Here is a 71,298-nt window from a genome sequence, read left to right as displayed (position 1 = left end):
CAGTGGAGGTGGTCAAATCTCAGCTAATGTCCAGTGAAATTGGGTAACTGAGCAATCATGAACTTGACCAGTCAGGCATGATGTATTTTGAATCCTTAGGCCCTGTATAAATAAGAGAGATTCACTTAAAACCTCAGACGGAAGACCATTCCTTTGGCAACAAAACCTAGAAATCATCTCCACAGCTTGGCAAGCTGCCTAGAGGTCTACACACTTTGTAGCTTTATTTCTCTCATAGAAGTAAAATTGCCTCTCATATACCTCATAACTATACTATTTCTTAATGTTGAGCATCACCTTTTAAAACACAGAATTGTTCTTTTCACTCTTTAAGTATATTTGCACAGGATTTTATTTCTCCACAGAGTTACATTGAGGTGTATGGCTGTTGTATGGCTATGACAAGGTTTGTTTATGGAAATAGCTGGAGCAACTTACCGTACATTTCCCCCACCCTCAAGAGACTGAACATTACAATAAGAAGAAAAATATGGGACTTCCTGTGGAATTTCTCTGTGGTTCTGGGATGGGGCATCGTGTCTTTTGTGAAATGCCTCTTCTTGGTAACCAGTCAGGGTGCTCTTGAAGAAACACCACCAAGGTCAGGAGCCTCCCATCAGCTGCCAGATCACCCCGACCCGTTTGTAAATAACTGCAACAGCCCTAAGCAAGATTGGTCTGAGCTGAGGGCAACGTGAGCTTTGCTAAGAAGAGAGAGAAATACGAGGGGGAAACAAAAACAACTTCCTCTTGGCTTGACCTGACTTGGCTTGCTATGCAAATATCCTGGTTATCCCACAGAGATGCTGAGTCCCTGGTTTCTTCCTTTCCTATGGATAGGATTTCTTTCTTTTAAGAACATGTGGGAGAATAGACTGCTCCACCCCAGAACCCATTGGAAAAAAATGTTTTTGAGATGGAAAGGTTGATACTCATTGTTCTGAAACACCCCCCCCCTTTATTTGAACTTAAATACATATTTCTTCAGATTTGAGTCAGTTCCCCCCAGGCATGCTTACACACAGCAAGAACAGATTATATGAGTGATTTTTGCATCTAAATCCCCTTAAAGAATAGTTAAGGCAAGAGAACATAAGGATGACATTGAAGAGTTGTTTACTGAAAGCGGCAATGTTGAACTCTGGCTGTGCGTTTTCCATACATTCTGCTACCAAAAAAGATGTCAAACTGGCTGACTCTGCATTGGACCTCTGTAAAATTCTACAAAACAGAAAGCAATGGAGCACCAACTCAGCAGTGACTTGCGTCAGGGCAGAAAGAGAGAGAGAGCAAATTGGCTGTGTATCATCTTAGGTTAGGAAGGAATGAAATTTGGTCAAATGTGGGTTTGCTACCAGTATGAGACAGTCTGCATCAACAATGGGGATGGGACAGTTACCAAAGGAACTGCAGGCTGCCCGTCTCCATTTTGGTCTCCTGGAGAAAGCACAAAACAACAGAGGTCTGTAAGCCACTTAAATAAGCAACCCCAAGAATGTGCTACGAAAATCTAACCCGTAGAGTGTCCTTATAATTGCTAGCTACTTCATTGTTGCCAATGATCACTCAAAAGCTCATACCCCAAAACGTCTTGTTTGTCTCTTAAGTTGCTACTGGACTTGAATCTATCTGTTCTGCTGCAGACCAACACAACTGGGATGGTGCCGAGTTGTTTTCTGTTGCCCCAGAAGGTCGGACTAGAACCAACGGGTTGAAATTAATTTTTTTATTGGTCTTGGACTGTATTAAATAAATTTATTTATATATTTAAATCAAAAGCGTTTCCATCTAGACATTAGGAATAATTTCCTAACAGTTAGAGCAGTTCCTCAGTTGAATAGGCTTCCTCGGGAGATGGTGAGCTCTCCTTCCCTGGAGGTTTTTAAGAAGAGGCTAGATGGCCACCTGTCAGCAATGCTGATTCTATGATCTTAGGCAGATCATGAGAGGGAGGGCACCTTGGCCATCTTCCAGGCATGGAGTAGGGGTCACTGGGGGTGTGGGGGTGTGTGGGGGTGTGGAGTGATTTTCCTGCATTGTGCAGGGGGTTGGACTAGATGACCCTGATGGTCCCTTCCAACCCTATGATTCTATGAACTACCCTCTGGTACATTCTGTTATAACGCAATCCTATTCCTTTACAAAAATGCCCTCCTGAGCCACATTTGGTTTTGCAGAGTCTTCCCTTCTGAGTTGTGCTATTTTTTTTTTTTTAATTGTTTGGAAATGCATTCTTGGTTTTGTTGTCCACCCCATGCGATGTCATGAGCCCCCGAGAGTGTTGATCAGGCCAGCACAAACCGAGAGTGGCCCCCAGCATAGACAGCGGTCCGCCCTTGTTTTCACTGCTTGTCTGGGGCTGGGAAAAGGTGGGGCATGGTTCATGCGAGGGCACGGCCTGGATGTTTCTGCATTTGGCTGGGTAGGTCAAGCGTTTGCAAGCAGAGGCCTGCGGCCAGTTTACAGGGCCTCTCTGGAAGGAAGTGGCACATTCTCACACATGAGCACATGAAACTGCCTTATACTGAATCAGACTATTGGTCCATCAAAGTCAGTATTGTCTACTCAGACTGGCAGCGGCTCTCCAGGGTCTCAGGCAGACCCTGTAAATGTTTTCATCTGGTCTAGCATTCCTTACAAAGGACTTAGCCACCTTGGCTATATACAGGGTTGCCAACCTCCAGGTACTAGCTGGAGATCTTCTGCTATTACAACTGATCTCCAGCTGATAGAGATCAGTTCACCTGGAGAAAATAGCAGCTTTGGCAATTAAACTCTATGGCATTGAAGTCCCTCCTCTCCCCAAACCCCACCCTCCCCTGGTTCCGCCCCAAAAATGTCCTGCTCATTTCGAAGAAGGACCTGGCAACCCTAGCTATATAGTTGTGCCTGTTTGGGGCTGCAGTAAAATTCTAGTCTGCGTTCTTGGAAAGACCTGACCTTAATGTGTGCTGCAAGCCTCCTTTCAAAAGTAAAACTAGATTATGGTGAAAGGAGAGGGGTATTCTCATCTAGACTTATCTTTCAGTGGCCTGACCTAGATTTCAAGGGGGCTCGTAGCCCCAGAACTCTAAAGTTCAACCAACCTCTTCCTTAATACATGGAAATGAAATAACGTGTGGGTTGTAACATGAGAAAATCGTTGCCCTTCTTATGGTTTCACCAGTTGCTTTTGCTTGTAAGAAATGTTTTCGTATCTGTTCTTTATATTACCCAGGCTTTGTAGATTTCTTTCTAGTATGGTGTGCGTTGAGACGTCAGTGTACTGAAAAATCTCAGCTAAGACTACAGTTCATTTTTCAGATAGAAAATATCAATGCAGAAATCGGGGCTCTGTATAGATCTCGTAAGTATGACTGAGAAGAATATGGGGAAATTGGATCTGATACTGAGAATGTCAGTTAAAGGGCAACGTGTGAGTATATGTGTATACGCACACCTATCTACTGCAATCTGCTGGGCCTTTTGGTGTTGTGAGGGTTAATGAGCTGTGGAAGTAGACTGTTGAGGTGCAGGTGTGACACAGGAAAGAAAACACCTGGAGGGGCACCAAGGAAGATGTCAGAAGGCACCATGGTGAGCGTGGGTACCAAATTGGGACCCCTGACCCAGATGCTTGAAAAAATAGCCATAGTGAAACACATGAACACATGATGCTGCCTTATACTGAATCAGACCCTTGGTCCATCAGAGTCAGTATTGTCTACTCAGACCGGCAGCGGCTCTCCAGGGTCTCGGGCGGTGGTCTTTCACATCACCTACTTGCCTGGTCCCTTTAACTGGAGATGCCGAGGATTGAACCTGGGACCTTCTGCATGCTATGCAGATGCTCTACCACTGAGCCACAGCTCCTCCCCATAGTGGCTTGTAAACTGTGTTAAATTATGCTATCTTATTTCTAGTCTGAATTGAGACCAATGGAGCTTTTTCATTTCAGACCAGCAACACGATTGCCTGATTTCTTACATCACATAGGCAACTGTTGAGGTTATCATTAAAAATACTCCTTTAAAAAAATCTTCAGTTAGACTCCAGCAGAGCTGTTTGTTCCCTGCAAGGGAATTTATCTGTCTAGCTCAGCGTGTCCCTTGCCCTGCCCCCAAGATCCACTGTGGTTTTCCCAGGAGGGCCTACGAGAGTGAGGGGTGCCAACCTCCAGGTAGTAGCTGGCGATCTCCTGCTATTGCAACTGCTCTCCAGTCGATAGAGATCAGTTCCCCTGGAGAAAATGGCCCCTTTGGCCATTGGACTCTATGGCATTGAAGTCCCTCCCCTCTCCAAACCACGCCCTCCTCAAGCCCCACCCCAAAAACCTCCCACCGGTGGCAAAGAGGGACCCCTGGCAACCCCAATGAGAACGCACCGCACTCTAAGCCCTCTCTGGCTATTGGAACCCAGGAAGAAGAACCCGTCCTGAGCGGCTGCATCGAAACAGCCGGCTGAGGAAGATGTTGTAATTACACAGTGGGCAGAGTTCGGGGGTGATTCAGTCTTCTTCATGGAGGCATTTTTGGAAGGCAGTTTACTTCTGACTTGTGTTTCGTTTACGCTGTGGTAAATGCCCTTCTAGAATGAAAGAAACAGATGCCGGCAATTATCCTCCCGTTTACCTAATCTTATTTCCACTGCTGCATACTCTTTAATGAATAGCTTGACTGCCTTCAGATGGGTACCAAGATACAGTGAGGGGGAATGCATTGGGAATACCTGGCTTAGAAAGAGATGTGGACAGAGATGGAAAGTCCTGGAGCTGTCCTGGCTGCAATAAATTGTTTCTGTATCTGTATCGCATGCACTGTGCCTTGGATAGGAGCTGATATCGCCATGCCAGGGATTCATAATATTTAAAGAGAAGTGGGGGGCAAAAACTGCAGGGAGTTTTTGATCCAGTTCTCATGAGACTGGAGCGCTGGTGGCGAAGGAGGAGGAGGAGTTGTTGTTATTTTTACCCCGCTTTTCTCTACCTTTAGAAGTCTCAAAGTGGCTTACAATTGCCTTTCTTTCCCCTCCCCACAACAGACACCTTGAAAGGCAGGTGGGGCTGAGAGAGTTCGGAGAGAACTGTGACTGGCCCAAGGTCACCCAGCTGGCTTCATGTGGAGGAGTGGGGAATTGAACCCGGTTCTCCGGATTAGAGTCTGCCGCTTTTAACCACTGCACCACACTGGCTGGTGCTCCTGTGTTCCCTGCAGACACACTGAAGTCCTCATTTACAGAAGGCTTGATTCATATATGCCACAGGATATTTGGGGGCTGCTAGCCTGGGGTGCTTTGGGAAATGATTAGGTGGGGTCCTGGAAGCCGGGCTGGCCAGTGGGTTTTTGGCCCTCTAGGCATATTATGAGAGAGGCCCTTGGTGCAGAGTGGTAAGCTGCAGTACTGCAGTCCAAGCTCTGCTCGCGACCTGAGTTCGATCCTGACGGAAGTTGGTTTCAGGTAGCCGGCTCAAGGTTGACTCAGCCTTCCATCCTTCCGATGTCGGTAAAATGAGTACCCGGCTAGCTGGGGGTAAAGGGAAGATGACTGGGGAAGGCACTGGCAAACCACCCTGTAAACAAAGTCTTCCTACAAACAAAATCTGTCGGGATGTGACGTCACCCCATGGGTCAGGAATGACCCGGTGCTTGCACAGGGGACCTTTACCTTAGGCAAATTGTGACTTGTTCCCCCAACACAATAGAGAGAAAAGCAAGATGTCTAGAATGGGCCACTCTCACACACTCAGCCTATCCTACCTCACAGGATTGCTGTGAGGATAAAATGGAGGGAAGGAGTTATGTATGCCGCTCTGAGCTCCTTGAGGGAAGGCCAGGATAAAATATACTCAACAGCTAACTAAAGGCAGAATACATAAAGGGACCTCTGAAACAGGCACCAGGCAGAGCTGACCTGCTTTAGCTTCAGGATGCCAACCTCCTGGACAGGCCTGGAGATCCCCTGGAATGACAACTGATCTCCAGACTTCAGAGATCAGTTCCCCAGGATGAAACAGCAGCTAAAAAAAATCATAAAGGACTGTTCCTTCTTGGCTCCTGGTGACGCTCGGGGTTGTGCCTATCGGGCAGCTGCAAAAACATCCACCTGGCGCTCTTTAGTGCAGACGGTCGGAAAGGTAGAAGAAGAAGAGCCACTCAGCTTCCTCAGGCTGCAGCCCACTTGGTCCAGCATTCTGCACCCATCTGTGGGCTGCCAAAGGCCTCTCACAAGCCGTCCTCTGTGGCAGATCCCTCTGCACCTGGCAGCGAGAGACACACAGGTTTCAAAAGAGAAGCTTCCATTTAGCTGATCCTCCGTCTGCAATCTCCTGGCCACGGCATCCAGCGCTGGGTGTGAGCCTCTCGCACTCCAGAGAAATAGTCTGTGGCAGGCACGGGTGGTAGTTCTCTGAGCACATTTTTCTTTGGAGGGAGTACTGGCCCAGAGCAGACCATTGCAAAGAGTTCTTTTTTTGCATGGTATATTTTGATGTGAAATGTAAGCATTCTCCAAAAGATGGCACTGTTTGTTTGTACGCTGCCACGAAGGCTCCGGGTAGCATAGACCTGTAGTACGGTCTCAAAGCATTCATACAAGATCAAAATATTTTGAATTAAAATAGAATGGAGTGGGAAGGGGCCGTAAAGGCCATCTAGTCCAACCCCCTGCTTAATACAGGATCAGCCTAGAGCATCCCTGACAAGTGTTTGTCCAGCTGCTGCTTAAAGACTGCCAGGGAGGGGGATCTCACTGTTGAACAACTCTTACTGTAATAAACCTTTTCCTAAGAGAGCCAGCGTGGTGTAGTGGTTAAGAGCGGTGGTTTGGAGCTGTGGAGTCTGATCTGGAGAACCGGGTTTGATTCCACATGAGCGGCGGAGGCTAATCTGGTGAACCGGGTTGGTTTCCCCACTCCTCCACATGAAGCCAGCTGGGTGACCTTGGGCAAGTCACAGCTCTGTTAGAGCTCTCTCAGCCCCACCTACCTCACAGGGTGTCTGTTGTGGGGAGGGCAAGGGAAGGTGGTTGTAAGCCAGTTTGAGTCTCTCTTAAGTGGTAAAGAAAGTCGGCATATAAAAACCAACTCTTCTTCTAATGTCCAGCCAGTACCTTTCCTCCCGCAAGTATTGTGAGTCCTATTCTCTGCTGTCAGCAGGAACAGCTCCCTTCCCTCCCCCTTCAAATACTTAAAAAGAGCAATCCTGTCCCCCCTCAACCTCCTCATCTCCAGAGTAAACACTCCCAAGTCCCTCAGCCTTTCCTCCTAGGGTTTGGTCTCCAGGCCCCTGATCATCCTCGTCGCTCTCCTCTGCACCCGCTCAATTCTGTCAGCTCTGACAACATCGCTCCAAGGTATTGAAAAAAACACTTGCCAGAACTGATTCCCAAGACCTTTTTACCTGGAGATGTCTTGGACTGAACCTGGAACTTGCTGGCTGCAAAGCGTGCACTCTTCCTTTCCTTCAGAATGGCAGTTCTGTGTTTGGTAATGCTCAGCTGAACATTACAGCAGTATAATTCTCAACGTGGCCCCCTCTGTGGATACTTAAATCCATGGTTCTGGGCCATGAAGAAAGGAAGATTTCCAGAAGCATCCAGGTTGGAAGAAAAATATGAAAACTGAAAAGGGGAAGGATTCCTCCTAAAACAGAAGGATGTTGTTTGTGTTGACCTGGAGAAATCCATCTTCTGTGATGAGTGTAGGAGATGTCAAAGCAGAGGAAGGGGCTGCTGGAGCTAGATAGGAGGGGGAGGCATGTGAAACAGTTGCACTAAAACATTTTATGCCATAAGTTTCTATTGGATCCTGCTTACATTTATCTGGGATGAGTGACTTTGATTGAGTGTGAAACAGTATTATTGGTTTCTATTGGATCCTGCTTGGATTTATCTGAGATAATTATTTAGATAACCCAGTCCTTTAACACAAGGTTTTTAGAGTGACATTGACTGAGTGTGGAATATATTGGATTTGGACCTGAATATTGTGCCCCACATTTTCTTACATCCAAGTGGTTTAACTGAGTTGTCAAGCGAGCTGGCATTGAGTCACACTTTGATAAATTAGATGAGTCATATTTTTAATGACAAAAAAAAATCTCAAGAATAAAAACAAAATAACTGAAGTGTGAAGTAGAAAACAGAGATTAGCATAATAACAGCTCAAACAGTCACCTGGAGTTTTGACTGAGCCCATTAATAGCAACAGCCTCAAACAGCAAAAGAATCCAAGCGTCCTGCAGACTTTGGGGGAACAGACAAAGAAACAGAAATGTTTGGCTAGGAAGGTGTGTGGGTCCAATCCATTATAAATGGGACGCTCTGCTGAAATAAGTACATATAATATTTATAGCTGTAAAAGGGGGGGGGAACTATTAATGTAAAGGGTTTTTTGCTAATACTATCTTAGTACATGCTTCAGAGGTAAGCAAAATTATCCTGAATATCGCTGGAAAAGATCCATGAACGTAGGAGAGCTGTTGATAAAATATTTTTAAAATGAACTTCTCCGAAACAAAGTTGGTATATTAAGCATACATGAAGCTCAGAAAATTCTGCTGCACAATGAATGCAGAAAGGAGGAACAGCTAGTGAATGAAGTCGGTGGAAGGATGGAAGAGCGCGCAGGGTATGGTTGTTGTACCATCCGGGCCTCCCCATTCCAAAGATTCTACCCGCTTATTGTAAATTTTTAATTGTTCCCAAATACAGTGTGCTCTTCTCCAAGGCTAGATTAAATGCACGGCCATTGGGGGAGTTAGTAGGGTTCCCCTTTTCCAATTACTTTGTATTTGTGGATCAGGGAGTTTGGACACTGTTTGGAATTTTTTTGTAGATTGTAAAAAGTGTGATCTCGCCAGAGACAAATGGATCACAACACACATTCAGAAGTGGGGACCTGCCCTAAAGCAAGATATAGTTGCAAAGTTATTGGCTGATACTGATCCAAATGTAACCCTCGCCGTGGCAAAAATTTTATCTATGGTTTTTAATTATACCTCTTTTTAACTTTACTGTTTAGATTTTATATTTTTGTATGTTTAGGTATTTATGTATTATGGAATGTATTGAATTTGTTTTGCTCATGACCTGTTGGTCCACGAGCATAAAGAATCGAATAAAGAATGGAAAAGAATGGAAGCAATCAAATAACTTTTAAGCAGAATTTCTTCCAGTGTCCGGCTTCCTGCTTTTCCAGTATTAATTAACAGGGATGGCAGAGAGTTCAGAGACAAAAGGCAAGGCAGCTCTGGTCTCTCAAAAGGAAGTTCTCATCTAAGATGGGAGGCCTCTCCCGAAATACTTTTAAAGCTGGATTACTGAATAACTGTTAGAATAGACTGCTTTCCTCCTTATTAGCGATTTAAAGCTATTTAAATATATACTATTCTAATCCTTTCAAATTGCTTTTAAAATAATAATAATCTTTTAATAGGCTCTGCATTTCTTCTGATCGTGTGTGTGTGTGTTTAATCACGGTTCAGGTTTCCATTAAATTGTCCCATTTTCCATAGTTACTTGACTAATTGTAAATCTAGCAGGAACATCAAAGAGATCAAAACACTGTGTTCTTATGTTGTCTCAGTTACTGAGAATACTCTCCTGAAGTTAAAGATTTAAGGGCTACCCCACATATTACTTTGACTTCATTATGGAAGTCATCTGAAGCAGCTACTGCATGACAACTGCTTCATGGTACAGCCATGAATGCATAAATAGTGTCCTACCATGTGAAGCATCCTATTAGCTCTCCCAGTCATAACACACACCGTCAACTGAGCATGAGCAAAAACCAGGCAACATATCCTCTGATGGATCGCCATATCATTGCCAGATGTTCATGGTACCTGCTAAGAGACATGCGACATTTCTCCTGGGAATGGTAGCAACACCTACTCATTACAGCTGCATCATGGACCAGTACGGACATCCAGGGTTGCCAGGTCCCTCTTTGCAACAGGTGGGAGGTTTTTGGGGTGGAGCCTGAGGAGGGCGGGGTTTGGGAAGGGGAGGGACTTCAATGCCATAAAATCCAATTGCCAAAGCAGTTCATGAGAGGGAGGGCATCTTGGCCATCTTCTGAGCATGGTGTAGGGGTCACTGGGTGTGTGTGGGGGAGGTAGTTGTGAATTTCCTGCATTGTGCAGGAGGTTGGACTAGATGACCCTGGTGGTCCCTTCCAACTCTATGATTTTATGATTCTATGATTCTTCTCATAACAAAATGACAGCACCAGAAATTATTAGTAACTCCCTCATTGCAAGCGAGGCTGGCCCCACCCAGGGAATCCCCACATTTGCACACCCCCAAAGACCCTCTGACTTCGCTGACAGTGGCCTGGATAAAATGATCTCGTATAATGGGGGTCCCTGAACTGGGAGGCATTTTTCTGGATGCTCTCTGGAGTAGCCCACCTGCTGGAATGCCCCCAAGAGCCACTGATCCAAATGACTCAAGTCCTCTGGTTAATAACCCCAGGCTCTAGAACTTCCTTCCTCAACCAGCCTAACCAGCACACAGACGACCCCTTCCTCATCGGATGAAATGGCTGAAGACTCTGAGTAGGTGGCAGCTAACCCCGTCGCCAGAAGGAGGCAGCTGGGACACCTCTTTAACGGGCAGGGGGAGCCCCAAAAGTCTGGATCCGCCTGCTCACCTTGGGATACAAACCTACCTTTGGACTCTCTTGCACCCTGAACCCTCCAGCCCAAAGCCTGCTGCCACACCAGAGGTCTTTCCCCAACCGGACCCCTCACAGGACTCACAGGCCATAATTTGGCATGGCCCCTTCAAAGACTGGTAGGCTGCTCCTGGAGGGGAGGGGTCTGTAGCACCACTTCCTTGCAGTAGTATTTAGGAGCGTATTTGATTCACTTGGTGGCAGTCTCAAATTGTGGTTTTAAATGCTGGTTTTATTATGGTTGTTTTATTTATATTGTAAGCGCCTTGAGTGCCATAATGTGGAAAGATGGCTAAGAAATGTTTAAATAACAAGAAGAATAACAATAACATGCCCTGACCTGGATGGCTCAAGCTGGCCCAATCTCATTAGATCTGGAAGGCTAAGCAGAGTTGGCCCTGGTTAGTATCTAATCAGGAGACCATTGAGGTCATTTACGCACGGTCGCTGTTGCCTCCTTTATTCCCGTTTCAGCCAGGATCAAAGTAACCCGGGTTGGGGGAAACTATGCATTGGCTGTAAGGCCAATTTCTCAGGGGTTCCATCATTCATCACAGCTAACTACCTTGTGTTTCCATGAGAAACCACGAATGCTTCCCAGACGGGAGACCAAACCTATTATTTTGCATGATCATTTCATCCTGGGATGTCATTGAGGGTGAGTCAAAAATTGTTCAACTTTTCAACGTTTAAAATATTGTCGAAGGCTTTTACAGTCAGAGTTCATTGGTTCTTGTAGGTTATCCGGGCTGTGTGACCGTGGTCTTGGTCTTTTCAACGTTTATTTCTCGAATGTGTAAGCAAACCAGGGGGTTAAAATTTTGGATAAATGACCTTGGGAAGCTCTTGGCTACCTGGCCTTGGTCCAGAATTTTGGGTAATCCAGAAAGCTAGTCTACCAGCACATGACCAGGGAAGACCCTGATTCACATCCTCTCTGAACTCACAAGATGTTTTTGTTTAAGCAGATGTTTCTCACCCTCACATCTACAATATGGGAACCATACTGACTTGCTAGATATCCCAGGAAACTGTAGGTTGTTTCTCATGCTGTGCTGTTCTATGGTTTTTCAACAGCATCCCACAGAGGCCTGTTCTGCATGCTGCCCTTGCTCCTAATTCTATGCAGGGCCAATCCGCAGGCTTGAAGACTGGCTTTGCTGCGAACCACCCGCACCTCCTTATTTCCCATGCATTGGTCTCAGGATTGTCCCTGTTCTGCATGAACCAATGCACTTGTGAGTTCACAATGGAGATTTGCCACAGATGGCCCAAGTTGTTTTTGGTGCCTGGGGTGGAAAATCGAAATAATAAGGGATAATAAACCGCTAAATAATTGTCATTTTGCTGTTCTGAATTCAGCAATCTGTTTCTACAATCAAGAGACAAGATGCATAAGTCCTCCAGTTTTGCAGAATTTCTGCTGCTGTGCTAATTAATAACTATGCTAGTTAATAACTCTTAGAATAATGATGGTTTTGCTTCCACCAGAGAGGGGTAAGGAGGTTTATGGGGCAGGAAAGCTGCATCTCCCTATCCTCTGGAAATTAACCAGACAGCATCTGAAATCGATGAGGTCAGGAAGGGTGAATGAATTAGAATTCTGCCTTGAAATTGGTATGTTTCTGCTCTGTGTCTAGAACTCTCCTCCTTTCTGGATTTTATAAGATCCGTTCTAGGGCCTTCTGGAGAGATGAGTGTCATCCTGGGCAAGTCACTTCCATATATTAAATGAAGATTTCTTTCCCTTGACATTGAAGAAAGAAGAAGGAGATTGAGACTGGGAAGGGCAGCCATGAAGGAGCTAGAAAAGATTTTGAAGTGTAAGGATGTGTCACTGGCCACCAAGGTCAAGTTAATTCATGCCATCGTATTCCCTATTACTATGTATGGGTGTGAAAGCTGGACAGTGAAGAAAGCCGATAGGAAGAAAATAGATTCCTTTGAAATGTGGTGCTGGAGGAGAGTGTTACGGATTCCGTGGACTGCCAAAAAAACAAATCAGTGGGTTATAGATCAAATCAAGCCTGAACTGACCCTAGAAGCTAAAATGACTAAACTGAGGCTGCCGTATTTTGGTCACATTATGAGAAGACAAGAGTCGCTGGAGAAGACAGTTATGCTAGGAAAAGTTGAGGGCACCAGGAAAAGAGAAAGACCCAACAAGAGATGGATTGACTCAATAAAGGAAGCCACAGCCCTCAGTTTGCAAGATCTGAGCAAGGCTGTCAAAGATAAGAAGTTTTGGAGGACTTTGATTCATAGGGTCGCCATGAGTTGGAAGTGACTTGAAGGCACTTAACACACACACACACACATCCCAGATCTACTGCCTATTATCTTCATCGGGTTATAATTGGCTGCGACGAAGCAACAGTCTTTCAGTGTTTCCCATATTGTAAATAACTTCATAAACTTGTAGCATGCTCCCTACTTCTACACAGCAAATTGCCCTTTTAATATACTGAAAAGCCCCTACAATGATGAAAGGCTATGCTAACCACAGAGAGCGGCTCTAAATGTGATGCTGGCCAAGGCTGATTCACACGTTGTGAAGTCCTTGTGGCCACCACAAGGACATGGGAACATACTGGGAGTTCTCTGCTTCCAGTGAGCACTGGGGTTCAATCTGGATCAGGAGCATGGGGAAGGGTCTTCAGCCTTCTGCCCCATGCCATTTTCTTGACACAAAATTACCCTGGGGAGCTGCTGTTTGCTCGATTGGGAAACTAACATGTCACAACAGCTTTGGGGGGGAAAGCAAGGGGGAACCATTGTTGGACACCCAGCTGGGGGAATCACTGTGCTAGTGGTGGCCAGCACAGGGGCACTGAATGGAGTGTCGGCTGCAAGCTTTTTCTTGGGGAAGTGGGGGGTTGAACTAGCCGTTTTCCGCAAAAAGTGTTTTTCAGTTTTGTCTGCCTATTTGAACCCCCCCTGGCAAACCGCCTCTGGTTCTCCTTACCTGTCGCCTGAAATGCATCTGCCTTGGAAGAAGCATGGAAGATGACTTGGAAGTCGTGTCCCTTGCTCCTAAAGCTATCCCATGATTCCTTTAAGCTTGGAGCGTCTTCCCCAAGTCCTTCGCATTCAATAGCTAGCCACCAGATGGCATTACACTGCCCTGATCTGCCTTCGGGAGACTATTTTCACTAAGTTTTTTAAATTCTCCTTAGATCTGCAAATGCGTGAGAACTTGACAATAGGAATGTAAATCATTTATATATGCACATCTGTCTTCTGGTTACAAAAAAAGAGAGTAAGGAACAAAAGATGAAAATGGTGATGATCAATGCCACCAAATGCTTTTCACGGGGAAACAAAAGGATGCCAAATGCCCCCAACGCCCCCAATGGACCTGTTTGAAAAGACCGTGGGTGCAGACACTCCGGCTGCAGATACTTTCGTTTGCTCTGCCCATGAGAGCAAACTACTGAGGGGCTACTGAAAAGAAGAAGAAGAAGAAGAAGAAGAGAATGTTTTTATATGCCGACTTTCTCTACCACTTAAGGAAGAATCAAACCGGCTTACAATCACCTTCTTTTCCTCTCCCCACAACAGACACCCGGTGAGATAGGTGAGGCTGAGAGAGCTCGAACAGAGCTGTACCTTTCCCAAGGTTACCCAGATGGCTTTGTGTGTAGGAGTGGGGTGGGGAAACCAACCCGGTTCTCCCACTGTGTCCCATAGGGCCAAGAGTGCATGGGACTGCAATCCCAATCTCAGCCTTCACAGACAACAGGGTGATGGGCAGTGAGTGACAGCAGAGAAACAACGCAAGAAAGAGATCTGCTTTTCCCCAACCTGACCACCATACGACAAAGTCAATGTGGACTGATGACCAAACACAATGAATGGATGAATAAATTAATGGTAACAAGGACTTCCCCTTGGAAATGTCTCTGGGGCAGAAAACCATTGTAAAGTGGCAAGCCAACTGTCAGCATTACACTTCCAAGCAATGATCCCCGTCAGTATCAAAGGGCGTTATAGACCACATAAAGACAGAAGTAAGGAGGTTAACCGGCTCAAGATTGACTCAGCCTTCCATCCTTCCGAGGTCGGTCAAATGAGTACCCAGCTTGCTGGGGGTAAAGGGAAGATGACTGGGGAAGGCAATGGCAAACCACCCCATAAACAAAATCTGCCTAGAAAACGTCGGGATGTGACGTCACCCCATGGGTCAGGAATGACCCGGTGCTTGCACAGGGGACTACCTTTACCTTTATAAGGAGGTTAAAGCACTTCATTGTTATCTATTTTGGTCATTTGTGTTGCAAAAGATGACAAAAGCAGTCAACACCTTTCACAGATGTACCAAATTATGTGCATATGTAACCAGTGCTTTTTTTCACATTTACATTTTATTTCTATTAAAAGGTTTAGACTTTAGGTGTTAGCAAAAGGTCACTGAGCATGGGCAGTTAGTAAAGTTGCTCACGTATTACCAACTATAAGCGACTCATCCCCTCCGTCAGTCTGGCTTGCAGCAGGAGAGAGAGCCCTTGACTGAGGGAAGGAACTGCTCATTTCCTTGCAGGTATGTGATGACCCCACACAGGGAGAAATTGCATATTAGAAATTCCCCTTTAGGAGACATTATCAAGGAAGGGCTTGTCAAGGAGAGAGAAGGCCCACAGCCCAATCGAGCGAGCTGATAATGTCCTTGCAGGCATGTGATGAGCCCACTCAGGGAGAAATTGCACATTAGCAATTCCCCTTTAGAATATATTATTAATGAAGGGTTTGTCGAGGAGAGAGAAGGCCCACAGCCTGACCGAGGGAAGTGCAAAGAGGGAAGGGCAAAGAAATTATCTTTGCAGGCGTGTGATGGGCTCAGCCAGGGAGAAATTGCACATTAGATCTTCTACTTCAGGCGATGTTATAAAGGAAGGGCTTGTCAAGGAGAGAGAAGGCCCACAGCCTGACTGAGGGAGCTCAGGTGACGGGTGTGGTGCTGCCTCCTGAGCATTCCCTACATATTCTCACTACCACCAAAGGCCCCTGCCTGAGAAATATTGTGTGTGTGTAAAGTGCCGTCAAGTCACAGCTGACTTATGTCAACCCTGTAGAGTTTTCAAGGCAAGAGATGTTCAGAGGTGGTTTGCCATTGCCTGCCTCTGTACGGGCTGAGACAGTTCGGAGAGAACTGTGACTAGCTCAAGGTCACCTAGCAGGCTTTGTTTGGAGGAGCAGGGAATCAAACCCGGTTCACCAGGTTAGAGTCTTCGCTCATGTGGAGGAGCGGGGGAATTGAACCCAGTTCCCAGAGTAGAATCCGCTGCTCTTAATCGCTACACCACGCTGGCTCACAGTGTGAAATCTTAGTTGGACCCAAAGAACAGGGTGGCTTAGTCATATATAGTTTCAGGACGGTCAGCACAGGTGGGTGACTCTGAGGTAAAAGGGAATCCTTTAAACAAAACGGTTGTTTTCACTGAAACATAAACAGAGTTTATTTAGAAGGAAAACAGTATGACGGTTTCAGGATATTTCAGTAGTGTAATGGTTTCACATAGGTTCTCTGAAGTCCCTTAAATAGACCTAGTCACACAGGCTTGTTTTTCTCACTTGCCGCTGAGGCTGATAACTTCCACAAAGCTGAATTTCAATGCAAATTCCCATTTTGTCCGGATCAAGTAGACACCCTAGCCCACATTGTTTTAGCACGTTTGCAAAATCATATTGCATGAAGTACATATATCGCTCCCTGGATAAAACAGCGATTGACGCTTTCTGAGAAGCAGATACTGCATTATCTGCTATCAAGTAGATGCTTCTCTATGAAGGAGGGGGTGACCCCTTCAGGACCCCATAAAATCAGACCCCCTGACCCAATCTTCACCAGACTTTGGGGTTCATGCAAGGAGAGTCCCTTGAAGCGACCCTGAAAATTTGAGAACTCTACCTCCAAAACTGTCTCCTCCAGTGCTCATTTATAAAATTCCCATAGGCAAAAGCCTGGGGAAAGCCAAAGCCGAAAACATTTGGGCAGACTCCCAGGTTTTGATATTCAGTAAAACCGAAAACCGAATATTGCTGAAATGGCTAATTTTGGGTTCATTTTCGGTTTGGGTTTATTGATATGCACAACCCTAGTGCATTCCTTGATGAGACATGGGAAAGCTGCACACATCCCAACCAAGAACTCTTCCAGTTATTTTTTTTTTGTCTCCTTACACCCAGGTTTCCACAAATGACTGGTGTGTGCAAGACAATAACTGGGCAAAGCAGTCCTTCTGAAATATCCTATTTCCATGATAACTTGCTAGGACAACTGATCAAATTTTTCATTGGGAGGATAACTTCATCTCCTGCTCCAGGAGCAGTCCTCTCAAATGTAGAATCAGTACCCTGAGCTTCTCTGTTAGAGGCACAATTACTCCCAAATTTTTATTTCCCAGAGCTGTCCAAAAAGACACACGTTTTACATCCATAAGGGCAACATTTCCCCTGACAAAGTGAGTAGGTGTCCACCCCCCAACCCTGACCTTCTTCCATAACTGACACAAGGGTACACTTGCTCTTCAAGAAAGGCAGAGTGTGGCATAACATCTATGGTTGTAGCTTCTCTCCCTTCCATGCCCCTCCACACCCCTGGCCTCATCTGGAAGGCTCTCTCCACCCTCATTTCTGTGGCCCTGTGACTGGCAGCAGGCACCCTGCCCATCAAGGCCCCATAGCCACCCCCCTGCACTATGGCTGGACGCCACTGCACGGGATCTCTATGTTATTCTATGCGATTCCACCTTCCTTTTGGTGCTGGCCGTGGCGTTTGTATGCCCTTAGGGAGCAGCTCAGCTACCCTGAAGTTGTGTTCACCCAGCAGTGGCACAAATCCCCCCCCCTTAGGATTGGGCTGTGATTTTGCATTGAGTATCTTTGTGTACCACCTCAGGATGCCACATAGTAGGACAGAAATCACATAAGGAAGAAAATCTTCAGCAAATCTGGTGCGCAAAACTGAACTAGATGCATCAAACTCACATGAACACATGAAGTTGCCTTATACTGAATCAGGCCCTTGGTCCATCAAAGTCAGTACTGTCTACTCAGACCAGCAGCGGCTCTCCAGGGTCTCAGGCAGGGGTCTTTCACATCACTTATTTGCCTGGTCCCTTTAACTGGAGATGCCGGGGATTGGACCCGGGACCTTCTGCATGCTGAGCAGATGCTCTACCACTGAGCCATGGCCCCTCCCCTGGGCTGAAGACCCTGCAGCAGAACCTGCGTGCTCAGACCTCCATTGCAAAGGGCCTCTTCTCATTCACGACAATTCAGCAAGAAATTAGCAAGCAGGAAGGAAGGAGGGAAGGGGAAACCATGAGCACATGCACAGTTCAAAGGCAATGCCAGAGTGCATGTGGAGGGCTGCGCAAAGGAGTTGCTGACTCTCAGCAATTTGGCGTTTATGTTGTTTCATCAGAACCAAAATGTCAAGCCGCATAATCATTTGAAACGTTTTCATGTAGGAAATAAGGCAGGAGAGGGGGTGGGGGAGAAAGCTGCTCTCTGCCCTGAATCACGCGCTGTTTATGCAGCGTGCTTTCCTTTCTGAAGGGTAGCCTCTAATTATTTCCTGGCTGTCCAAATACAATTGCCATAGCAACGGCTCCTTTTTTTTGTAGTAGCTGTTTCAGAGTCATGCTAACCTGTGTGTGGATCTTTGTTTGTATATAACCCGAAGGTCTCCATGTCTTTCTCAGATGTGGTGGAACCAGGATGCCCTCTCGCTGACTTCCCTGACGTTTCAGGCGGCAGGGGTGCGGGGTGTTCCCCTCGTATTTTGACTAGGACATCTGGCAGTCAGTGAAACATTTTCTCTTTCAACTTTATAGATGACTTAAGAACTTTGTAGTAAAAAGCCCGCATGGCCAAATGGTTGCAGAACATGCTACAATTTCCCACATCACCCTTTCTTTGACCTTTTATGTTTTGTAGACCAAATATACTGGAAACAATTTTAGCTTCCTTTCCAGAGTAGTCCCCCCCGCCCCAGTTGGTGCATAGGATGGGTGCATAGGAAGGCGTCTCCAAGTGCAAACCGTAAGCGAAAAAGGGTGCTCCTCACGAAGGTGGCTGTGATGTATATATGTGCGTACACCTTTAAGTGAGCCCCCACGAGTTCCTTTCTGTCCCCCTCCCCAGGCCTGTCTGGGAGGGTCAGTGCCACAGATTGAGGAAGAGATTGATTTTCAAAAAAATAATAAGGCCTTTTATGATTGGCTGATTCTCTCGCGGTCACCCCTCTGACAACTTCAGGTCTTTGTTTTGATTATGCGTGCCGTTTCTGACCATCAGAGGTTGCCTCGCCTCGCTCTCCCCCTGTGTTTCCCTGCGTGTTGCCCTCATTTTTAAATTCGAGATAAAACAGGTCCCTGAAAACACAGGCAAAATACGGGGAAATGCAGGGGGAGAGCGAGGCGACCTCTGACAGCTGGAAAAGGCGATGCATAATCAAAAGGAAGCCCCAAAGCAGTTGGCAGGGATGCCCACGGGGAAACATCCCTGCATAAAATCCTCTCCGGACAGCTCCCGGCCCTACCCAGCTACTTCAAGCTCTGTCTGTGCTTAAGTGACTCTCCTTGATCTAAACAGTTAGGGCGCTTTCACACATGCCGAATAATGCACTTTCAATGCACTTAGCAGCTGGGTTTTATTTATTTATTTGATTTATATCCTGCCCTGTTTACTGTGTGAAACGGCAAAATCCACTCACAAACGACACTCCTGCCGCCTATCTGTCCCAATTAGAGATCTTCAGCTATGAAGAGCATTCACCCTTGCCAGATGCCAAGCTCTTCCCTCGGCAGTTGTGGATGGGAGATACAGAAAGGTTCCCCTGGAGGAGAGGGTTTGTCCCTGTGCTCTAAAGGAAATTGTTGTTTTTTTTTAAATAATTGTTATTGTTTTTCAAAATATTTAAAAAAACAATTCAACAATTGATATATATCATCAAAGGAAAATAAAAAACAATGACTTATTGTTGAAGATACAAATAAATTGAAATAAAATATAAAGACTTCCCCTTCATCTCCCTCTATCTCATTATAAATTTGTATACTCTTTTGTATAAAATTCTAATCCTGATATTGTTGCATATATATAAATGTAGTTCTTTAACAAAAATCAAATATAATATATATTCATATTATTTCAAATAATACGTAATTAATACCTTTCTTCAAATCAACCTTATTATAATGACTATATATTTTAATTATAAAAACATCCCTAATAATAGTAAAAAAATGGATTAGATCAATGAATAACCCTTAAGTTCCCCCATTTGAAGTTCATTTTCACAGTAGATTCTCCATTCCTCCCATTCGCCCATAAATTGCGCATTGTCTTTTTGGTTTACCAATGCCGTAAGTTTTGCCATTTCCACCAGTTCCAACATTTTTTGTATCCAATCTCTTTTGTCTGGAATGTCTGATAATTTCCATTTAGCTGCATAAATCAGACTTGCAGCAGTGGTGGCATATATTAAAAATGATCTCTGAGTTAAAATAGAGTCTGGTATCATATTAAGTAACATCATCTCAGGCGTTTTGGATATATTGTTCTGTATAATCAATCTTATTTCATTGTAGATCATGTCCCAAATTTTTTTTGCTTTATCACAAGTCCACCACACATGATGAAATGAGCCTATTTCTGTATTACACTTCCAACACTTTGGGGACAATGATTTATAGATCGTTGCCAACTTTTTAGGTGTTAAATACCACCTATACATCATTTTGTAAATATTTTCTCTTAATGACTGAGCAAGAAGAAGTTTCATGTCTCATGACCAAAGTCTTTCCCATTTATCCAATAAAATACCTTGGCCCACTGTCTGTGCCCAGGTAATCATAGTAGGTTTTATCCGTTCTTGCTCACAATAAATTTCTAATAATAGTTTATACATCTTAGATATTAGATGATCATTTGTATCCAGTAAAAGTTTTTGAAAAGTTGATTTGTTTTTAGAAAACCCTGTTTTCAAATCCTGAGCATAAACAGAGTTTATCTGATGATATTGAAACTAGGTCAATAGATCCTTTACTTCATCATAGTCTTTAAGTGAGCATTTGTTACCTTCCCACTTTAGAAGATCTTGGTACGTGATAAACTGTTTGGGCCTGAGTGGTCGTAATGTTAACATTTCCTGTGATGAAATCCACATCGGTGTCTTTGGTTCAAAAAGATGTTTATATTTCTTCCATGTTCTAAATAAAGAGGATTTAATCCTATGTTGCTGAAATGATATATGTATTTTAATTTTGTTATACCACAAATATCCATGCCAACCACTTCTGTTATCGAAACCCTCTAAATCAAGTAATCGTGCATTAGAAAGTTCAATCCAAGCTCTAAAGGAAATTGAAACAACGGAGCATGTCCTACTGCGCTGTCCACTATGTCAAGAGGTTCGTTCTAAGCTTATCTCTCCCTGGCTTAGCTGGCATTTCAGCCATACAGGTCAGGAGTATACTAAAATGTTGCTTATAGACGAAAACTCACAGGTTACAGTAAGAACGGCCAAGTTTTGTGCAGCGGCCTATAAAATCCGTCAGACGCTGCTGAGAACATCAGAAGGTCAATAATTTTAAAGAGTGATATTTATAGTTTGCAAAGAGTGCAAACAACTTTTTTATTATTTGTATAAACTTGTGGGTAGAGCTTAATACTAAGGGTTTTAGTGGTAAATTGTGAAGAGCTGTGCTGGTCTTTGACTGTTTTTCATAAAGATCGATTGATCACTCGCAAACTATCATTAAAGTGCATTGAAAGTGGATTGAAAGTGCATTATTCGGCATGTGTGAAAGTGCAGTTACAGTTCCAATGGCCGCTCCCAGGATTCCACAGCTGTCAATTAGGTGGCTCCAAGACCAGAATAGCTCCCTGGAATTAAGCAGTTCTTTACAGTCTCCCTTAGGCCTTAGTCCCTGTGTGCATTGGTTGCAGGCTCTCAGTGTGTGTGTCTTAGTTTTCTCCACCCATAACTGTCCTCTCCCAGCTGGAAGCAATCAAGAGACCTGTTGCAGAAGCTATCAGAGTCTCCTACATTCTGCTGGCTATTGAGCAAGACTGATAGGCAAGATTACCCCTGTCCGCCACACCTCAGAGGATAGTACGTGGTGTCAGTAGTGTCGGAGCCGTAGATCAGCCTGTAGTGTCGGAGTCGTAGATCGAAATATTCAAATTCCTATTTTTGCAGAAAGCAAGGTGAAGCAGTTTGCAGAGGGGATTCCAGGTTGAGAATCCAGCATGACATAAAACGGATGGAACAGCTTCAACCACCACCCCCAAGAACTTCACTAGGATTTTAGAACACTGGAGAAAATGGGAACAGAAATTAAAGCTGTACCTGGCAACTCCAAAAACTGAGGATGAATCACTGTAATGGTACATTGCATAGAAGACAAGGCAATTAGAAATATACAAAACCGATCTGTCTTCTTTGCTTTGTCCTTCCCCTCATCATAATGTACACTGATGGTTTTAACCTAGAGTATTGCCTTCTGGTTTTTTTAATACTTCTGATTTATCCCTTCTGATTATTCTGTTTTTATTTTTTGCTAGTTTTAAAATGTGAGGTCTCCTTATGGCCAAACATATTCTCCTGTCAACTAGGGCTGCTTTATTAATGATCTTACAGCTGGCTTTTATCGATCATATGTGTCTGGTTTTCAATGTCCAGCCTGCTTTATTGTTTTTTAATGGCTGTTGTAAGCCACCTGGAATGCATTTATGTTAACAGTAAGGGATCCAAATATTTGAAATAAAGAAACATCCTCTTCTCCATAAAGGAAAGGTAGGTATCTTATCTTTTCTAATAGTGGTAAATATTTCCTTTTAGGAGTGTGTGTAAATGAATTTAGTTGGTAACCATTTTTTTATCACCTAGTCTTGATCTCCAGTGAGCAAGCAGGAAAAGGTAACCCATTTTTACAATATATAATAGCACTATAAAGCAGCTGCAATGATAAGAAGAAAATAGGATGCAATTTCCTGATCCTTCTCTTTTCTTCCCCTCTTTAAGGAATAGCCCATATTTTATGAAAGATATAATTACACAGAGACTTCCAGAGCAATGCCTTTGATATTTATTGATTTTTGAAAATTATTAAGCCATTTCCTCATCTAGTAACTGTAAGGGAAGAAATCAGTTTCTTTAATGTTATAGCAATGCCAAAGAAAACCTACCACGAAACCATATTTCCAGTCGGAGAAATATCTTTTTCATAATATAGTTCCTCTGACCTGGATGGGCCAGGCTAGCCCGGTCTCATCTGATCTCAGAAGCTAAGCTGGGTCAGCCCTGGCTAGTATTGGGATGGGAGACCCCCAAGGAATACCAGGGTCGTGACTCAGAGGAAGGCAATGGCAAACCACCTCTGAACATCCAGTATAAAACCAGTGTACTATTTCCCAGATCTAAAGAATCCCTCAAAGATGCTGCTAGCTGTCAATATGGAAAAGATGCTGGCATCATATAGATGTCTGTACTTCCCCCCACACTGAGTCTAATAGAGAATGTTATAGTATGAGGATGTTAATTAGAGTTTTCACCCTCTGCTGCAGCATGAGAGCTGAATGCCCTGGTGATGAAGGTTCAAGAGAAGCCAAGCCTGCTGGAATAGATGGCTGTGGACCTTTGGTGTTGATCAGATTGAGGGAGGCATAGAAGGAGCAGACATCTGTCAAGGTCTATCAGCCCAGGAGAGACTTGAGTCTGCAGCTCATCAGCAGAAGTCTCAGTGCTGCAATGCCACATGAAATGTCAAGAAGGAGGAGGAGGAGGAGGAGGAGGAGGAGGAGGAGGAGCTGGTTTTTATATGCCAACTTTCTCAGCCACTTAAGGAAGAATGAAACCGGCTTACAATACCCTTCCATTCCTCTCCCCACAATAGACACCTTGTGAGGTAGGTGGGGCTGAAAGAGTCTGGAGTCAAACATGACTGGCCCAAGATTAGAGTCCGCCGCTCTTAACCACTACACCACTCTGGTATAGTGATTATATAGGGATATATAAAGAAAAAAAATATGTATATAATATATGGGGGGCATCATTTTGTACTTTTGCCCCCCTTAAAAAAACTTAGATCCGGTCCTGCCGGTATCACCACCACTCGCTGAGTGGTTTTAGAAAAGCAGTTTGGACCTGAATTTTACACTGACTATATGTGAATAGAGCTGATATGCCCCTCAAAGCCTCAAACAGCATGAGCTAAGCATGGACAAAACCAGGAGAGGGTTGCTCAGCACCACCCCAACGTGCTCCTTGGGGAACAGTTTGCTGGGCCAAACCACACATCTGGGTTTTGAACAGGTTTGGTCCAGGTTGCCCACAGCCACACTGCTAAGAGGCACCAGAGAGATGTTAGAACTGAAAATCCCACCTCGCGAACGATGTTCATGAAATAAAGCTACAGAAGTGTTACTTGGAATCCATGGATCTTTGAGTGGTGCCTTGTGGTGCCAACTGGTTTTTCAGAGTGCGCTGATGAAAACAGAGTGACCGAGGATGCGTGCAGCCTGTAGTTTCAGAGTCGTAGATCGAAATATTCAAATTCCTATTTTTACAGAAAGCAAATTGAAGCAGAGATGTACCGACCTCCCCAGGGTTGTGGCGTGAATCCCAGACTGAGTTTAAGACCAACTGGTCGCTGTCCAACCTCCTGGCCGCTGGAGCCTATTAAAGGATAACAGAGCGCTCGGTGGTTTGTTTTGTGACCTTTGCAAGAACTTTCTGCAGTATTCATTTACAAAGCCACTTGTCTTAATTTTGCTTATGATTTCATTATGAGTACCTCCTCTCTCCATCACCAAAAACAATCTGCAGTGAAAGTCAGCTAAAAAAGCCCTGGGCTGCTTAGTTCCAGATGGGAACCCCTACGAAACCCTTGAGTTTGGCACAGGGTCCAACTCAAATCATATCTAAACCTTCAATTCAAACTCATTGTCCGGCTTTCTCTGACCACATTTCAGCCTTGCCCAGAAGTTGGTGAATGTTTTTGGTAAATATTTTGGAGACTCTCTTCTGAGTTTGGTATGTTTAATGAAATCTGTGTTGAGCTGAGTTTGGCTGTTTGGTCTGCGTGCTGTGCACCACTTGCCAGAATAAAACAGGAAGTGAGGAGAGAGATTTACTCCTCTTTGTAAGTCACAGAGTGAGCAGCACAATCACATTTGCCATGTAAAATCTGAAGGCTGCTCCTATTGCACATCAGATAGCTTGGAGGATGTTAACTTCCAAACACATCTATCCTATATATAAGAACCCAAGAAGAACCCTGCTGGATCAGACCAGTGAGCGTCAGGCTAGTCCAGCATCCTGTCTCACACAGTGGCCAACCAGTTCCTCTGGAGGTCCAACAACAAGGCATATAGGCCGAGGCCAGTGTGGTGTGGTGGTTAAGAGTGGTTTGGAGAAGTGGACTCTGATCTGGAGAACCGGCTTTGATTCCCCACTCCTCCACATGAGCGGTGGACACTAATCTGGTGAAGTTGGTTGGTTTCCCTGCTCCTATCACATGAAGCCTGCTGGGTGATCTTGGGTTAGTCACACCTCTTAGAGCTCTCTTGGCCCCACCTACCTCACAGAGAGTCTGTTGTGGGGAGGAGAAGGGAAGGTGATTGTAAGCCAGTTTGATTCTTTCTCAAGTGGTAGAGAAAGTCGGCTTATAAAAACCAAGTCCCCTTCTTCCTATGGTGTTGCCTCCTGGTGCTGGTTGCCTACCTCTGCTTCTGAAAGTGGAGGTTCCTGTTAGTCACCATAGCTAGTAGCCACTGATGGACCTGCCCTCCATTTATCAGTCTAATCCCCTTTTAGAGCCATCTATTCCTGTGGCCATCACTGCATCCTCTGGCAGCATATTCCACATTTTAATCACTTCTAAATAAGTATTTCCTTTTGTCCATCCTGAATCTATTGCCCATCAGCTTCATTGGTTAGTAAAGACTATGAATAAAGTAAAGACTTCATTAGTTGCCTTCAAGTTCTAGTATTTTGGGAGAGGCAGAAAAATTTCTCTTTGTCGACTCTCTCCACCCCATGCATAATTTTATGAACCTCTATCATGTCTCCCCTTAGTTGTCTCTTTTCTAAATCAAAACATCCCAAACTCTTCAGCCTTTCCTGATAGAAAAGGTGCTCCAACTCCCCTGAATCATCTTGGTTGCCCTCTTCTGTACTTTTCCCAGCTCTGCAATGTCCAGAGATATAGTGACCAGAACTGCACACAGTATTCCAAACGAAGTCGCATCATAGATCATAGAATCATAGGGTTGGAAGGGGCCACCAGGGTCATCTAGTCCAACCCCCTGCACAATGCAGGAAATTCACAACTGTCCGCCCCCCCACACACACATCCAGTGACCCCTTCTCCATGCCAGAAAGATGGCCAAGATGTCCTCCCTCTCATGATCTGCCTAAGGTCATAGAATAAGCACTGCTGACAGATGGCCATGTAGCTTCTGCTTAAAAACCTCCAAGGAAGGAGAGCTTACCACCTCCCAAGGAAGCCTGTTCCACCGAGGAACCGCTCTGTCAGGAAATTCGTCCTAACGTCTAGACAGAAGCTGTTTTTAATTTCAACCCGTTGGTTCTGGTCAGACCTTTTGGGGCAACACAAAACAACTCGGCACCCTCCTCTATATGACAGCCCTTCAAGTACTTGAAGGTGGTTCTCATATCCCCTCTCAGTCTTCTCCTCTTCAGGCTAAACATAACCAGCTCCTTCAACCTTTCCTCATAGGACTTGGTCTCCAGATCTATACAGGGGCATTATAATATTTGCCATTTTCTTTTCAGTCCCTTTCCTAATCTTCCCAATATAGAGCCTGCTTTTTCCACCGCTGTAGCATATTGGGTTGAAACATTCATTGACCTATCTACTACGACCCCAAGATCTTTTCCCCTCTCAGTCTTGGCAACTTCAGGCCCCATTAGCCTATACTTGAAGATGGGTTTTTTGACCCAATGTGCATCACCTTACACTTACCAACACTGGACTGGATTGATTTTCCTTTCTTTTAATAAATAATGAGTGGAGCTACACCACATCATAAAGACTTGGCATGTGGTATTGGAGCACTGAGGCTTTTCATACCTTTCACCAGGAATAAAGATGTTGATCATGTCTTAGATGAATGGGTTCCCTTAGCTCAGTTACTTTACTTCAAAAGCTTTCAGAGTTCAAGTTTAAAGCAGACAAGCACCAGAGATCAATAAAATCAAACTGTTGGCGTTGCTGTAAAGTTTGAAAGTGGTATTTCTCGGAAAAAAATGCAGTATAAAATTCAGAAACAGCAAATATATATAATTGAAGATGAGACACATAGTTGTAAAACATGGTTGGCCTGCAGATTAACTGCTCTTCTCCAGGTCATTAGTTACGGGAATAGTAAATGTCTTATAAATCTGTAGAGTGTATTATCATGGTTTTATTTCTCAGGATACTCTAAATGAATACTATGTATTTTAATTTATTTCATGAAAACTCTTGTTCTATTTTGATGGAATTTTCATGTTGTTGCTATGGCTTATTTACTGATGAGATACAGAAGAAGAGTTGGTTTTTATACCCTGATTTTCTCCACATTTTAAGGAGTCTCATAAGAACATAAGAAAAGCCCTGCTGGATCAGACCCAGGCCCATCAAGTCCAGCAGTCTGTTCGCATAGTGGCCAACCAGATGCCTCTAGGAAGCCCCACAAGCAAGACGACTGCAGCAGCACCATCCTGCCTGTGTTCCTTTACAGCACCTCATGTAATAGGCATGCTCCTCTGATCCTGGAGAGAATAGGGATGCATCATGACTAGTATCCAGTTTGACTAATAGCCACGGATAGCCCTATCCACATAAGAACATAAGAAAAGCCCTGCTGGATCAGAACAAGGCCCATCAAGTCCAGCAGTCTGTTCACACAGTGACCAACCAGGGGCCTCTGGGAAGCCCACAAACAAGACAACTGCAGCAGCATTTATCCTGCCTGTCTTCCACAGCACCCAAAATAATAGGCATGCTCCTCTGCTACTAGAGAGAATAGGTATGCAGCATGACTAGTGTCCATTCTAACTAATAGCCATGAATACCCCTCTCCTCCATGAATATGTCCACTCCCCTCTTAAAGCCCTCCAGGCTGGCAGCCACCACCACATCCTGGGGCAGGGAGTTCCACCATTTCACTATGCGTTGTGTGAAAAAATACTTCCTTTTATCTGTTTTGAATCTCTCACCCTCCAGCTTTAGCAGATGACCCCGTGTTCTAGTATTATGGGAGAGGGAGAAAACCATCTTACAATGGTTTTCAAACCATCTTACAGTCACATTACCTTCCTCTCCCCACAACAGACACCTTGTGAGGCGGGTAGGGCTGAGAGAGTTCAGAGAGAACAGAGAGGGGTGGGGAAACAAACCTGGTTCTCCGGATTAGAGTCCACTGTTCTTAAACCATCCTGGCTTTCAGTGATGATGAATTCACATATATACACAGTGAGGATGAATACACACACACACCAAATTTTGAAATATTCTAAGTGATTTTTTAAAATTGTGCTGCTGCCTCTGGCCACCTCTGGCTGTCTCAGGAAGCTTTTGTCCACAATGGAGATGAACAGAGCTGCTTGTGGGGCCCACAGCCTGGATCCAGATGGGCAGGTAGGCTCTGGGTGACCACCACAAAGCTGCTCACCTCTGGCCCTCCCCTTTAACACTCTATTTCAAAGCGCAATCCTCCAGCCTCTTCCCCTCTACAAACCCTATTGAAATGTGTAGAAGCTGCGTGGCAAATGGGATTTGCTGTTGCGGCACTCCTCTGTCTTACCAGCATGGTATAGTGGTTAAGAGTGGTGGACTCTGATCTGGAGAACCAGGTTTGATTCCCCACTCTTCCACATGAGCGGCGGAGGCTAATCTGGTGAACTGGATTTGTTTCCCCGCTCCTACACACGAAGCCAGCGGGGTGACCTTGGGCTAGTCACAGCTCTCTCAGCCCCACCTACCTCACAGGGTGTCTGTTGTGGGGAGGGGAAGGGAAAGGTGATTGTAAGCCGCTTTGAGTCTCCCTTAAGTGGTAGAGAAAGTCGACATATAAAAACCAACTCTTCTTCTTCTTCCATCAGATGCTACTTGGGAGAAGTTCCCAGCGGACTGTGTCCTGCCCATCTAGACAGCTATCATGTCTAACAAATTAAAGCGATACATGAGCTATAATTAAAAAGAAAACAAAAGAAAGTTGTCTGCCGGAGCAGTGATGTAAAGTACGTAGCCATTTTAATACACATAACCATAATAACAAGTTTGCCTTCAATTTTGGCAGTTGACAAATTTGTGCGTTTTTGAGTGTTCAGTGATAGACCCACGATTTTTCTGTTTGATTTGTACTTTCTTTTATGGTTGCCTGTGAGACTTTTCTTCAAACTAGTGATTAAACTACACAACTTCTTATATGTATTTTTTTCCATCCAGTAACATGCAATTAACTCTTCATGGATTTATCTGACACTCTTAAGAAGAGAGAGTTTCAGCATTTAAAATGTGTAACTCTGAGCCATTAAATGGAGAACTAAGTAATGTTTTTGTGAGTGATTTGCAATTATTTTAAATTAAAGGTTTCTCATCAATTTTCTTTAAATCCCTGGGGGGGTTAAATAGCAAATTGATCTTGTTAAGCATGCAAACTGAGCCAGGCTCTGTTTTTGAAGGGCAGTTTCTGGGCACTCTAAACAATGGTTTTTCCCCCACTGAAACACATTAGTCGAACGACAGGGCTGCATTCTGAATGAGGTCTTGATTGTGTGGGCTTTGTGCATGTAGGAGAGCTGCTAATCACTGGCAGATGATCTGCGTTCCAAGGGCAGGAAAGCTGGGGAAACGGAGTGGGTGGTGCTCTTTTCTACGGCGGGAGAAGATTGGGTGTGTAACTACAGACGAACGGCATCTTCTTGCTGCAGTCAGAGCCGTCCCAGTTACCCTGGCCTGGAAGAGGAACAAAGAAAAGCATGTGAAGGAAAGGCCAAAAACTCTTAGCATACACAGAGTGTTTTGTAGCACCTTAAGGCAGGGCCGGCGTCAGTAGGGTTGCCAACCTCCAGGTACTAGCTGGAGATCTGCTATTACAACTGATCTCCTGCCAATAGAGATCAGTTCACCTGGAGAAAATGGCCGCTTTGGCATTGAATCATAGAATCATAGAGTTGGAAGGGACCACCAGGATCATCAAGTCCAACCCCCTGCACAATGCAGGAAATTCACAACTACCTCCCCACCACACACCCCCAGTGACCCCCTACTCCATGCCCAGAAGATGGCCAAGGTGCCCTCCTTCTCATGATCTGCCTAAGGTCATAGAATCAGCAATGCTGACAGATGGCCATCTGGCCTCTGCTTAAACACCTCCAGGAAAGGAGAGCTCACCACCTCCCGAGGAAGCCTGTTCCACTGAGGAACTGCTCTGTTAGAAAATTCTTCCTAATGTCTAGATGGAAACTCTTTTGATTCAATGTCAGCCTGCTGGTTCTGGTCCGACCCTCTGGGCAACAGAAAACAACTCGGCACCAATATGACAGCCCTTTTAGTACTTGAAGATGGTTATCATATCCCCTCTCTGTCTTCTCCTCTCCAGGCTAAACACACCCAGCTCCTTCAACCTTTCCGCATAGGACTTGGTCTCCAGACCACTCACCATCTTTGTTGCCCTCCTCTGGACACGTTCCAGCTTGAAGCCCCTCCCTAACCCCACCTCCTCAGGCTCTGCCCCAAATACCTCCCGCCAGTGGTGAAGAGGGACCTGGCAACCCTAAGGGAGGTTGGCAGTAGAGGCCTCCCTAAGAGATGTCTAGGGATGCCACAAGAATTTGAGCACAACACCATTTCCCAACAGAGCTCTCTGCACATTCAATCAGGAATTACAGGGCTTTGCATCCATGTCTGTCTGTTTGCCTGTCTGTCACCTCGTTTGTGGTGCTGAAGGAATAGACAGGCTTCAACTGGGCACTAAACTCGGCTTTGAATGCATTTGACAAAAAGGTCAACCTAATTTGAAATGAGGCCAGAGGGGGCGTAAAAATCCCCACCAACCTTCCTTCTTATGTAGGATGCAGTTTGCATTCCTAACAAAGTGTTAAAATGAATTTTCTCTGCTGGGTAGACTCTAACGGTTTCTCTGCATTAACAAAATACAATTAAACAGAAGGAGTGTCCTATAATCAGTTTCCTAGAATATGATCAGAACATACAGCTCTGCTGGATCGAACTCTTCACTGAAAAGTGAGATTCCCACCCCCGCCCCCCCTGGAGTTTGGATATACTAAGCAAATACTTGGTAGGACTAGAGTTTTTTGGCAGGGGGGACTTTTGAGGACTCTTGAGAGAAGGGAAATCCCATTTCCTCCTCTCCGTGGGCTCTCTTTCCCATGGTAGAGAAAGGATTCTGGCTCAGTGGTTTACCACTGAGCTGAGGGAACTAAAAAAGGGTTGGAAAAATGGTTAGAGAGCTCCTGGAAGAAAAGGCAAAGACGGAGGATGCCACAGAAATGAGCACTGTGGCATCCTCCGTCTTTGCGTTTTCTTCCAACAGCTCTCTAACCATTTCCCAACCGGCAAACAAGCTCTCCTTGCTGCTGCCATTCTGTCTGCAGAATCTCATTTGGCTCGAGTGTTCAAAACTGCTCACGGGCCAGAGATGCCTATTCCAGATTTATCTGAATTGGAACCTTATATTAGCTATGAAACATTGGCTGGATTCTTTGCTGATAAAATCTCTCTCCGGTAGTAGTACAAATCAGGTGGCAAAGATGTCGGAAGCACTGTCTGGTCATGTTTATCTGGGTCGCTTTGGACTGGTCTGCCTGATGGATGTCGACAGGATTATGAAAGTTGTGAAGGCCACTGCCTGCCTGTTAGGTCCAGGAAGTGGTTGATTGAAGATTTTGGGAAATAGCCCTGTCAGAGAACAGTTAATAACCCAAGTCGGTGGTGCCTCCAGCTTCTCCATACATGATTTAAAGGAAGCAAATATTACCCTATTGCTGCGGGGGAGGAGAGGAACCCTCTCTGCCTGCGAAGGATCCAGCACGATACAGGGCAACCTATACGGTGATCGAGTGGGTTTGGCACTGCATCTCCAGGTTTTCCTGGATGAAGCATCTGCCCTTTTCATCAGTCTGGCTTCAGGGCTGGTTTGGGAATGGACGATGGCACACAATCTGCATATGCAGATGGTCAACAGGTTTCACAGCTAGGTTTGTTAGTTATGTCAGTGGCATTTGGTATGTCGTGCAATCCTTCTGACTTGCCTGGAACACCAGGTGGGGCATGAGAGGTGGACTCCTGAGATGATTTTGATCCTTCTGAGACAAACTGCGATGAGCGGTGAGGGTAGGGTTTCCTAGTGCCCAGTGGTGGCGGGTAAAATCCTGCCAATCCACTGGGCAGCCTGCCGACCAGCTGAGGGCCAGCGGGCAATGCGTGCATGTGCACTGTGCACGCGTCACTTTCGGGTTTACCCAAATTTAATGAGGACTCAGTAGATTGATGAGATATTTCAGATACCCAAGAAGGTGGCCTGGGGATCTGCCTTCTCCTCTGTGCTGTGTTTGTTTGTTTGTTTAAGTAAACCTCCAGGTGGTGGCTGGAGATCTCCTGCTATTACAACTGATCTTCAGGAGACAGAAATCTATTCACCTGGAGAAAATAGCCGCTTTGGGAGGTGGATTCTATGACATTATACACCATTGAAGTCCCTCCCCTCCCCAAACCCTGCCCTCCTCAGGTTCCACCCCACCAAATCTCCAGGTATTTCCCAACCCAGAGCTGGCAACTCTGCCCAGGAAACTAAACATGGTCAGCCCGGGTTAGTACTTGGATGGGAGACCTCTGAATGTCTTCTTCTACTTCCTGCTCCCCCTCCCAGCTGTTGCCGGTGGTGCCAGATCTCCTTCCCTGCCACAGACTCTGGCTCTGCCTCTCTTGCCCGTGCCAGTGTTCGAGCACCATTTTTGGGTTGCCTCGGAAACACAAAATGCTGTTCTTGCACAGCATATATCTGCACATGCACAGAGGTCACTGTCAAATTTGGATGGATCACCCCCAATAGTTATCGTTTAAGTCTGATCCCCCACCCCCGCAAGCTTAAGGGTTCCACCAGGTTTTGTAAAACCCTAAATTATAGCTATGGCATGCAGGCCAGCCATTGTCCATTAGAAATGTGCAGTACCTCCAAGATTTATATTTAATTTCAAGCAGATGCGAATGTTCAGAAGACTGTTGATTGTGTTTCCGACTAAACTGAGAAGCGCCGACAGTGGACGCTGCATGAAACTTGTTGTGGAACCATCTGTCCATTTGAGAGAGGACCCCTGGGAAAAAAAACCCAAAACAGGAATTTAATGAGGACTCAGTAGATTGATGAGATATTTCAGATACTCAACTTTTCCAAGATAGAAGTCTTCTTGCCTGCAGTGAAGTGCATTGAAACAACGTTGAGCAGGGCTAGAGCAAGACCTGCCAAAGTCCTAAGCTAAGTCTTTAAGAGGCCACAGAGCATTATTTAAAAAAGTCAACGCATTAGCAATTTTACATTAAAAAATTTTTTAGAGCTCCCTTATAAACTTAAGCCCTAATGTGTAGCTTACTAAACTTGTGCATAAATCCCACTATGGATTTATTGGGACTTCTAATCAGACTTATAGTAAAGTTCTGTTCCAATATGCCAGTTTGCCAGATCTCCCACCTTCCCTTCCCCTCCTCACAACAGACACCCTGGGAGGTAGGTGGGGCTGAGAGAGCTGTGACTAGCCCAAGGTCACCCACCTGGCCTTATGTGTAGGAGTGGGGAAATCAACTCGGTTTACCAGATTAGCCTCCGCTGCTCATGTGGAGGAGTGGGGAATCAAACCCGGTTCTCCAGTTCAGACTCCGCTGCTCCAAACCACCACTCTTAACCACTACACCATGCTGGTAGTATACCCATTTTTGGTGAAGACACTAAATAGGTATGACATCTGCTGGGCAAAGGATGCAAAGATTGCCGGACGTGGGCTGAACTTGCCTTCTGGTGACTCCCTCCTGTCCAGAACTGGGCTGTCCGATGTCCCGAGTAAGTGGCCAGGTCCACAAGGAAATCATTGTGTTCGGCACTTGTAATGCTGGTCAAGTGACCTCCATTCGCTGCTCTTTGGCAAGCCCTCTGGGAGATAAAGCAAGTTAGAAGTGGTAGGGAACCAAAAGAGGTAATCGGGGAGGGAGGGGGAAGAGTGGTGGTGGTGGTGGAAAGGGCCGTCCAGTTCACAGCCAATTTATTTTTTGAATAAATGTTAAGTTTGAAAGTTGACTGGGATTCTTCCTCAATGTACTCTGCATCACTTCATAGTTCCCAATGGTTGTCCCAAGTAAGGAGGTGTTACAGACATCATAGTAAAAAGGGAAAGGCATGAAGGAAGACAGCAAAGGGGGTTGACCGCCCACCCCCACGTACCTCTGCTCCTTCCCACGTCAATGGGTCCTGGACATACTTGTAGCATTGGCCCATGTAACTAAACCAGCCATCACGGCAGCCCCCTTGGCATAAGGACGCTGGCTCGGCTGGAGGAATATCGGGCTGAGGCGGGGCTTGTGTGGCAGCAGGAGGAGGGTTGTTATTGCCAAAAATATTTCCAAGCAGGAATCGAACTTCACGCTGCTTGGTCCCTGAAACATGATAGAAACACACACATCAGATTGCCACTAAAGAAAGCTCCTAACAAACCGTTGTCTCTTTATATCAGATAAACATCTTCTATGCAGAGCAGAAAAACTAAATTAAAGAACTTCCTAGGAAATATCAGTGCACCAAGAACAGCTCAGGTTTTCAATCTACTCTCTCACATCAAGGTCACCTGTCACAGGGAACTGACAGGAAAAGGTCTCAGTTGACCTGAGCTAACAACGGATCACATCTGAGGGCCAGAACAGGCATGACAAACAAGATCACAGATCTCCATCCCTGTGTACAAGAGAATGTGAGCGGGTGTGTGCACATGCATATGATTGTGCATGCACGGCTCTGATTTGGATTGGGTCCCTCTCAATAGCAGATAAATGTGAGCGGGCCCTTTGTCCTTTCCGGAAGGGCTCTGCGACCCGAAGAGAGAAATGATACAACTGCCTAACAGATATATTTCAGACCCACCTGGGCACTTCAGCTTCCATGCAATCCTGCTATACTTTCAAACTGACCAGCTAACCAGGACTGGTGCATCTCACTGCTCATCTTCCGAGCCCTGGGGGACCCCAACGGGCCACCAAAACCAAGATCTTGTGAGGAGATGAACTCTTCCCAAGAGCATTAGCTGAAGGGAAGTTGTTTACTCACCTTCGAGTTCAGGGAGGAGCAGTGCTCCCAGGACGAAAAGCAGAAGTCGCTTCATTTCTCAGAAAAAAAAGCACATTGACCTAAAAGCAATAAAAGCCACCAGTGAAAATTAGGTCATGTTTGCTTTTGCTCTGAGTGGTCCTTGAAGTTTAACTTCTGCCACCTGATGCTTTCAAAGTAACTACCGCTGCAGGGGTTGCCAGCCTCCAGGTGGTGCCTGGGGATCTGTTGTAATTACAACTAATTTGCTCCAGGCTACAGAGATCAGTTCCCATGGAGAGGAGGAGAAGGAGGAGGAGAAGAAGAAGAGTTGGTTTTCTTTTCCCTAGATTTAGCAGCCACTGGCTCTCCATCTACCACCTCACACTTTAAAAAGGGAAAATGAAATTTACTTTTTCCTTAACACCATAAACAGAAAAGTTGCCACATCTCTCACGCAATTGACCAATCTATTTGACAGCAGATATCGCAGTATCCGCTTCTCAGAAAGTGTCTTTAGCTGTTTTATCCAGGGGGTGATATATTTATTTTGTACAATATTATTTTGTGAACGTGCTAAAACAATGTGGGCTAGGGAGTCTATTTGAACTGGACAAAATGGGCATTGTTCTTCTGCAGTAATTTTATCATATCGCCCTTGTGTCTCGGCTGAGTCTAGGGCATTACAAGGTGAATATGTATGATTTGCGTCCTTAAACACTAAGGAACAATCCTGATTTAAGATCTTATTTTGTAATTGCTTACAGCTTGCTTTCCGAGTACCATTCCATGCAGTTTTCAGTCACTCTATTGGAAGGGGAAATCTTTTGTCTAACCTACTAGTCCAGGTGGACACAGAGATACCTGAGATTAGCAACTGAAACATGTCAGGAGCTGTTGATGGCTCAAAGACGGAGTTGGTTTTTATACTCCGCTTTTCATTCCTTAGTTCCCCCAACAGGCGGGCTTGGAGAGGTTCGCAGCCAGCAGCGGGGCTATAAGCAGCAGCCACAGATCCCTTCCCATACTGTGCTCAGACTGAGGAACCCATAATCAAAAAAGATATGGGCTCGTGCCTCCCATGCCAGCCACCCCCTCCCTCCCCTTCCAGCTGGTCCCGGCTCCAGGCAAAACATTTGGTTGCAGAATTTGGAGTTCTTTCAAAAATCAAAGTCCTAAGAAAAGGAGGGGGAAAACATGCACAATTTTAAATACCTGCTTGCAGATTTTTCTTTCCCTGCCTTCTTTTCACGTGGGGAATAAGCTTGGTGCTACTTATAGCTCCCGCTCTGATGATTTTGCACAAGGAAGCCAGCTCCAATATTTGGTGTGTTTCCTTTTTTTTCCCTTAACAAAAGAGGGCAGGACACTGTTGATTTATTGTCAAGCCCTAAATCCTTTTTACAAACACATAACCTGAATCCTTGTAATCGCAGAGCATAGAGAATTAGTGTTCTTCCTATCTGCGAACCAGCTCTCTATTGAAATGGTCATCAGCATAACAAAACCAGAAGCAGCCAGCCTGCCTGATTTTACATTCATTTTTCTCCTACAGAAATCTGATCCAGAGGCTTTGGATATTAACGGAAAACCTCTATTTACATAGATCAACACTGAAGCATAAATATGCACTCCACAATATTATTATTGCTGCTACGATAGGACAGAATTTCGGGGAGAAGAGGTTTCACTCGGAAGAGCCTCTTTTCTACATAGAAATCAAGCAACAATCAGGCAGGATCATGACTTGACTTGACTTCTCTGACACACATGATGACGCATAGGGTGGTCAACTCTGGGTTGGGAAATTCATGGAGATTTGGGGACGGAGCCTGGGGAGGGTGAAGTTTGGGGAAAGAAGGGACCTTTGTGGTATATAATGCCATAGAGTCTACCCTCCAAAGCATTGTACCCCACTAAGGTCCCTGTCCTTCACAGGCTCCATCCCCAAATCTTCAGGAGTTTCCCAACTTGGATCTGGCAACCCTACCTCCCAACCCCCTGCTGATGGCCCAGGTGGGGGATCAGGCAACCCTACCTCTCATCAAGCTCCATCCCCAAATCTCCACGGATTTCCCAACCTGGAGTTGGCAACTCTACCATCCATACATCAATAGACAGGTTTTATCCTTCCTTGCTACATGTGAGCTTACCTTTAACATGGAGAAATACTAAAAGAGCCATCCCAAGCAGGCCAAGCTCCTATTGAAGTCTAGTTTATGGCCCTTACTCCCAGGAAAGAGTACTTAGGACTGCATGTAACAATGAGCCCAAATCCTACAGTATGGACAGAGATACATTTGCAAGATGGGTACTTGAACCTGCAAAAAAAAAATGACATTAAGAACCAGGATAATCCTGCTCCCCAACGTCCCCTTGCTCTCTTCTTCCACCCCCTTTTTATTTTAGCCCCCTTTTAACTGAACAAGGCCACGCTGGATCAGACCCAGGCCCATCAAGTCCAGCAGTCTTCACAGTGGCCAACCAGACTTTTCACCGAATGAAAAGTCCCCCCTCCCTGCCTAACCCCCAACTGCCTTGAATGTTCCTTTCTTCTGTTGCTTCTTCATTTCAGTAATGATGCTAACTTTGCATTAAACTCAAAAAGCTTTCACGTGTGCAAGATGCCCCGTGGGAATCAATGGGATGATGCCAAGAATAAATCAGCACACAGATGTGTTGCTGGCATTCTCTCAGCCCATGGGGTTGCCATGTGCCCTGGCAGAGGGGGCAACTTTCATAAGAATGGGCAGAGGAAATTCTTCCATTCTGACTTCTAGCAAGACTTCTTTGGTTTTGGCATGGTGGACACCGAAGGTTGTGAGTCAAGGCAAATGATAATCGGTGTATCAGGGCTGTAGCGCATTAGCACTAATACTGTTGGCAATTGGCACATTTCACTGAATATTCCTTCACAAATAAATGCTTGCAAAGTGAGAACTTGATTGTGCCAATTGTCTACATCTTTTAAAGGATCATCCCCCCCCTCCCCAATCATGTAGCGATTCAGGTGAGCTGTGGTGGTTAGCATGTCAGAGCAAATTGGGAGAATCTAGGATCGAATCTCTACTCTGCAGTGGAATCTTGCTGGATGACTGTGGGCCAGGCAATCTCTCTGTCTCCACCTACCCTACCTCAAAGGGGTGTTGTTGGGAGGATAAAATGGAAGAGGGGAGAACCATGATGTAAGCCACTTTAGATAGAAAAGTGGCATATAAATATTGAAATAAATAAATTGTAAGTTCTACCTGCTGGCCAAGTTACAACTGAGTGAGGAGGGGGTCTAAAATGGGGGAAGATGATACAATCGGCACTTACTCATGCCTTCTAAAAAAATATTCCCTCCAGGATGTTGAAGAACTGTGCCGAAAGAAACAAAGAATGCTCCATTTAAGCGCTATTAAACACACCTAATCTCCTCTTTCTCTGCCCTTTCCTTAAGTCTAGTTCCAACACTCTTCATGTACAACAAACACTTAGCAGCTGTTAAATACACAAAATCACATCACACCTCAGGATGATGTATTTGAGTGGGGTTGATTTGCCTCGTCCCATTTGATAAATATTTGGCTGAGGAGTCAAGTCTTGTTTCTCCCTTCTCTGCTCACATTTCGCACCAATTCATTTCAAAAGTGCCCCTGAAGAATCTCCGGGCTGCTTCGGGCATCCCAGGGAAAATGGCTGCTATGAAGGAATTCCCACGCCAGGACTGCTACGATGGTAATCCACTGGCTGTATCAAAAACCACCACGTCAGCCCTAGTAGCTGCCCCAAACACTACCAGTTCTGCTAACTATCATACTTTAGGATTACAATTCTTGAAAGCATGGTTCAGCATAAAAACTAATAATATTGCATGATTTGCTATGGTTAGCTTTAGAATCATAGAGGGACCACCAGGGTCATCTAGTCCAACCCCCCTGCACAATGCAGGAAATTCCAAACTATCTCCCCCCCCCACACACACACACTCAGTGACCCATACTCCATGCCCAGAAGATGGCCATCTAGCCTCTTCTTAAAAACCTCCTCTATGACAGCCCTTCAAGTACTTGAAGATGGATATCATATCAGTGCACTTATTGGCCAATATTTCATGAAGCCCATGGCATTTGACTGGAAAGCACTAACTGCACCTCTAGAAGAACATGTTTGAAATCCCCTCCCCTAAAATCCCAGTGAAATGCCAGTTTTACGCTTGCTGAATGGGAGAGATGAGATGTCTGCATGGAAGAGTTCTCAGTCTAGCTGTATAGGCCAGGGTTTTTTTTTGGCGGGGGGTGGGTGGGGGATAGTTGACTTTCTTGAAACAGAAAACCAGAACAATTTGTTCCAGCTAACCCCAAGGAAACATCACAACTGGCATAAAATATGACTACTTTTGAAGAAGTGTGCCACCACAGTCGTTCCTCAGTGGTGGTTTTGACCACATACCATCTCCTCGGTCAGACAATGCCAAAAAATCTGCCAAACCTGCCAAACCAGCAGCTGTAAATTCTTCTAGTTGTATTGTTCTTAATCCCTATAGAGTGAAGACCCTTACCCCTGGAATTGTATGAACCTGAGTAAATTAGTCAGCTGCTATGCAAGAGACAACATATTCCACTGAATTGGGGGCCTGGTGTGCCTGGAACCCAGGACTTGCCTATACTTAGGCATCTGGGTAACTCTGTTTACCATGAAATTGATCCTTCTAATCCGTGCAGTCATCTATGAAAGCAAGGTTTCATGTTGTTTTAATGTGTCGTCATCATAAAAGCATGGGAAATCGCAGGCGCCTAGTTAGTAAACAATACTTTCTCATTGTTGCAGTAGCAAAGACGTAGAAATATCGGTGGTATTTTCTAAGGGAAGTGGTAATCCGGAGCATCGCTTGGATAAATGGGCAACATTCCAAACCTCTTTCCATTTGTACTCTGTGATTGAAATCAGTTACCTGAGTTGAAAAGTGTCTTCATACACTTCATCTGTTGCATGGGAGTTGCTGTTCCACCACTGGAGGGGCCGTGGCTCAGTGGTAGAGCATCTGCTTGGCATGCAGAAGGTCCCAGGTTCAGTCCCCGGCATCTCCAGTTAAAGGGACTAGGCAAGTAGGTGATGTGAAAGACCTCCGCCTGAGACCCTGGAGAGCCGCTGCCGGTCTGAGTAGACAAGGCTAACTTTGATGGACCAAGGGACTGATTCAGTATAAGGCAGCTTCATGGGTTCATGAGGGAGGGATGCTCATACACAGGTATTTCCAGATGAGATGTAGCTTCTTACCCTGATGTGCCCATTTCAGTTGAAAGGATTGCTATTTTCTGGAGCATAGATTGCTACATTCTGGAGCAGAATGTGAACTGGAAGTTTTGAAGAGGTAGTTAAATTTGGGAACCACCTCATTTTAGAGAGTTCCTATATTCGGGAGGCATGTCCTCCCTTGTGCAAAAAGGCCATTCTGTTGTGGCAATTACATTACAGGGATAATTTTTTAAAAACCCACCATCAAATACGGTCAGGTGCAAACATGAAAAGGAGCTCAAGCGTTTCAAACAAAGCTGCTGCTTTAGCTACAAAATGAAATTGTTTGTCTTTCGTGTTCTTCAATAGAAATCTAGCGGAGGATGTGGACAGGACACCAAATGTTTCTTCTCAACAGATCACCATTTATGTCACGTCATTCTATTTATACTCATTCTCTGACTGTCCCACTAGACAAATGTCCTGCAGGAGACAGGGGGAAAAAATCCCATATGACTGGGGAGGGGTGGGATGGGGACAACTGGACAGGTGAACTCATTCAGGTCTAGTGGCTTAGAACTTGGGGCAGGTAGTTAAATCCCACCCACCCCCCAAAAAAAACCGTGCCTGCAGGGCCCCTGATCTTGTCACAGCCCCGCCAGTGAAGATATTTTATCACAGAGGATTTAAGCTTTTATTTAACATGTTGTAGTTTTTCATCTTCTTTTAAAAATAGACTTGGATTCAAAGCAGATAAAAATATTCATTAATAAGTTAAAAACAATCAGGTGTGCAGAAAAATCTTCCAGCCTTTTCCCAACTCCGAGCGCAAGCAGTAAAGACCAGACCGGTTGCTGCCCATTTCCAAAGAGATGGACATAAAACCTTCCTGAGAAGTGGTGGACGGCTGCCGCAGGCAGCACACACAACAAAAGAGCTCATCTGAGATCATGTTAAGAGTTACATAACCAAATCAATAGCTTGGAACGCTTATGAGTAACAGAGAAGGAGACAGAGGCGGTCAAGCAAGCATGTCTGAACAAAGCGAAAATAGGCAGAGACAGAAAATCGCTCCCGGAGGCGTTCTCCAAGTTCATTTCTCTGAAGCCAGATAAAAGTGCTGTGTGAAGAATCCTGTAAAATGAAAATCAGAGTCCGTGTTACTGAATACCAAAGAGACCAGCCTTTGATAAGCACCGGGGTGGGGAGGGGATGGAAACGAAACAGCTTTGTGCCCTCCTATTTCTCTGAACATTTCTATCAACGTTTATCCCTAGAGCGAGCTTGCAGACTGTGGAGAAAATGAGATCTCTAACAAGGAAAACAAATACTATTTATAACAATTTCTGCATATCACACCTCATCCAACCACGCCTGCTAATGTCATTTACCTGCTATTGCCTTTTATATGCTATTACCACTGGGTGTCTGAATTCTCTCTTCTCTGCTTAAGGACAGATGGACTCGCATTCTAGCTGTATCTGAAGAAGTGAGCTGTGGCTCACGAAAGCTCCCACCGCGTCAGAAATTTTGTTGGTCTTTAAGGTGCAACTGGACTCTTGGCTCTTTTCTACTGCTACAGACCAACACGGCTACCTATCGTGAATATATCTTATTGTTATTTTTGTGTCTTGTGTAGAGGTTTTCTAAAGGAACAGCCAGGATGGTTTCAAAGTGTTACCATGTATTTTGAACACATGAACCTGCCTTATACTGAATCCGACCCTCAGTCCATCAAAGTCAGTATTGTCTACTCAGAGTGGCAGTGGCTCTCCAGGGTCTCAGGCAGAGGTCTTTCACATCACCTACTGCCTGGTCCTTTTAACTGGAGATACTGGGGATTGAACCTGGGACCTTATGCATGCCAAGCAGATGCTCTACCACTGAGCCACGGCCTCTCCCACGACTTCAGTTGGTGAAGCAAGCGACTGCTGCTAAGGAGAGGTTAAAAGACATTAATGAAGAGCTTTCAAGCTCAGAGGAGGATTTCTATTAGGAAGGATGCTCCAAGTCCAGATTCCAGAGCTAAGCAGAACAAAGCTTGACCAACCGTTAGCAGTTGATTGGATGGAACCTTCCAGAGCAGGTATATAAGCGGCTATGGAGAGAGGCAACAGAGAAGAGGCTGGAAGGCAGAAGATCTTCAGGGAGTTGTGAAGAAAGTAACCAGTGAAGAAAGCTACTAGCTGAGGCCTTCCAAGAACCAGCTGAGAAAGAGGTTGAAGGCAAGGAGGATTCACCATTGAAGGGAAGGCAGAAGAAAGAGCACAGATAGCCTAGGAAGAGGCCAGAAGATCTGTGGTTGCACCTATCTGAAGGGAAGGGAATAGCCATGCGAGGAGCAGAGTGAAGAGTGACGCCTTTGGGGGCAATCCTCTACCAGTATCAACAGGATGTGTGTGTGTTAAGTGTCGTCAAGTCACTTCCGACTCACGGCGACCCTATGAATCAAAGTCCTCCAAAACGTCCTATCTTTGACAGCCTTGCTCAGGTCTTGCAAATTGAGGGCTGTGGCTTCCTTTATTGAGTCCATCCATCTCTTGTTGGGTCTTCCTCTTTTCCTGCTGCCCTCCACTATTCCTAGCATGACTGTTTTTTTCCAGTGACTCTTGTCTTCTCATAATTTGACCAAAGTACAATAGTCATTTTAGCTTCTAGGGTCAGTTCAGGCTTGATTTGATCTATAACCCACTGATTTTTTTTGGCAGTCCACGGTATCCACAACCCTCTCCTCCAACACCACATCAACAGGATGCTGCCAGGCTAATCAGGACATGATTCTCCATCAAGACACCCTATGAAATACAGGCTGAGAATCCCTTATCTGAAATGCTTGGGGACCAGAAGTGTTCCGTATTTCGGATCTTTCCATATTTTGATTGTGTGAATATACATAATGAGATATCTTTGGGGATGGGACCCAAGTCTAAATACGAAATTCATTTATGTTTTATATACACTTTATACACATAGCCCGAAGGTAATTTTAAACAATATTTTAAAATAATTTTGTGTACACTGAACCATCAGAAAGCAAAGGTGTAACTATGAATACCAGAATACAGGTACCAGATACAGGTACCAGAATACCTGTATCAGCTGTTAAACAAGAGCAACAACAAACTGTGAGTAACGCCTGCATGTTGGCTCAAAACATCCAGTTTTCAGGTTTTCAAACTTCCAGTGTTTGGATGTCCAGTTAAGGGATACTCAGCCTGCACTGGGAGGAGTAGGGAAACCGGGCCTTTTCATAGGGAGAGTGACTAGTAGAGCATCCTCTTGGTAACAGTCCTTTACTGAGGGACAGAGCAGCGTATACATTTGGTTTGCAGTTTACAAACTCTCCCCCACCCCCATTTAAGCCTTCAGTCTTTATTTTCAGGGGGCCAGACCAACAGCTTGGTGAGGCTTACAAACCTTTGGGGTCTTACCAGGTTGTCACACACAGACAGTATACTGTAGTCAAGACTATTTGGGTTCTGATTTGGGTTCTGTTACCTAAACGGGGCTTCTTCTCCCTTTCAGCCCACTGGCGAGTTAAGCCCCAATCCATGGGGCTTCTGATGGGAGGTCTGACAAATTCTGCATTGTATTTTCAACCAACGTACCCGATCTGCACGCCTTCCTCTGTAAAAAACCTTCCTGCATCACCAGCAATGGGGCTCCCTGCACAGGCCTTTGCACATTAGGGTTGCCAACCTCCAGGTACTAGCTGGAGATCTCCTGCTATTACAACTGATCTCCAGTTGACAGATCAGTTCACCTGGAGAAAATGGCCACTTTGGCAATTGAACTCTATGGCACTGAAGTCCCTCCCCTCCCCAAACCCCGCCCTCCTCAGGCTCTGCCCCCAAAAATTCCTGCCAGTGGCGAAGAGGGAGCTGGCAATGCTATTGCACATGCTGGAAACCCACTTCTCATCGTCACGCTGTGGGGAAGCTGTTCAGCGGTGTTCTCTTTGGTTTTTTAGATTAGACAGCTAACATTGTAATACAAATCTACTCCCATTTTTACAGAAACCTTACCTTGGTGAGGGTTAAGATGTTCACTTTTCAGAAGAAATAATAGGGCTCCTACAGAAATAAGAATTCTATATTAGTAGATTCTTGCTACATGTGGTGGGAAAGCCGGCTTTAAAGCTTGTGATCAGGGGCGAAAACGCATGGTGGCTTTAGCCTCCTTTATTCCCTGTTTCAGCCAGGATTCAGCCAGGATCGAACGCATGCGTTTTGCCGAACATGCGTTTGATCCTGGCTGAATCCTGGCTGAAACAGGGAATAAAGGAGGAATTCCTGTTGTTCCAGAGGTCCAAAGTTCACCTCACTCAATTGACTCCAGTCAGGCAGGGCAGCACACCACCACCAGCTCAACGTATAGGCTCAAGTAACTTCATGGGATTTCAAAACACACATCCGTTTGCATTTTAGAAATAAGAGAGACATTTTTTGATGCAAGAACGGAAAGCCGGTAGGCACTTAAATAAGTCACCTAATGTCCCAGCTCAGCTGTTTTTACAGTCACCTCTTTCTTTGAGTAGCAAGATCTGACCTAGCTCCAAGTATGGCTTGGCCTTCTTCCTTTCTATTTGTAGCTCCCTTTGTTAAGAGGCCATATTTTTAATAGTTCACTTTGGGATAAGACTCACTTCATACTAACTTGTATGCATTGACAGCATCTGGGAATTGTTGTGCAAATGTAGCCCAGAAGCCATATTTCCTGTTCCTCATGCTTCAAGTGTTAGGTACCAAAAGTATGTGCACGATGGTTGGGATCTTGGCTCGGATTGGAGTGGGTAATTTTTTGTACCATTTTCTCTACCATTCTATCAGCTGACCTCCCTTCCCTTCCCTCCCCTTCCTTTTCCTTTCCTTTTTTCCCTTCCCTTCGTTGTCCTTTCCCCCTTTTCCTTGTTCCCGCTTCCTGTCCCTATTCCTTGGAGGACCTGGGACTTTCTGGGTCGATGTTGGTCTCCTGAGTATCACCCTAGACCAACCTCACCATTGAGGATATTCTTGTCATTTCTAAGAAGTGGTTATGGAGGCAGGACGCCATCTTGTTAATCTAAGCTGGACAACTGGAAGCAAAGGGCAGAGAGGCCCAGTGCAGGCTAACATGAAAGCATCTTGCTTATAGAATACTGACAGGGGCAGAAAAAATCCAGGGCCCTTCTAGCCACCTGAATATTAGGATTTTACCAGAGACATATGGTATTTACCAGTGGACAATAAACATATCCCATTTGAGACCACAAACTACATCTGGAATTTTTGGAAAGCCACACAAAATACTATGCAGCAAGGTCCTTGTGGGACAATTTCAAGTCCACCATACATGGGACACAGAAGAGTTTGGCTCTATAATGCCACTTGGATCCCACTACACCCTCGCTACACCCCCAGTTTCCTCTTATTCAGAAGCGACTACGTAGTTCCTCATCCTGGTGCCACGCCCACCCGCAGCAGTGCATTTATTACTCAAAGAATATTGAAGGAATTAAACATTTTTTGAAACCACATCAAAAAAAAAAATTCTTAAGGCTTCGAAAGATGAGGTTTCTTACTCACCCAGCCGTCAGAACTAAAATCTGTATTGCCCAGACCTCCAGACGGGCAAGTGCTACCGGGCCGATTATTGTGCTGCAACCTTTCCAGAAATGCATTATTCACCCTTGGAAATAGAAAAGGGGGAAGACGAATGTTAAAACCTTGCCAGAAGGCAGAGATTAACCCCCCAAAAATGCTGTACAGAAGCCTGAGTTGTTTATCATGAGCTAAGACTGACTGAACTGGGAACTTTACTGAGCACGAAGACCCAAGCTGCTACTTTTAAGGATATTCTCATTTTGCATTTTGACTATGATTTCCACCCTTGGCCAAGGAAGTCCACTCACGCACGCTCTTCACCCCAACGCAAATATTATACAAAGTAAGAGGCCAAACGCTTCATCCAAGTCAAATTATTAGATCCCATTGATTTTACCTCTGCTGATCGTGCCGATGGGCTGTTACTCTTATTCTTTCTTCTTGTCTTTGTTTGAGTTCCAACACTTCTGCCTAAGGAAAAGGGGAAAAATTAAATTTGCACCTAACAATTGTGTGCAGCATTTGACACCAGAACAGTTCAATAATTGTTCATTTCCTGCAGCTGATGATTCTACAAAGGTTTTTTTTTTTTTTAAAGATGATAACTGTATTCAGGTTTTATTGTATTAATAGTTGATTTTAATCCTCTTCAGATTTTGCCAAAAATTGGATTCAGTGCAGTTTATAAATGCCCTAAATAGATAAACCTTTTCTGTAAGTCTTGTCAAATAGCAATACAAAAAAAAAGAAGTTAAAAATGAAAGTTAAAGTGAAGGGTAATTTCCACTACTACACAGCGAACAAAAGCTAGGAAATTGGGGAGAGGATGTTAGCTCTATAGTAGGATCTGGAGATCAGAGTTTGAGTCCTCTACTCAGCTCAGCTACCTCACAGGGCTTCTATGGGGACAGCGTCAGGAAGGGAGGACCCTCTCACCTAGACCTCACTTAGAGTATTGTGTTCAGTTTTGGGCACCCTGGAGGTTTTTAAGCAGAGGCTAGATGACCATCTGTCAGTAATGCTGATTCTATTACCTTGGGCAGATGATGAGAGGGAGGGCATCTTGGCCATCTTCTGGGCATGGAGTAGGGGTCACTGGGGGTGTGGGGAGGAGGTAGTTGTGAATTTCCTGCATTGTGCAGGGGGTTGGACTGGATGACCCTGGTGGTCCCTTCCAACTCTATGATTCTATGATCTAGAAAGGGTGGGATTTGAGTCCAGTAGCACCTCAGAAGCTGAAGATAAACACCAGAACATTCATAGCGCCAAAATACAATCTAAGCAACATTCCTGAAGAGTTTAAAGACCATGTAAAGGACAGATTCGCATTACTAAGTTCAATTATTAGAAGACAAGAGTCACTGGAAAAGACAATCATACTATTAAAAGTTGAAGGCAGCAGGAAAAAGAGGAAGACCAAACAAGAGATGGATCTACTCTATCAAGGAAGCCACGGCCCTCAGTTTGCAAGACCTGAGCAAGGCTGTTAAGGATAGGACATTTTGGAGGACACTGATTCATGGGGTCACCATGAGTCGGAAGTGACTTGACGGCACGTCACACATGCGCAGCACCTTAGAGGCCAACAAGATTTTTGAGGTATAAGCTTTCAAGAGTCAACGGGGAACACGGACTCTTGAAAGCTTATCCTCTGAAAATCTTGTTGGTGACTGAGTGTTACTGGGCTCAAATCTAGCTGTTCTACCACAGACCAACATATCTACCCTCTGAAACTATCTTCATGGGGTGGGGGGCTTCTATACCAAGCTGTTCCAGGGATCTTGCAGAGAGCTCTCCCTCAGCTGGAAGCAGCCAGAACCAAAAACAGAGCCTGATAACCAACATCATTTGCTACCCGTCGGGCTTCCTTATATTCAAAAGACTGGAACAAAATCTTCTCTTGAAAGATTTCAGGCTTTCCTGCTACGCTTCTGTGAAGACGCTTTCCAGCCACGGGTCCCTCCCAGCTCTCCCTCATCTGTGCTTCAAGCGAAAGGAGTCAAGGCTCAGTTGTCGCGAGCAGCAGCAACAAATTAAAGCATCGCTTCACAGTGCATATTCCCAAAGCCCAGGGTCTGAAGGAGAGAAACCGGCCTTGCAGCTCCTCTCCCTTCTGTTTTTTCAGTACGCTGCGCTGCAGGAAAGACGACAGTTAATGTAGGCAAATTAAAATGCCCTCGTATGAAGCCCTGAATTGGCAATAGAGAAGCAGGCAGAGATTTTTGCCTGCATTTTAAAGTTCTTGTTGCTGTACTCAAGGAACTGTGACTTAAGCCTCAAAGAGGCAGCTCGTGAGGGATTCACTGAAGATAGCCAGACATTTATGAATTTAAAATTGGCCACTTCAATTGTCTGTGTATTATACATGATTAAGTTAACTGTTAGATGAAGACAATCATGCTGAGAAAAGTTGAACCTAGCAGGAAAAGAGCAAGACCCAACAAGAGATGGATTGACTCAGTATAAAGGAATCCACAGCCCTCAGTTTGCAAGACCTGAGCAAGGCTGTTAACGAGAGGACAACAGGATGTTTTGGAAGACAATGATTCATAGGGCCGCCATGAATTGGAAGAAGAGTCTCCCTCTTGAGACTCAAGTTGTCTTACAATCACCTTCCCCTCCCCACAACAGACACCCTGTGAGGTAGGTGGGGCTGAGAGAGCTCTAACAGAGCTGTGACTTGCCCAGTCACCCAGCTGGTTTTGTGTGTAGGAGTGGGGAAACCAACCCAGTTCACCAGATTAGCCTTAGCCGCTCATGTGGAGGAGCGGGGAATCAAACCTGGTTCTCCAGATCAGAGTCCACTGCTCCAAACCACCGCTCTTAACCACTTGTGAGGGTCTCTGTCTTTGTGTCTCTGCTTTCCATCACCTGCTGTGTTATCAGTGAACTCGTAAAAGCAGTTCACACCTTCTGGTCTCAGGCGCCAGGCCTGATGGCCCATGTATCTTCCCCCCCCCGCTGTTCTTCCTGCCAGTACTCCCTCAGGCCGATGCGGCCTTGGAAGTGTGATAGCCGCCCAGACTTCCTGGGATCTGTCTGATGTTTTGTATTATGCCAAGCTTGTAACTTCCCATAACAATAAGTGTGAACCCCAGTGCCCCAGTGCCCTGGAGTCAATATATTCTGTAAACCCGTATAGCCCCTCACTTGCAACTTTCTACCTGTGCCTGTCTCATCTCCTGAAGGCTTCAATAAATCGATTGTTTCTGTATCAACGTCTGAGCAACTGATTTGGAGAAGCAAACTCAGAGAGGGGGATCTCTCACATTAAGTTGCAAGTCCTTGCCTCTCGGACTGCAGCTGTACCGCTTTGGACAGAATGTCAGCCGACGAGGACACCACCCCTAACCCCGATGCCCCCAAGGAACCGGACGAGCCGGAGAAGCCGGACCCTAAAGAGGAGGGAGCCAAGCCAAAGAAACCGAAGGGTCGCGCCCCCGACCAAGATCGGGACGGACGTCCCCGGGGGCTCACTTATTGGCTGGACTCTCCCAAGGGCTGGTCGCTCTCGCGGACTGCGGCGAAGGATCGCCGGTTGGCCTTCCCCAGCACGGGACTCGAAGGGGACCCGGCCCGCAAAGAGGCCCTCATGGAGGAAGAACGAAAACAGTGGCAGGAAGACCGCCGGGCTATGCAGGAGCAGATGGAGATCATGCAACGCGTAATGGGTGAGATGGCCACGACCCTAGATGCGCTGAAATTGCAACCTCCAGCCGGTGCTCCCCCAGACGGGGCGCCAGTAGTTCCGCCCGCAACCCCTGCCCCCCCGGCCCGTCGGGACCTGAAAGTCACGTATGACGGGTCGGGAGACCAGTTGACCTTTTTTATGGTCCAAGTAGACATTTTTATGCGGGAACAAGGCCGAACCTTCGTTTCTGAGGAGTCCCGGGTGCAGTACGTGGCTTCCTTACTGCAAGGGGAGGCGGCTGCCTGGATGGTGTTGCAGTATGAACTCCGCTCGCCGGTGCTGCGAACCCTGGACGAGTTCATGGTAGCACTCCGAAACCGTTTTGAGGACCCGACTCTAGGTGAGCGGGCTAAAGCCTCCCTGATGCAACTGCGCCAAGGGACTAAGTCGGTGGCGCAGTATGCAAGTGAGTTCCAGTCACTGGCTAGCCGAATTCTGGACTGGAGTGAGGCTACCTTGGTACAATGTTTCAGGGAGGGTCTCAACCCAGACCTCCAACATTGGGCCTTCATGCAAGGGAACCCCCCGGATGTGGAAGGTTGGGTTCGCCATGCTGCTGACATCGAGAATCGCAAACAACTCCTGAACTTGTCCAAGCAACGGATTGGGCGAGACCCCAGGCCCCGGGGTGACCGTGGCCGGGAACTCCGGCAAGGGGGTGGCGGGGTCCTCTCGGCCGCGGAACGCCGCAAGCGGTTCGAGGCCGGCGTCTGCCTGATCTGCGGGGGAAAGGGTCACTTTGCATCGCAATGCCCCTCTCGCTCAGGCCGTCCGACCCCTCCCCGCCAAACCCAGGCCGAGCCGACGAAACCGGCCGCCGACAGCCAGCCTCGCCGCAGAAGTGGACCACTGAGCCGGCGCTCCGGCGCACCCTCCGCTCTCCACGCACGTCCCCAGGATGGGGCATCCGACTCTACGGTCCCATCGGGGTCCCGGATTACAAATACCGTCTTTAATTCGGACGGCTCCCCGGAGGCCACTACCCCGTCCCCCTCTTCCAGCGAGGAGGAAGAGTGGGAACAGCCGGCAAAAAACGCCGTCGGTCTGCTGTAGAGGGGGCTCCGCAGCAGACCGTCCCTATCGTTGTGCAAGGAGCTCCACCGATGGTAAGCGCCCAAGAGGACAATGTATTTGTGCGTGTCCATCTGTCCCTACCCAAAGGGGGTCCCCCGTTAGAGGTCCCCGCGTTGGTCGACTCGGGGTGTGCCCGCACCATGATAAATGAGGAAACTGCCAAGAAGTTGGGTGTCCGGCGCAAGCGGCTTCCGGGACCCCTCCGTTTTTCCCAAATGGACGGGAGTGACTTTAAACGGGGCCCGGTGACCCACAGAACTGCAGCCGTGATTATGTCCGTGGGGGAACATTGGGAACGGTTGTATTTCACTATCGCCCCTATTGTAACCCCTGTGGTGTTAGGGATGAACTGGTTAAGGGGGCACAATCCCTCCATTGATTGGGTTAAACGGGTGCTTTCCTTCCCCGAAAACCCCTGTGGGTTGCATGACAAGGAACGGGTACTCAGGACTCCAGCCGCCGCACTGGTAGGGTCCCCCGCCCCAGTCTCTCCTCAATTACCCTCTGAGTACTCGCAATTTACTGATGTTTTTGATGTTAGAGAGTGCGACGAACTGCCTCCCCACAGAGAAACGGACTGTGCCATCGAGATTGTAGGGGAAGGCAAACTGTCTAAGGGAAAGGTTTACCCCATGAGCCCTAGTGAAAAGACAGTGTTGCGAGACTATCTGGATGTCAATCTGGCGAGGGGTTTCATACGCCCCTCCAAGGCTCCTTATTCAGCCCCAGCTTTCTTTGTAAAGAAAAAGACGGGAGATTTAAGACTGTGTATTGACTTTCGCAGACTGAACGCAGTCACCCAGTCTAATGCTTACCCCCTCCCTCTTATTCCTGACCTTCTAGCACAATTAAAGGAGGGCCGAATCTTCACCAAACTGGACTTGGTAGAAGCCTACCACCGCATTCGCATCAAAGAAGGAGATGAACCCAAAACGGCCTTTTCCAGTTGTTTTGGGATGTTTGAGTACCTAGTCATGCCGTTCGGACTTTCGGGGGCTCCGAGTGTCTTTATGCAATTAATTAATGAGGTTTTGCATGATTTACTGTTTCGGGGGGTGGTGGTATTTCTCGATGACATCCTTATTTACTCTGAAACCATGGAAGACCATGTGCGCCTAGTGCGAGAGGTGCTCCAGCGGCTGCGGGAGCACAAACTGTATGCTAAGGTGTCCAAATGTGAATTCCACCAACCCTCCATTACATTTCTGGGGTATGTGATCTCCCACCAAGGGTTGGAAATGGACCCCGCCAAGGTCCAGGCAGTGCGGGACTGGGAACCCCCCACTACCCGCCGCCAACTTCAGCAGTTTTTGGGGTTTGCCAATTTTTACCGGAACTTCATTCCTAACTTTGCCCAAGTTGCGCTTCCCCTCACTGCCCTGTTGCGTACCAAGGACAAGGGGGCTAGCGCCGCGCTTCCCTCAGCCCGTTTGCAATGGTCCCCCCAGTGCCAGCTAGCTTTTGAACGTTTGAAGCTACTTTTTTCATCCGAACCCGTTTTGGCTCACCCAGATTGCACCAAGCCTTTTGTGGTGCAAGTGGATGCCTCGGATGTAGCCATGGGCGGGGCCCTATTGCAGAGGGATGAGGGGGGACGGTTGAGACCATGCGCCTACTTCTCCAAGAAGTTTTCCCAGTCTGAAATCAACTGGGCCATTTGGGAGAAGGAGGCAGCAGCGGTCAAACATGCCCTTACCATATGGCGACACTTCTTGGAAGGGGCCGAACTGCCATTCGAAGTGTGTACCGATCACAAGAATCTTGAGGCCCTCAAGGGGGCTAGAAAACTCAATGCCAAACAGGTTCGGTGGGCCCAATTTTTCGCTAAGTTCCGGTTCACTCTCAGACATGTCCCTGGCAAAGAAAATGCCCTAGCCGACGCTTTGTCACGACTTCCCCAGTATCGCAACGATTTCGATCGCCCAGTCGACTCCCTGTTCACTCCCGAGCAGCGAGGGGAAGTTCCTAGCTTAGCCGTCACCACCCGGTCCCAAGCCCGACCACCGGAGACCCCCCCTACACTCAAAGGCATCCCGGAAGCCTTCCAACAGCGACTCCGGGACGCCTCCTTGCAGGAGGAGGAGCATCATCTCCTCCCCACTGGTCTGGAACGTACCAACACTTGGTGGGTGCAAGGGGGGAAACTGTACGTCCCCTCCTCTCTTCGCAAGGAAGTATTGGGACTTGTACATGGTGCCAGGCTAGCGGGTCATTTTGGTTTCATAAAAACGCTTCACCTGGTTCGAAGACAATTCTGGTGGCCCGGTATGAGATCTGATGTAGAGTTGTATGTGCGCAGCTGCCCCACCTGCGCCACAGCCAAGAAACGGATGGGAAAACCCCCAGGGCTTCTCAAACCGCTTGAGAGCCCCTCCCGTCCCTGGGAAGTCATCGCCATGGATTTTATCACCGACCTACCTCCGAGTCGGGGAAAAACGGTTCTTTGGGTTATCACAGACCTCTTTTCCAAACAGGTTCACTTCGTTCCATGTGCAGGCCTTCCTTCAGCCCAGGGCTTAGCTAAACTGTTCATCACACACGTCCTCAGGCTACACTCGATCCCGAGGAAGGTCCTCTCCGACAGGGGGGTCCAGTTTGTTGCCAAATTCTGGCGGGCCTTCCTAAAGTTAATGGGAGTGGAAGAGCAGGGCCTTTCTTCCGCCTATCACCCCCAAACGGATGGTCAAACAGAACGAGTAAATGCGGTGGTAGAATGTTATTTGCGTTGCTATGTAAATTTCCACCAGGACGACTGGGTCGACCTGCTGCCATTTGCCGAATATGCGTATAACAATGCGCCTCATTCCTCTACCGGCTTTAGTCCCTTCCAAGTTATATACGGGACGGATTTCGGCCCTTTCGGTTCTGCCCCCGTCTCGCCAGAGCTCCAGTCTACCCCTGACCTTCAGGAGTGGATTCAGGTGGTTAAATCCACCTGGCCATGGTTGCTCAAAAATCTGGAAAGGGCAAAAAGCAAGTACAAGGAACAAGCAGACAAACACCGGTCTCCGGGATGGGAACTCAAGGTGGGGGAGCAAGTCTATCTGTCCACCAAAAACCTCCGCTCTCTTCGCCCCTGCAAAAAACTGAGCGACCGTTATGTGGGACCTTTCCCCATTACCAGAGTAATCAACGAGGTTACTGTGGAACTGGACCTCCCAAAAACTCTGAAAGGAGTCCATCCAGTCTTTCATATAAGCCTCCTCAAACCCTATGTGGCAGCCCCCCAGTTCCACCCCCCTCCCGCACACGAGATTCCTACCGTAGTAGGAGGGGACACCCATTTGGAAATATCCAAGGTTTTAGACTCCAAATGGAAGAAAGGGAAACTGTTTTACTTTGTTCGCTGGAAAAACCTTGGCTCCGCTCATGACGAATGGGTGGCCGCACCCCACATGGCGGCTCCTCGCTTAGTCCGGGAATTCCACCTTGCTTATCCCGATAAGCCTCGTCCTCTCGGGGACCCCGGGGGGGGGCCTTAAGGGGGGCAGAATGTGAGGGTCTCTGTCTTTGTGTCTCTGCTTTCCATCACCTGCTGTGTTATCAGTGAACTCGTAAAAGCAGTTCACACCTTCTGGTCTCAGGCGCCAGGCCTGATGGCCCATGTATCTTCCCCCCCCCCGCTGTTCTTCCTGCCAGTACTCCCTCAGGCCGATGCGGCCTTGGAAGTGTGATAGCCGCCCAGACTTCCTGGGATCTGTCTGATGTTTTGTATTATGCCAAGCTTGTAACTTCCCATAACAATAAGTGTGAACCCCAGTGCCCCAGTGCCCTGGAGTCAATATATTCTGTAAACCCGTATAGCCCCTCACTTGCAACTTTCTACCTGTGCCTGTCTCATCTCCTGAAGGCTTCAATAAATCGATTGTTTCTGTATCAACGTCTGAGCAACTGATTTGGAGAAGCAAACTCAGAGAGGGGGATCTCTCACACCACTACACTGCACTGGCTCACACACATTAGATGAAGAGGAGATCTGTACAGGTTTGGGGAGGGGTGGGGGAAAGCTGGTGGCTGCCATGAACAGGAGAGCTAGATGACCTTCTCAACCACCCAATCCATTCAATGATAATATCTCTGTGTATCCCATTGGAGGGCAGTCACAACAGGCCAGGCCACACAGGAGGGAAGACATGTAGCCCTGCAAGGGCAGAGGTGATTCCTACCACCACTGGCCCTTGTAACACATGAGTTTGACACCCCTGGTCTAGAGAATGATGATGTTTGCTAGGAAAGAAAACATTAGGCACGGGGTACAAGTGGCTGCTGAAGATTCTGGCACCCAATATTCTCAATCTGGAAGACAGATCAGACTTTGGCTTTCAAGGACAGGGGAGGGGCCACTTTCAGTGGTAGAGCATCTGCTTGGCATGCAAAAGGTCCCAGGTTCAATCCCCGGCATCTCCAGTTAAAGGGACTAGGCAGGTAAAAAAACAGGTAAAGGTCCCCTGTGCAAGCACCAGGTCATTCCTGACCCATGGGGTGACGTCACATCCCAACGTTTACTAGGTAGACTTTGTTTTACAGGGTGGTTTGCCAGTGCCTTCCCCAGTCATCTTCCCTTTACCCCCAGCAAGCTGGGTACTCATTTTACCGACCTCGGAAGGATGGAAGGCGGAGTGAACCTTGAGTCGGCTGCCTGAAACCGACTTCCGTTGGGATCGAACTCAGGTCGTGAGCAGAGCTTTTGACTGCAGTACTGCAGCTTACCACTCTGCGCCATGGGTGATGTGAGAGACCTCCGCCTGAGGCCCCTGAAGAGCCGCTGCCAGTCTGAGTAGACAATACTGACTTTGATGGACCAAGTGTCTGGTTCAGTAGAAGGCAGCTTCATGTGTTCAAGAAGAGGAAGAAGAAGAAGAGGAAGATAGGTAGGTGATGTGAAAGACCTCCGCCTGAGACCCTGGAGAGCCGCTGCCGGTCTGAGTAGACAATACTGACTTTGATGGACCAAGGGTCTGGTTCAGTAGAAGGCAGCTTCATGTGTTGACGTGATAGCTCTGCTGGGGTGCTTAGAACTGATCATCCACGAAGAAGCAACATCCAAGTGTTGGCACATAGAGCCAAGCTGTAAGTGACACTGAGCCCAAGTTTGTTCGAGTCCCCACCGTCTCCAGAGCGTGTGGGATTCCACGGGTTCCCTACCCCCTCTGCTGGGCGCTCGTCGCTGCAGTCACACGTGCCGCCATCCCCGTGCTCCCAGGCCATGGGCTTTGTGATTGTGCCACCAAGTGGTGGAAGAAACAATAGCAAGCAACTGTAATCGCAACCAGCTGAACACATGGCCATCCTGCCAGATGTTCAGGGGATCGAGTGGACAGCAGGGACACATGGAAGGGGCCGTGGCTCAGTGGTAGAGCATCTGCTTGGCATGTAGAAGGTCCCAGGTTCAATCCCCGGCATCTCCAGTTAAAGGGACTAGGCAAGTAGGTGGTGTGAAAGACCCTTTTCTGCCTGAGACCACGGAGAGCCTTGGAGAGGGGCCGTGGCTCAGTGGTAGAGCATCTGCTTGGCATGCAGAAGGTCCCAGGTTCAGTCCCCGCCGTCTCCAGTTAAAGGGACTAGGCAAGTAGGTGATGGGAAAGACCCCTGCCTGAGACCCTGGAGAGCCGCGGCTGGTCTCAGTAGACAATACTGACTTTGATGGACCAAAAGTCTGGTTCAGTATAAAGCAGCTTCATGTGAACACTGCTGGGAAGATGAACATGTGAAGCCACAGCAACATGTCCAAGGACAGTAGGGCGACTCTCAATGGAACGCGTGCGCAACGTCACTTGTATTTCGGCTCTTAGCCTTCAAAGACGGCCCTTGATGAACTATATCTGGTTACTGCAGGCCGCAAACACACCGGTCAATTAAAATAAAACCAGGGGGTTCAAGTGTAACGTCAAGGAATAAGCTACCCTTACTCCTCACCAATTAGAAAACCAGCCCAATGTGAAAGTTGAGACGCAAAAAAGCAAAGAGGCCAGCTGGGGTGAAGGAGCAGCCTGCTTCCTCACCTTCCTTCGCTGCTCTTCTTTCATCTCCTGCAGTTTTCGGTCTTCCTCTTGTCTCTGGTGTTGCTTATATGCCCGGCTTCTGGCCTATTGCAGAGTAAAGAAAGCAGGACTTAGGAAACAGACAGCTGGAAATTAACTTACGGGGGCTTTCACATATGCTGAGTAATGCCCTTTCAATCTACTTTTCAACGCACTTTAACCATCGTTTGCAATTGAATTTTGCTGTTTCACACAGTAAAATCCAGCTGCAAAGTGAGTTGGAAGTGCATTATTCAGCATGTGTGAAAGCGCCCTGCCTCTCCACTTAGCACGCGTATAGTATCATGAGAGTAAGACAAGCTGGGGACATTTACAGACATCGCCCCATCTAATGAAGAAAGGTGGGCCACTGTTTCCTTCAGTTCACTTATCCTATACTTCTGAAAGAGTCACAATAAACCACCGTGGTGTGATGGCTAAGAGCGGAGGACTCTAATCTGGAGAGCTGGGTTCGAATCCCCGCTCCTCCACGTGAGCGGCAGAATCTGATCTGGATAACCAGGTTTGATTCCCCACTCTTCCACATGAGTGGCGGACTCTAATCTGGAGAACCGGGTTTGTTTCCCCGCTCCTCCACATGAAGCCTACTGAGTGACCCTGGGCTAGTCACAGTTCTCTCTGAACTCTCCCAGCCCCCATCTGCCCAGGGTGTCTGTTGTGGGGAGGGAAGGCGATTGTAAGCTGCTTTGAGACTCCTTAAAGGGAGAGAAAAGCAGGGTATACTATGGATATACATAGGAAAAAAGGACACCGCAAGTCACGGAACCCAGCTCTTGCATCAATATCAGCAGGAAGTGAGCTGCATTTCATTGACTGCATTTTGGTGCGCATCTTTTTGAGGAGAAGAAGGAGCTAAGGGTGGGATCCTGAACAGTCAGACTGAGAAAGTCAACCTGAGGCTGATTAAGGTCTAGCGGGTTTCAGTCACCAGCTGTATACAGGTGGCGACAGAAACAGCAGTTAATTGGAAAGGTTTTCCTTTTGCTGCACAGGGGGAAATCTCCTCGTTGAGATCTGGCAGCTTGGAACCCTCAGCCTCATTTGCTTTTCCTCTGGTCAGAACAGGGCGCTTGTAGATTGTTGGCTATTCACTCTCCACAGCCAAGAAGTCGAGGTGAAGCAGCCCAGCTGTCTGTTTTTACACCGTACAACCTGTACTTTTTAAAATCGGCTGTTGTACAGCCCGCAGCAAACTTACCCAGGGTGTTGATTCAAGACTGTGGCCTTCTGCTTGACAAGAGGTTCTCTGAGAGGGGCCTAAAGCCAAGTTATTCAAGAACTCAGTGGTTTTTCTGTGGGATGAAAGCAAAAAAGAATTGCTAGAGCGGTCCATGAAGAAATTCGAAGCCAGCCCCCGATTCTAGCCTAGATTTCTCATGACAGGGACAAAATATCAAACTGATCAACCCAAAGAACAATATAATGAGATGATCTATCGTATTGCACATAACTGTCTGTTGTAAGTGAACTAATCATTCAATCCTCCAGAAGGAAGCTACAACCTGATTTCTTGTAGCTGCAAAATATTTTTACTAATGCGAAATAAGTTTCCTCAGCAGATCACACTAAGTAATATAACAAAACAATTTCAGGATAAGGAGGTAACATTGCACGGTGCATAGATTGGACTGTTTTATTTAGTTTATGTCAATCTCATCCTCTAAAGAGCTCGGGGCAGCATAAACCATTCTTTCCCTCATTGTATCCTCACAACAACCCTTTGAGGTAGGTTAGCCTGAGAGTGTGTGACTGGCCCAAGGTCACCCAATCCAGCAGCTTTTCCAATCAACCCCCTTTTTTTTGTACTCCCAATACACGTTATTTCAAACATTTGTTATCTTGCTAGAATAATTTGTTTTCTGCTTGCCCACCCATCTTTTACACTAAACTGGATTTAATTTCAGGCATCCCGATTTCATGAATTATTTTGGAACCATTACCACAAGTCCCACAGTCCTGGAAAATTACAGGACTATAAGAAGTCTATTACAGAGGTGCTGCTTTGCAAGACCACCCCCCCACACACACACACACGGGGGGGGGGACTTATCTGTGCAGCCGATCTGAGGCTTTATTTCCAGCCAGCTGGAATGGACAGATTAATGGGGACGATTGGAAAACACCCTCACAGGCATTCAAAGCGCTTTTCCTATGGTACTCCAGAGGATGTCTCTGGAAGCCCAGCTCCGTGCCTGTTAGCTAAATATTCGACAATGGTAACAAAAAGAGAGAGAGATCAGATCTAGAACACAACTGGACGTGGAACTGAGAAGAGCTCCAACAAGTGGGCTCGATTCCAAAATATCATTTTGCAGCAAGTGCTTTTTCCTCTGGCACCAAGACCAAACAGGCTTTAGAGGAGGAAATCTGTTGTCAGCAGGCAGAGGCTATTTTCAAGTGTGCACTTATTCTGATTTATGGAGGGCATCTTGAGCACCATGGCTACGGAACAGGCCATTTGGAAAGGTAAATTTAAACAGACTGTTGACAAAATGTGGACCCCCTCCCCCATTGGAGCCTTGTGACATTTTTAGGAAAAATTCTGCCCCTGCTCGAGAGGCTTACAGAAGGCCAGCTGGCCATCCGAAACGCCAGCTGCTGGTGAACGCAGCCTGGCGGTCAAAGGCTGGGGTCTTCCACAGCTCAGCTCCTTGGCCCTGCTCTGCACCCCTTCCCTGCCGTCTTTTGCTTTTATGAAGCCGTGCTACCTTATTCCCAAACGGTGCCATTCTTAACGCAAACCAAGTGGAACGTACAAAACAAATTGCAAGTGCGCATATATTCTACTAAGTGGAAAATAGCTTTTTGGCCCTCGCCATCAGAAACTTGCTGTAGGATGAGCTCTTCAGTGCTTAGCTTGAGAAGAGAGCCAGAAGAGGAGGGCAGCCAAGATGGTGAGGGGTCTGGAGACCAAGTCCTATGAGGAAAGGCTGAAGGAGCTGGGTATGTTTAGCCTGGAGAGGAGAAGACTGAGAGGGGATAGGATAACCATCTTCAAGTACTTGAAGGGCTGTCATATAGAGGAGGGTGCCGAGTTGTTTTCTGTTGCCCAAGAAGATCGGACCAGAACCTGGGAGGTAGGTGGGGCTGAGAGAGTGTGACTAGCCAAAGGTCACCCAGCTGGCTTCATGTGGAGGAGTGGGGAAACAGATCCAGTTCACCAGATTAGCCTCTGTCACTCATGTGGAGGAGGGGGGAATCAAACCCGGTTCTCCAGATCCGACTCCACCGCTCCAAACCACTGTTCTTAACCACTACACCACGCTGGCTCTTAAGCCAGCACATAGTCTCCTTAAACCAAAGGGCCAAATCCCAGAACCTTCAGAGCCAGCGTGGTGTAGTGGTTAAGAGCGATGGTTTGCACCAGCGGACTCTGATCTGGAGAACCGGGTTCGATTCCCCACTCCTCCACATGAAGCCAGCTGGGTGACCTTGGGCCAGTTACAGTTCTCTCCGAACTCTCTCAGCCCCACCTGCCTCACAAGGTGTCTGTTGTGAGGAGGGGGAGGGAAGGAGATTGTAAACCAGTCTGATTCTTCCTTAAGTGGTAGAGAAAGTTGGCATATAAAAATTGACTTTTCTTCTTCTTCATTTGCTTAATGCTGGGATCTGGTGGGAAGAAGCAGGGTCTTAATTTTTATTCACATTCTAACCACTACACCCTTCTGGCTCCCCAAAGCTTTTAAAAAGCGCTTTCCTATTGAAGCTTGACTCACATGTAGTTGTCTTCATCGAACATCTGTCTTCTTTGCCATTGTTCTTGCCTTCGTTTTTCTTCGAGTTTATCAGCCTAGGATATCAAAGCATGGCCACGGTGAAGCATTGCCTCACTGACTTCCATTGAGAAAGCAGAGGAAGAGCCCACCCACAGGACCTGGAGAGAGAGCGCGGCCACGTCATGCTGATCCAACGCTGCTCGGTTTTACATGAGGTGGTGGAAGCCTGCCTGAGACCCTTTATAGCACACCTGAGGCGCTACACAACAGCATATACCCGGACACACCGTATTTAATTAATACACAACCTCCACTCAGTCAAGACAAAATTCCTTCTACTACCTTCACCCCCAGATAAGGAATATATGTATCTCAAGGTTTAATTTGTTTTAGTAACTCAAGTTATGCTTTCAGCAATCATGTATTCCTCAATGGAATATATTCCTCAGTGGAACAGGCTTCCTCGGGAGGTGGTGAGCTCTCCTTCCCTGGAGGTTTTTAAGCAGAGGCTAGATGGCCATCTGTCAGCAAGGCTGATTCTATGACCTTAGGCAGATGATGAGAGGGAGGGCATCTTGGCCATCTTCTGGGCATGGAGTAGGGGGTCACTGTGTGTGTGAGTGTGTGGGAGGTAGTTTGGAGTTTCCTGCATTGTGCAGGGGGTTGGACTAGATGACCCTGGTGATCCCTTCCAACTCTATGATTCTATATTGTGAAAACAGGCAAGTTGTTTCTGATCATGCGCCAGTGGAACGAGGGCTGCCAACTCCAGGTTAGGAAATTCCTGGAGATTTGGAGGTAGAGGCAGGAGAAGGCGGAACTTGGAGCGGAGAAGCCACTTAGCAGGGGTATGAGGCCACAGATTTCTCCCTCCGAAGCTGCCATTTTCTCCAGGGAACTGATCTCTGTAGTCCGGAGATCAGCTGTCCATCCGGGAGATCTCCAGGCCCCACTTGGAGATTGGAAACCCTAGTTACACCTTCCTAACTCCACTGACTTCTGCTGGCCAAGAAGGGTACAACTTTGCTTAGGACGGCACTGAGATCCACTTACAATCATGTGTTTGAAAAAGAGCTAGCTTGCCTCAGTGTAGGAAGCAACCATTTGTTATTTTAAAGTAGAGAACTCCTTGAAAATACGAAACTATAGGCTTCTCCCTAATGAAGTTCACACAAAAACCTTTATCTGAGCAAACAGATTACAAATGTTATGCCGTCTTCTCCACAAGGATCAAATGGGTTTTGTGGTGGCGGGGATGTAATAGTTCAGAGCTGCTGAGAAAAGTAACATATAATTGCAGCGGTTGAAAAAGCATTACTCATCTGTGGAATAATTGTCTCTAGATGCTTAGAAAAGCTGTTAGACTTGATTGAATCTATAACAAACAAAATCAATGTTTGCAACACCCAGATGCCGCCACGGATGGATTAGCATTCTCTATAAAAAGCCAGGATCTAGAGCAATCGCCAATGGATATTGTTCAGCAACACTTGCCTTGCATAGCTGTATGTTATAAGGCTGCCTTCTATATCCCTTCCAATTTAACCTTGCTCTGAAATCCCTGCCCCCCACTACAAGGCAGGGTCAATTGCATTAATATCAAAGGGAGAGAGGGGAAAAAATTTTGTATGCAGATCCTTCCTTCCTTAAAATATTTATATCCCGCCTTTTCTCTTGGTTCAAGGTGGCTCACAATAATAGTTAAAAGATCCCCAGCAAAAACGATAAAAATAGCAAGCCCCAACCCCCCCTGCTAATTTTTTCCTTCCTGAAAAATGAAACTCCTACTTTAATATGCTTTCCAGATAAAACTCAGTAAGTTTACAGTATATAGAATTAATTGGGACACAATGTAATCACTAGGCATAAGGTAGGGGTGCTGCTCAAGGTAATTCTTCAAACAGAAGGAAGAAAGAGTTTAAATTACTTGGACATTCAAGGACCTTCCAAGTTACCGTATTATAGCACATTTAAACAAATGGCAGAGATTACAAGTGCAGGTTCTGGCAATAAAAACAACGAGTTTATATAATTCATGGAATCTCAAATTTATATGTCCCATCCAATTTTTAGACCAAATATTCAACAGGTTTTTTTAGGGACATCACATATAGCTCATGCAACATACAACTGGAAATCAAGAAAGGTAGAACAGGAGTGCCTAATGAGCAAGAATATCACAGATTTTTCGTTTTTAACCCAAACAATTAAAAGAACATGCTAATTTATTAAACTGGGTCTACTGCTTTCTCAGTTAAGTGGCTTTTCCACGGTAGCCTCAATGCTTAGGAAGACGCTACAGATTTAATCTCCAGCCAGACTGGCTGTCACAACATGTGGGAATAAAAAGCAAATCAAAACCTAACGGTACCTGGGGCTCCCAAAAACGAGAAGTCTGTTGAAAGAACGCAGGAGATGTTTTGTTCCCCTCTTTCCCTTCAGAAAAAGCTATAAATAGCACCATTTGACACAAACAAATGTGCTTACACACACAAACACACACACACAACCAGCTCAAGAAGGGGGAAAACTTGTTGTCACGGCCAGACAAACACCGTCTTACTTTCTCTCTCTGAAGTGCTTTCTTCTTCAAAAGCTCTGCTTCTTCTTCCTCTCTCTTGATCCTCCCATAATGTTCTCTTTTCAACTATAGCAAGAAAGGAACAGAGCCTCCGTTACAGTGTGCACTTCCCAAAGAATGATAACCTTCCCTTGAAATGGTATCAGGATTTTTTTTAAAATGGTTTGAAGCTTTGTTGGTTGGTTGGAAAGAAAATACCAAGACCACGGTTACACAGCCCGGATAACCTACGAGAACCAATGAAGTCTGACCGTGAAAGCCTTCGACAATATTTTGGTTTGAAGCTTGTCTGGACAAACTGGACTTCGAGTGTCCTGAGCCTCTATTTTCTAGAAGAGTAGTCACAACCTGAAATACCTTTGCAACTACAGGTTGGGTATCCCTTATCCAGACTGTTTGGGACCAGAAGTGGTTGACGTATTTCGGATCTTTCTGTATTTTGGAATTTTTGCATACACATAATGAGATACCTTGGGGATGGTAGGAGAAGAAGAGTTGGTTTTTATATGCCGACTTTCTCTCTCTCTTAAGGGAGACTCAAACCGGTTTACAATCACCTTCCCTTCCCCTCCCTACAACAGACACCCTGTGAGGTAGGTGGGGCTGAGAGAGTGTGACTAGCCCAAGGTCACCCAGCTGGGAGTGGGGAAACAAATCCAGATCACCAGATTAGCCTCTGCCGCTCATGTGGAGGAATGGGGAATCAAACCCTGTTCTCCAGATCAGAGCCCACCGCTCCAAACCACCTCTCTTAACCACTACACTACACTGCTACCCAAGTCTAAATACCTGTCCTTGCAGACCGAAGCACCAACTCAGAAAAAGTTCTCTACTATGCAAAAACTAAAAAAAAAAAAAAAAACAGGACACCCTTCTAAAACGCATCACAAGAAAAGCAAAACATGCTTGTTTTACTCATGTGCAATTTTGTGCACCCTTTAAGACATAGGAGAGTTTATTTGAGACAGCCACAAGGAGTGTATCTGTGAATGTCTCTGCAGTTGCATTCATTTTTTTTCATTTGTTTTTCTGAATTGTGTTGCTTAAAGACCTGATTGTCAGGGTCTGCAAAGATGCCATCAACCTTCCCCAGAGCCTGGGCTGCAGAGGTTGTGTGTTGCTTCTTTGCCTAGCAGGAATGCGGACGGAACACACTTTGCCTCTGATGCAAGACTTCCGACATCCTCTGCAGCAACCATCGCAACAACCAGGGCCACAGAACCTTTCAAACGGCACCATATTTTCTTGCAGCTGTCATTCCAAGCCATCGCCGATACAGCTTGAAAAGGTTTATGTTTCTGGGTGCTCGGTTCTCGTTTGAGGAAAACTAAAGGTTAAGTTAGACGAAGCAAGAGATTTCCTCCCTGCCCATGCAGTGGGCAAAAGGAAACGGCAGACACGTTTTCCCTGACCTTTTGCTGGTATTTAGATTGGCTGTGCTCCAACTGCTGTTTTCGCCTTACTTCAGCCTCGGATTCTCTGCCCCCTATAAAGACAGAATATTGCCATCAAACACATAACAAAGTTCACTTTAAACAGACAACCTGTTCTCTCCAGGATCAGAGGAGCATGCCTATTATATCATGTGCTGTGGAACACAGGCAGGATAATGCTGCTGCAGTCGTCTTCTTTGGGGGCTTCCTAGAGGCCCCTGGTTGGCCACTGGGTGAACAGACTGCTGGACTTGATGGGCCTGGGTCTGATCCAAGCAGGGCTTTCCTGTTCTGATTAATATATTGACTAGTGGGTTGGAGAAAATGGGACGCAGGAGAATATTCATCTGGCCAAGCTGTCTAAGAGTAAGAGGGTTGCCTTTTGCTGGCACCCATGTAGAGAGCCCTGCAGTTATGTGAAGAGTTGGTTTTTATATGCCGTCTTTCTCTATCTAAGGAAGAATCAAACCAGCTTACAATCACCTTCCCTTCCCCTCCCCACAACAGACACCCTGTGAGCTAGGTGAGGCTGAGTTTGGAGAGGACTGTGACTAGCCCAAGGTCACCCAGCAGGCTTCATGTGTAGGAGTGGGGAAACCAATCCAGTTCACTAGATTAGCTTCCGCTGCTAATGTGGAGGAATGGGGAATCAAACCCAGTTCTTCAGGTCAGAGTCCACCACTCCAAACCACCGCTCTTAACCACTACACCACGCTGGACCAATCCTGTGGAAGAAGGCCTCCCCCTGCTACAGAGGCCTGACATACAATTTGGGAACAGAGAATGCATTGACAGCTTGAGACGGTGGTTTATATTGGACCAAGCAAGTAACATACTTAAAAGAGAACCCAAAAATTATTGTTTGTCCATGCACTCAATTTTCCAAAGAAAATTTTGTATCCCACCCACATAAACACAGTCTGCATCTATAATTGTCGGAGCTGCTGAGTTGCGTAAGTTGTGTAAGATTAGCGGAATGTGGGGTATGAAGCATAAGCAACCCCCCCAGTACTTCATACCCCACACGGTCACGGTTTGTACACAGTGTATTTCCCTCCTTTTGCTAACCTTATTTAAATTTTAATTGGACAATTTTATTTATAAAATATTTATTTAAATTTGACTTGGGGAAAAAAATTCCAGTTCAAATTTCCCCAGAAATCTCACATCACTGCGCACACTATACTTAATGTATTAAATTGTGGTATAATAAAAAATAAAAGGGAAAAAGAACCCATTTCTTCTTACGTGGATATTTCAGGCCTCTTCTTCTCCCCACCTCCTCATTAATTCTTGGGGACCAACAGCAATTTTTGAGCCAATTTCTGTTATGTTAAAATCCAAATCTAAGAAACATCTACCTTTGAAGTTCTGCTTAATCAGTCTTTGAAGCAGACATTCAGCCTCTATTCAATACTTCGTTAACGTTTTTTCATCACTTTAACCAATCACACTTAAAACTATTCAACACAGCATTTCTAAATGGAGCATTTCAGATAAGTCCATGAAGCGTATTAAAGAGTTTGACTGGAGGCAAAATGCCTCATCACCTCCACAATCACTTCACGTAATTTGATCGAGACTTCTAATCAAGTTTGGAAAAGCACAAACTATTTTCTAACCCTGCACAATGTTCCATAATTGATGAGGAGGTGGATCCTATAATATCTGGCTCCTTGGCCAATTAAAGGTGGTAGTGGAATAGAATCACAGAATCAGAGTTGGAAGGGACCACCAGGGTCATTGTGTAGTCCAACCCCCTACACAATGCAGGAAATTCACAACTACCTCCCCCACACACCATCAGTGACCCCTACTCCATGCCCAGAAGATGGCCAAGATGCCCTCCCTCTCATGATCTGTCTAAGGTCATAGAATCAGCCTTGGTGACAGATGGCCATCTAGCCTCTGCTTAAAAACCTCCAGGGAAGGAGAGCTCACCACCTCCCGAGGAAGCCTGTTCCACTGAGGAACCTCTCAAACTGTTGGAAAGTCCTTCCTAATGTCTGGAAAATGACATAAAGTCATAGCCAAGGTTTTCAAGGCAATAGATGTACATAAGAAGAAGAAGAGTTGGTTTTTATATGCAGATTTTCTCTACCTTTTTAAGGAGAATCAAACTGGCTTACAGTCTCCTTCCCTTCCTCTCCCCACAACAGACACCTTGTGAGGTAGGTGAGGTTGAGAGAGCTGTGACTAGCCCAAGATCACCCAGATGGCTTCATGTGGAAGAGTGGGGAAACCAACCTGGTCCACCAGATTAGAGTCTGCCACTAATGTGGAGGAGTGGGGAATCGAACCCGGTTCTCCAGATCAGAGTCCGCTGCTCATGTGGAGGGGTGAGGAATCAAACCCGGTCCTCCACATTAGAGCTTACTACTCTTAACCACTATAACACGCTGGCAGGGGTGGGTTATCACTGCCTGCCTCTGCATAGCAACCCTGGACTTCCTTGACAGTCTTCACTTCCGTGATCTGTCGACCTCGGACTCACCTGGGCCATCCAGGTCAAGCTTTGACCAATTTATAGCAGACGTTTGCTTCCTGCCAGCAATTTTGTTTTAAATAACTGGGAATTTAAACAGCTATTAAGCCTTGAACAAATATACCATGCAATGCTACCATGTCGAAGTAAGACATGGCTTTGACTTCAGTTGCCCAAGAGGCAGTAATATATGTATTTTGTACATTTGGGAAGAAAACCACTTTGATTCTTCAAATTAAAGCCCTCTTTCCACTTCAGCTCTCTCAACACACTGTTGTAAAGTGGCAAGTGTATTCCAACAGACCTGCCTCTCACACAGACACAGCAGCTCCTTAAATCAACTTACCTAGCTTCTGGGGGGTCAAATTAATTGCTCCTGGCCTGTGCTGTTCCTTCCACTTCTCTAGTTCTTCCAGTTCTTTATTAGCAACTGAAACACAATAACAGCAACACAGATCTTGTGCAACGGTTTCATGTGCAACCTTTTTTTTAGCATAAAAACACCTGGCCCAACATGCTACGCATAGCTCAGGGGCTACACTCGGTACAGAAGAACACAACAGCGTAGCTCCATTTCCTATACTTACTTCTCTGTAACTGATTCCTTCTTGCGAGACTGGGTGGTATCACGACGTATGCACCCGGACTAAAAAGAGAGAAATCAGACATTACCACTTCATTACCTGTTAGATAAGATGGCAGAGCTGCAGCTAGATTCAAGTCAAGTAGCATTGGCACTCAAAAGCTTATAATCTGAAAATCTTGGTCTCTAATCTTGTTGGTCTCTAACTGTTCTCTCTGTGTGTGTTAAATGCTGTCAGTCGCTTCTGACCCTATGAATCAATGGTGACCCCATGAATGGTGACCCCATGAACCAACGTCCTCCAAAATGTCCTATCAACAATCTTGCTCAGATCTTGCAAACTGAAGGCCGTGGCTTCCTTTGTAGAGTCAACCCATCTCATGTTGGGTCTTCCTCTTTTCTTGCTGCCTTCAACTTTTCCTAGCCTGATTGTCTTTTCCAGTGACTCTTGTCTTCTCATAATGTGACCAAAATACGGCAGCCTCAGTTTAGTCTGTTCTAACTGTTCCACTGCAGCTCAACATGGCTACCTTCTAAAACTATCTTCATGGTGGTGGAGGAAAGTACCGTAAAGTCACAATTGACTTATGGCAACCCTGTAGGGTTTCCAAGTCGAGAGACATTCAGAGGTTGTTTACCATTGCCTGCCTAGACTTCCTTGGTGGTCTCCCATAACCAGGACTGACCCTGCTTAGCTTCTGAGATCTGATGAGATCGGGCTATACGTGTCAGGACGTAAGACACATAGTACCTTAATTTTAAGTTATTACACAGTTAGATTTTGGAAATCCGAACAGAAGAGTCTCAAATTGTTAACGTGAAAGGAATGTTAGTGTCTTAACAGGAGTTGCTTTAGACTCATTTTGCTCGACTCGAGTGACTCAGAAGCAGCTATCAGGGCTCCTCTGGCAGTACTGGTTTAAAGGATTACTTTGCAGAGTCCCGGAGCTGTTAACGGAGAACAAAGAAAACCTTCCACTGAGACTTCTAATATATTGCTTCTATATAAAGTTCATCACAATTGCATGCTGGACCCAACCTTTTTGGGCCTGTGGACACCTTTGTAATTCTGACACAGCATGGTGGGCACAGCCACAAAATGGCTGCCACAGGAGGTAGAAGAAAAGGGCAAGAGTCCAGTAGCACCTTAAAGACTAACAAAAATATTTTTGTTAGTCTTTAAGGTGCTACTGGACTCTTGCCCTTTTCTACTACTGCAGACAGACTAACACGGCTACCCACTGTGAATTATCTTCACAGGAGGTAGAGGCAGCCACAAAATGTCTGCCACAGCTGACCATTTATACACAGTGAAGATGCTTGTGCAGTGGTGGCAGCTGCTGCCAAAGCAACATTTTCAAAAATCTGCACAGCCAATTACATCTCCAGTGGCCAGTCAGAAGCCCTGCTGGGCAAAAGCTCCACCTGACCCTGCCCACTTTCTAAAAACACTTGGCAGGCCCCAGGAAAGGGGACAGCAGGTGCCATGGTGCCCACAGGTACTACGCTGGGGACCCATGGCATACCAGGTGGCCAGCCTCCCCCAAAAGAAGGTTTGGATAAATAAACCCCCAAAGGTTTTTTGCTGTCAGAGGAGTTGCCTGGAAGCCAATGGCAGGGGCGGTTCACCTCCACAGCCTTTGGAAAGCAAAACCAAAGTTTCCTACCTTAGCTAAATAAATTGGTTTTGTTCCAGGCACAGTTCCAGGGCTACCTGCACCCCCACCCCATCAACATTAAGCCTGCCTAATTCACCTGGAGTCACCCCACCTCTCTTCGAGGAACAATGGAACAGACCCATGGCTCTCTCTCCAGGGCCCCTCTGCTGCCCCAGAGGGAGTGGGGGGGGGGAGAAGGTGGGCTGACGTTCCATCACAGGGTCAGCCAACCCTGCATCACTCGGCAAGATTGAGAAGTGCCAAGTGAGCATTCCATCACGGAGGGTGGACCATCTCGGCAGATTTGGCTGTGTGCTTTTATTTTCTTAATTTTGCGCCCCTGTTGACCAGTAAGCTCCTTTGATTAAAGAAATAAGAACGTAAGAAGAGTCCTGCTGGACCAGACCAGCGGATCAGACACTTGTGCACCTCCCAGGGGTTCTCCAGCTTTCCCTTGATCTTTCTCAAACCTACCAAGCCGTCTGTTGGCTGCCCCACCACTCAGGACATCGGCCAGGGCCTTTTCCATCATGGCTCCAGCTCTCTGAACTGGGCTCCCTGATAGGGCTGCCAGCTCTGGGATGAGAAACACCTGGAGATTTTGGAGGTGAAGCCTGGGGAGGGTGGGGTTTGGGGAGGGACTTCAGCGGGGTATAACGCCAGAGGGTGGTCCATCTTCCAAAGTGTTCATTTTCTCCAGGTGAACCGATCTCTGTCCCCAGGAGATCAGCTGTAACAACAGATCTCCAGCCACCACCTGGAGGTTGGCAACTCTACTCCCTGTGGAGGTGAGGGGGGCGGTCTTCAGGCGGGGCTGCCAGTTTGCCCTGGCTTTGGAGGGGCTGGAATGACACCTTTTTAAGTAGGAGGGAGACTTGAGGCTTGCTTTTTTCTAGCTTTGGCTTTAAGCTTGAAATGTCTTTAACGGTCTTGACCCACCCAGGCAAGAGCACGTCTCAAGAACGAAACCACTTAAGGTGGCATCCCCTAGGGAGAGCTTCCCCGGGCATCCAGAAAGCGCCCGGTTCGGTCCCCGGCACACAGGTCACAGGCCAGGTGAGCTCCGCTGTTGGAAGGGGCCACCACCAGGGTCATCTAGTCCAACCCCCTGCACAAGGCAGGAAAGTCACAACTCCCTCCCCGCGTGACCCCCACTTCGTGCCCAGAAGGTGGCCCAGATGCCCTCTCTCTCATCACCTGCCTACGGTCACCTTAGGCTTGCCAGCTGCCCCAGCGGGCTACTCACGATTGCTGCTGCTGCTGCTGCTCCTGGGGCTCCGGCCCCCCGGCCTCTCCGGGGCAGGTGCGCCCCTCCTGCAGCCCCCCGTAGGGGGAGGCGGCTGCCGCCAGGCCCCCCCGGCTGCGCCCCGCGCCGCCCCCGCTCATCATCGTGCAACCGACCCAGCCCAAGCAGCGCTGTCGGGCGGCTCCGGGGCTGCAAACGAAACGAAACTCGGCCGGCCCCGCTTTCGTTTCTTTGCAAGCCGGGGGGGGGGGGCAGGTGTGCCAGGTGTGCCAGGCAGGTGTGCTGGGGCCAGAGCGCCGCCTCGAGCCGGTCCACTCGGAAGCCCGCTCTGGGCTCCTCTGCGGGGTTGCCAACCCTCAGGGGGGGCCTGGAGACCTCTCGGAATGGCAGCGCACCTCCGCACTGCAGAGGAGAAGAAGAGTTGGGTTTTGTAGGCCGACTTCCTCTGCCGCTTAAGGGAGACTCAAACCGGCTTCCAATCACCTTCCCCTCCCCTCCCCACAACAGGCACCCTGGGAGGCAGGTGGGGCTGAGAGAGCTCTAACAGAGCTGCGACTGGCCCAAGGTGACCCAGGTGGCTTTGTGTGGAGGAGCAGGGAAACCAACCCACTTCACCAGATTAGTCTCTCCACCGCTGGAGTCATGTGGAGCAGTGGGGAATTGAACCTGGTTCTCCAGATCAGACTCCACCGCTCGGAACCATTGCTTGTAACTACTACACCACGATGGCTCTCCAATCAGTTCCCCTGGAGAACTTTGGCTGCTTTGGAAGGTGGACTTTATGGCATTATTATTGTTATTGTTATCATTAACTACATATATAATAAATACAACAGAATACAATAAAAACATCCAAATCCAATCACTGTAGTTAAAACCAACTATTCTCAGTTGAAACACTTAAAAACCAGGACGGATAGCGCTCAACTTTGGTGCACAGGGTCTCAGGCCAACTTATACCCCACTGATCTCCAGGAATTTACCAAGCTGGAGTTGGCAAC

At 46.5% G+C, this 71,298-nt stretch overlaps 2 protein-coding genes across 2 annotated transcripts; both read right to left on the bottom strand.

Annotated features, from left to right (window-relative positions):
- Positions 1-29,551: 29,551 nt before the first annotated feature.
- Positions 29,552-35,090, bottom strand: LOC130488406 (snaclec coagulation factor IX-binding protein subunit A-like). The gene is made up of 5 exons (XM_056862068.1): positions 35,009-35,090; positions 34,133-34,344; positions 33,707-33,844; positions 32,873-33,014; positions 29,552-29,634 (listed from the first exon to the last, which is right to left on the bottom strand). The coding sequence occupies exons 1-5, from the start codon at positions 35,061-35,063 to the stop codon at positions 29,552-29,554; spliced, it is 630 nt and encodes a 209-aa protein (XP_056718046.1). The 5' UTR covers positions 35,064-35,090.
- A 6,994-nt stretch (positions 35,091-42,084) lies between these two features.
- On the bottom strand, positions 42,085-70,440 carry EPSTI1 (epithelial stromal interaction 1). Its single transcript, XM_056862119.1, has 11 exons — positions 70,298-70,440; positions 67,398-67,456; positions 67,157-67,240; positions 64,305-64,378; positions 62,875-62,958; positions 60,312-60,385; positions 57,794-57,887; positions 56,557-56,640; positions 46,187-46,260; positions 45,772-45,874; positions 42,085-42,141 (listed from the first exon to the last, which is right to left on the bottom strand). Exons 1-11 carry the CDS (start codon positions 70,438-70,440, stop codon positions 42,085-42,087), a joined length of 930 nt encoding a protein of 309 aa, XP_056718097.1.
- Positions 70,441-71,298: the final 858 nt, after the last annotated feature.

The sequence above is a fragment of the Euleptes europaea genome, chromosome 16, assembly GCF_029931775.1.
Source record: "Euleptes europaea isolate rEulEur1 chromosome 16, rEulEur1.hap1, whole genome shotgun sequence".
Taxonomy (NCBI): Eukaryota; Metazoa; Chordata; class Lepidosauria; order Squamata; family Sphaerodactylidae; genus Euleptes; species Euleptes europaea.
This window is presented reverse-complemented; position numbering and strand designations above follow the sequence as displayed.

Bases quoted from the DNA above. Each gene is read 5' to 3' on its own strand.
- EPSTI1 (XM_056862119.1), bottom strand. From the start codon at position 70,440: ATGATGAGCGGGGGCGGCGCGGGGCGCAGCCGGGGGGGCCTGGCGGCA. The intron at 62,959-64,304 runs GTCAGGGAAAAC...TTCTTGCTATAG, and splicing joins AATCTAAATACCAGCAAAAG to TTGAAAAGAGAACATTATGG. The intron at 46,261-56,556 runs GTGAGGAAGCAG...CCTTTTCCTTAG, and splicing joins AAGAAGAGCAGCGAAGGAAG to GCAGAAGTGTTGGAACTCAA.
- LOC130488406 (XM_056862068.1), bottom strand. From the start codon at position 35,063: ATGAAGCGACTTCTGCTTTTCGTCCTGGGAGCACTGCTCCTCCCTGAA. The intron at 33,015-33,706 runs GCAAGTTCAGCC...TTTTTTTCCCAG, and splicing joins CAGGAGGGAGTCACCAGAAG to GGGTCCTCTCTCAAATGGAC. The intron at 29,635-32,872 runs GTACTGCACATT...TTCCTCTTCCAG, and splicing joins ATTAAATATAAATCTTGGAG to GCCAGGGTAACTGGGACGGC.